Source organism: Ceratotherium simum, chromosome 3, assembly GCF_057802395.1.
Source record: "Ceratotherium simum simum isolate JZ-2026a chromosome 3, ASM5780239v1, whole genome shotgun sequence".
Classification (NCBI taxonomy): domain Eukaryota; kingdom Metazoa; phylum Chordata; class Mammalia; order Perissodactyla; family Rhinocerotidae; genus Ceratotherium; species Ceratotherium simum.
In genome coordinates this window covers 80,273,827-80,345,915 of record NC_141902.1, presented here as the reverse complement: position 1 = coordinate 80,345,915, position 72,089 = coordinate 80,273,827, and the positions used below count along the sequence as shown (strand labels likewise).

General features: G+C 44.3%; 1 long non-coding RNA gene across 1 annotated transcript; it reads left to right on the top strand.

Moving 5' to 3' along the window:
* Positions 1-22,288: 22,288 nt before the first annotated feature.
* Positions 22,289-71,395, top strand: LOC147917664 (uncharacterized). Its single transcript, XR_015551742.1, has 3 exons — positions 22,289-22,516; positions 68,169-68,262; positions 70,335-71,395. It is a non-coding gene; the product is annotated as an uncharacterized LOC147917664 (long non-coding RNA).
* The last annotated feature ends 694 nt before the right edge of the window (positions 71,396-72,089 follow it).

The following is a 72,089-nucleotide window of genomic DNA, read 5'->3' as shown; positions in this document are numbered from 1 at the left end:
TGCAGATAAATGTCCACGTAATGGAAAAGTATCAAACTGAGGGGTAATCATAAATGTTAGACATCAATAAAAAATATTATAAGTAAAATCTATGCTTAACATTTGTGAGAACCTACGCAGTATAATCTTGACACAGGTAAATAAATATCTGTGTGTTTATATAACCAATCTATAAGACTCCTTGAGAGCAAATAGGGCATTTGGGGGTGAAAACAGAGATGAAAAGTCATGAGGTGATACTCCCATCCCTCCCTGCTTACCTCATCCTCCCCTTTTCTGTGTACGCTGCCCTGTGAGTCAGGCGAGATGATAAACTTAAGTGATTTTAAGCAGATGCATGTCAGCGCTCCTTGATAAAAGCACGCCAGAACCCTACACCAGTCGGTACCAGCACCCATCCCTCAACAAAGCAACGGTTCCCTAACCAAGGTGGTAACAACTCCAGTTTACACTCACCAAGTGCCCCTTCCCTGGGGACCTCTGTGACACCAACAGCTCAGAGGGGGATATTCTTCACAGAGGGGACCTTTAGGCTGGGTCTTGAAGCATTGGTAGGAGGTTACCTTCTGCCCTTGGCTCTGTGAACCTTCTGGATAAATGTTGGGGCCATGGCTTTACCCTGACGTGGCTTCACATGGACAACAATGAGGCTGAGGCCAGAGTCCTGAGATGGGACCAGTCTTTTTCAGTGTTAATTGTTGGAGAAGAGATGGAGCCTCAGCCTGGAAAAATCAAGGTGTGGGTGGGGGGCTACTCTCTCTCTTCCTCATTAATTCCTCCAACTAATACATGTCAAGCAGACAGATACTGGCAGGGCTGCTACATATGGCCAAAATGGTTGCACACTGCACAAGGGTGCTCTATCCAAGGGGCACCATTCTTATGGTGGATGCCATGGATTTGCATGTTTCTTGTGCTAGTTTTCTGGAGGACATCAGTAAAGTATCTTGAATAAGGGACATCTTTTTCTGAGTTACACAAAAGTGCTATTAATGCTTGGGGTACTGGGTAGAAGATGGTTCTGGGTGGTGGGAATCCAAAGATGCGTGGACCCAGAAGCCTTCTCATGATTCTGGGTTTATTGTATGTATACTAGGGTGGAGGGGGCTAAGATGGTGAGGACCAAGGAAACAGGAGGGCCCTGGCCCCTAAAGCAAGCCATATCATATTGGGCAGACTGACTAGAGAGATGCTATCCAGTACAAATGCACTATGAGCCACAAATACAAGCCACATATCTCATTTCAAATCTTCTAGTAGCCAAATTTTAAAAAGTAAAAAGAAACAAGTAAAATTAATTTTAATAATAGAATTTAATCCAATGTCTAAAGTATTATCATTCAACATATCATCAATATAAAAAAATGATTAATGAGATATTTATACTCTTTTTTTTGTACTAGGTCTTTGAAATCCAGTGTGGATTTTACACTTTCAGCACATCTCAGTCAGGACTAGCCACATTTCAAGGGCTCAGGAGCCTCCTGTGGCTGCCGGCTCCTATGTCAGACAGGGCAGCTCTAGAATCTTGCTGGTTATCATCTGAATCCTCTCTCTGGGCCGAAGGTGAGGCCTCCCTTTGTGGAGCACTCAAGCCTGGCCTTGGGTCTCCAAAGGACCAGAGGTGCAGATGGGCATTGGAGGTCCCAGGGCAGCAGCACAAGAAGACAGGTGCCCCTGCCCACCCTGGGCCATTCTCCATCACTCTTCTCTCAGCCCAGAGGTCTGGCTGTATTGGATTGACAGAGTCAGCACTTTGGTGAGACGCAAGGCAAATAGACCTGGTGCTGTTCTTGTTTTAGGAAGAGACCACAGGCCATTCTTCAGGGAGCCACGTAAGTGAGAAAGTTCAGAGAGGCAGGCAGCCACAGAGCTGGGTGGCCTCTCTCCAAAACGCTAATGACGATCGTGGTCACAGCCACCATGACCACGTCCCAGGCATGGTGCTCGGCGCTAGATCCCATCTCCACAGCACTCACCCGCTCTCTGGGAGGTAGGGATTAGCACCCTGTTTAGTGAGGAGGAAGCAGAGACTCAGAAGGGCAAGTGTGTTGCCCAGGGCCTCTCGGATGGGGCAGCGAGGCCACAAAGCCTCCACAGACTTTGCTGCTTCTTCCATAGGTGTCTTCTTCTTGACATAGGTGGTGTTGTCATCTACAGGGTCCAAAATTTGGCCAAATCTGCTGGTCAGGGTAGCCTCAGTGACCCTGCTGTCCCACAGAGCCTGGCCTCATTACCACAGCCTGCCAAGATAAGCTAGGACCCAGGTTGAGATTGCTACGTGTGGAACTTACCCTGCTCACCCCTACCTTTGTCATGATAGCTTGGAAGAGAAGAGCAGTTGGAGTCTGTTTCCATTCATCTCAGGGTTTGCTTGGGACGCTTGGGGCTTTGTCCTTGGCCGGACATGGGTCAAACCTCAGTGGTCACCCATGAGCAGGTAGCTACAGATGAGAGACAGGCTCGGAGATGGAGAGAAAAAGACCAAGGGGTGATCAGATGAAGGAAGAAGAGAGGAAGAGGGATGTGTGTGTGTGTGTGTGTGTGTGAGTGAGTGAGAGAGAGAGAGAGGCAGACAGACAGACAGTGCCAGGGTCTGATGCGGCAGTTGAGGGCACAGGGCAGGACACTAGGCATCCAGGAGAGTCCTCTGATTTGAGGCTTACGGAAGAGAGGGCAGGTTTGCAAAGCAGAGAAATGATCGGGGATTAGAACTGTGGTGAGTAGCTCTATATGGGGGTAGAACCAGGGCCACCGAGTGCAGACATCTGGTGTGTGTGTAAGACCTTCTCAGTGGGCACAATCAGAGGACCAGCTGCCTCGGCAGGATGTGTTTCTTGCTCCTAGAGGTATTTAAGTCTGTACGTGGTGACAGCTTGGCCAGGATCATGTTGACTGGGGGCTCAATGAGATGTCCTTGGTGGGATGGGATGCTGACTTCAGCAAGAGAGCAAGAAAAAGGACAAAGAAGGAAAGCCACAGTCACTCTAGAAAGCTCTGTGTGCGTCTTTTTTGGATATAAAAAATAATAAAAGAAAGATCTGTACGATGAAAATTACAAAGTGCTGATCAAAGAAATTAAAGAAGATCTAAATAAATGGAGAAACATCCTGTGTTCATGGATTGAAAGACTCAGCATAGTCAAGATGCCAATTTCACTCAAATTTATAACAGTGTTAATGCAATTTCTATCAAAATCTCAGCGAGGTTTTTGCAGACACAGAAAAGCCAATTCTAAAATTCACATGGAAAGGGAAGGACTCTAGAAAACTATCTTGACAAAGGAGACTGGGGTGGGAGGCATCACCTGCCCGATGTTAAGGCTCACTACAGAGCAACAGTAATGGTTTTGGCAGAGGACTGACTCGTGGACCAGTGGGACAGAATGAAGGCCCCAGTGCTTGGGATTCCCTGACTTGTGACTGGTGACCTGTCCTAGGATTTCTGGAGTCTCTCCTTCTCCCTGGAGAGGTTTAATGCTGGTGGGCGCTTCCAGATCATCCCGACATGAGACAGGGGTCATCTGGGCGGCCTGCTAGCCTCCCTCCACACATCCTCTTTGAAATGTGACACCTTCCTCTACCTCTCTGGGCCTGGGCTTCCATCGACCCCTCAGAAGGGCCAGGCCTGTGTCCTTGCTGCCGAGCTCTTAGCTACCTCCACACCCCTCCTGAGAGCCCCAGGAAGGCTGTGGATGCCCCCAGGGCTGCTCTGGCTCTCAAGAGGGCAGGTGCTGCCACCTCATGTGTGTCCCAACCTCCTCCACCACTATGTCTCTGTATATGGCCACCAGAGGGGCCTCCTCACATCAGCCAGGCCAGTGAGGAAGGCTGTCAGCCCCAGAGTCCCAGATGGAAGGCAGGGCACAGTGCCCCTGACCTGGCACCCCTCAACCCCTGGGGGATGTCTCTTCCTGAGCTCTGGAGAATAGGTGAGTCATCCCACAGGGCAGGGATGTTCCTGAGGCCTCTCAGCCAGCGGGAACCCCCTGTGATGCCATCCCACGCTCCTCCTTCCTTTTCCGGGGTAAACCCTATACTCTGGGACATCCTCGGGTAGTGCCGCGCCTTTGCTTTCTTAAAGCTATTGCTCTGCACGTGCCTCCAAGAATGGAGTTTGCACTGCCCAGCCGGGGCTTGCCCTCCTAGGCCTCAGTAGATGCTTCCGGGTCCTCCTTCCTGCGGACAGTCAGCCTCAGCCTCGCGGTCAGGCTCGAAGGGAGGAAGAGCAGCGGGGCAAAGAGGAGTGACCGGAAAGGAGAATGGCCTGCCCCGCATCTCCTCATTCTCCACTGCTTCAGTGGGCAGACCCTTCCCTCCGCTTCCTGGAGGACAAGAGGACCGGCTCTGCTCCAGCAAGGGACAGAATGGGAACGAGTCATCTCACTTACCTTTGCAGTGACGAGGCTGCGTCCCAGGCCGCGAGCAGCGCAGGGCCCTCTGCGAGTGCGCGGCAGGCCTGCGGCCGGCCTGGAGCGCTACAGATGGCTGCTGGAGGAAGTGCTTTTGGGCTGAGGTCTAAAGGATGAGCAGGACTGGATGAGGTGCCCAGAGGTGGAATAGCCTCCAGGCAGAGGGACCAGCCCGGTTAAAGGCCCCTGGGCAAGAAGGAGGAGGCAAGTGAGGCCGAGGCAGCAAGATGGAGGTGTGGAGAGAGGCAAGGCCCTCTGCAGCCCGCGACAGGGCCTTGGTGTTTATTTCGAGGTGTTTTCTGTCTTGGTCACTGAACTTGAAGTGAAGGGTGGAGGGTCTGGAGCACTTGGCTCAAGTCCTTCTATCACCCCAACTCCCCATGACTCACATCTGGCCCAGGGAAGTGCTCCGCTGATGCCAGGACCTCCAGCCGGGGGTGCTTAGACGTGGAGCCCCTTTGGTCTTGCTGAGGAGGAAATGGAGGCATGGGCGGGGTGAAGTGCCCTGGTCAAAGTGGACTTAGCCCTCTTCTTACTCCCTTTCCTGATAACAGCTCCCTGCTTTTCCTGGGATGCCAACCCCCACCGCCCCCCCCCCCCCCACTCCATCAAGATTTGGTGGCCCAGCACAGCCTCCTCCACTCCGGAGGAAGCTTGTGACTGAGGACAAAGCGATCATCCCAGTGTACCCCTTGGTTGTCATGACTGGTTGGATGAACACATGGACCAATTCAGGCCAATAGGCAGCAGCCTCAAGACTTGTTTGCAGCCCATGATGTAGCCCCGGAGCTGCTGGAAGGCTGTTGCTTGGATGCGTCTGCCTGAGAGTGAAGCCAAGCCAAAGAAAGCTGAGCAAGAGAGTGACAGCTCCTTGAAGGCAGCATTAGAGTACCTGGATCCAGCTATGCCTGAAGCTACAGTTTGAACTTTTTAATTACATTCTTCGATGTGTTTCCTTTTTTGCTTAAGACAGTTTGCCTTGTGTTTCTCTTATTTGAACCTTACAAGCTCTGGCTAATTTAGCACCTTTTCCTCATCTCCATTCTTTACACACTCCTTTTGGCCAGTGTAAAGAATGGAGCTTTCCTGAGGTTGTTCCATAGCATGGAGCCCTTCCACTTGCCTACGGCCTCCAATCAGGGGGTTGTGGGTTGAGAGAATCTATTCTTTTTTGTGCAGCCTCTGGCTGCACTCTTCTGCACTTCTACTAACATTTGTCAATGCCACACTGTGTGTAGGATACATTGCCAATCCAGGGGTCCCTGTGCTCACCCAGCCTCAAACCCCAAGGTCCTCTGGACCCTGCAGTGCAAGGGGCTTGAACCGAGAGAGGATGGACTGCACACGTTCCACAGCCCAGTGGCTGCCCACTGCCCGCCCACTGCCCGGGGTCCCCCCATTGCCTCCCAGAGGCTCCCAGGCCTGCCAGGACTGACAAGCTCTGAACACACATTGCTGGGGGGTAGGGAGGGTTGTTTTTTCCAATGGCCTTTTCCAAGCCAGAAAGAGCTGAAATGTGAGCTCCCCCTACTTTAACCACCAGCAGAACTGCCAGGGCATCCAGCTCCCTCCGCCTGTGTGTGCTGGGAGCCGTGTGGGCACACATCCACGGTGGAAAATATCATGAGGGGCACAGGGGTGGAAGACATCAGGGGTTTCCTGTGTGTGGAAAAGGGAAAAAACAGCTTTGCTGGGGTTTAGGTTCCATTACACCAGGAAAACAATTTGAGGCCCTAGGAAAACAATTTGACTTCTCTAAACCTCAGTCTTTCTTGCCATAAAGTGGACGTACAAATACTTCCTCCCATGGTCATTGAGAGGAAAAAAGAGATCATCCACGGGGAGGGCTTCACACTGTGCCTGGCATGTGCTCAGTGCCCAGGGAGTTCTTCTAGCCACAGCACTGATCTCATGAGGCAGGCACCTTTGTCACCCCCATTGTACAAGAAGGCAGAGGCCCAGTGAGGGGGGGCAGCTGCCCAAGGTGACAGTGGCAGCTCGCGTCTGTGTGATGGCAACACCCAGGGCAGTTGGCTTAAATGGGAAAGCGCCACCGGGAGGCTGGGCAGAGGACAGCTGTTATCCATGTGCTCCATAGTCAGGATTGGGGCCTCGAGCATTTCAGGAGTGTCGTCTTTGACCCAGTCCCTCCCACCTGGCCCCTTCATCTGGGGGTCTAGGGCTGCATGGGGAGAGGGAACCCTGGGAGGACTCATTGTGGGGAGATGTGGGGTGAGGCCTGGGTGGTGGTTCCCAGGCGCTGCAGATGCTCTTGCTTTCTGGAAGGAGCAGGCGGGGCTGTGACTGACTCTGGGGCCCCGAGCTGTTCTAAAAATAAAACAAACTGTCCAACTCAGGTGAGAGTCAAGACTTTGAAAGGAGAGAAGGCCCCCCAAGAGCCCCAGGACATGTGCTATTGGGTGAAATAATTAAGAAAACCTGGTTGATCTCCCACGGAGACATAAATCATCCTGTGCCACTAGGGACTGGTGCTCACTGTTGAGCTCCTAATTCTTCACAGCTGTCCCCGAGAGACAAGGGGGAGGGGACCAGAGTGTGAGGCGGGGGGCGTGGGGGGGAGGGGTGGGCTGAGACACAGGTCCAGAGAGAGACAGAGAGAGAGAGAGAGGTGTGTGTGGGAGAGAGAGAGGTGTGGGGAGGTGAGAAAGAGAGAGAGAGGGAGGGAGGCAGGGAAGCAGAGAGACAGAGTCAGAGACAGAAGGAGGGAGGGAGGAGGAGAGAGAGAGAGAGGAGTGGTGGCACCAAGGGAAACAGGGAAAGGAAAAATGAGACAAAGACAGAGACACACAGGGGGAGACAGTGATGGAGAAGTCAAGAGAGAACCCGACTGATTTAGGGGGACATGTGATATCAGCGAATTAAGAGGATTATGGAAATTAAGAAGATCAAGTGAAGTCTGGGTGTTCCTGGTCCAGGAGGCGTTGGTCTGGCACCAGCCTGTAGCCCCCCGAGCCCAGGCAGTACAGGGCAGGCCAGGCCAGGAGGCCACAGGCACTGGCCCAGATGCCACTGCCACTTTCCCCACCTACAAGCAACCGTGGACTGTTCTCTGAGGTGAGTGCAGGGCTGGGCAGTGGGCAGGGCCTCACCCTCTAACCACCCCTGCAGAGAGGAGCCTGAGGTCTGACAGGGAGTGATCAGCCTCCGCACTACCCCCGGGGAAGGGAGCCAGGCTGGGAGGGTGCTGCAAGCAGGCAGCGGCCGCTGCTCTCCTAGGGCCACAGGACCGCCTGGTCTTGCCCTCCCCTAAGGACCAGGGAGGGAGAGAGCTGCCTGCCCCCTGTTCCCCAGAACATCCCTGAGGGAGACCTGTTACCTGGTTTTACAGCTGAGGAGACCGAGGCTCAGAGGGGCTAAGCGTCTTGGCCAAAGTCTCTCAACTAATGAGACGAGGGACCAGGAAACCAGGAACCAGATGGGCTTGCTCCCCCTCCCTCTTCCTCCTCCTCCCTCCTCCATCCGTCCCTCTCCCATCTTCCCTCTTTCACTCCTCTGTGTTTCCCTCATTTGTCTGTTGACTGAAGAGAGAAGGCAGCGATCACCGAGTAAGGAGGGGAAGCACCCATGGCCTGGGAGAGAATGGCCGGGCTCCTCCGGCTCCTACTCCAGCCCTGGGCATCGGGTAGGGAGGGCACCAAAGCCCCTTTTGTAAGGCAGCCTGAAGAAGTCTCTGCTCTTCGCCATCAGAGCCACCTGAGCTGGTTGGGGATGAGGGAGCTCGCAGGGCAGCCCGGAAGGAAATTAATCGTCCTTCAGAGCAGTGGGGGCTCTAAGCTCACCAAGGCCCGTAAGCCCTGGAGACCTGGAGGTAGGCGTGGGCTCCCGACGCCCTTGCCCACCACCCCTTCCAGCCAGGAGGGAAGGCCGCCCTGCATGCCCCAGGGCCCCACCAACTGACACAGGCTGAACCAGTCAGAGGCCCAGGCCCAGTCTCCCTCTCCCCCTCCCTCTCTCTCATCTGAAGATGAGGCACAGAAAGGGGTTGGTCCCATGGTGGTGGGGTCTCTGGAGTTCTGATGTAGGCCTTAGATGCCAGCTGACCTGCCTTTGAACCCTGGGTGCATGTGGACCAGCCCCTCAGGCTTCTCTGATCTTTAGTTTTCTATAAAACAAGGATAATTAGAGCCACCTTGAAGGTGGGTGACAGTGGAGGGGCAGCCCATGTGCATGAGGCCCTCCCTGAACCTCCCTCCCTGATGGCGGTGAGGTCAACGTGGTAAAGCTAAGGTTCCTTACAGGTACCGGGGGAAGGGCTGCAGGAACCTGGTGGCTAAGGGAGGAGGGGGACGTCCTCAAAGTCCTCAGGGACCTGCACAGAGATCTGTGTCCACAGGACAGGAGCTAGTGCACTCACCGCCCAGCCTGAGGGCTTAACAGGGCTGAGGTTTTGGAGCCCTTCTGTCTTTGCAAATGCCCAGGACGCTGCTTCCTGAGGGTCCTCTCTTCACCTTGGGGAAGGCCCAGCCCATAGGAAGCCCGCAGAGGAGGGCCTCTGTGCTCCCATCTTACTGAGCTCCCAGCCTCACCCACCACTGTGGCCAGTCATCCACCACCCATACGTAGGAATGTGGGTTGTAAGGGGATTCAGCCGCTTTCTGATGTCTTCTGCTTTGTTGTGGCTGTTGGTTGTTATGGCCCAGATGAGTCCAGCCTACAGGCATTAGATCAGCATTTCAGCCCGGGCTGCCCGGCCAAGTCCATTACAGCACTGCCCTCCCGGGATGGCCGGCAGCTGCCCAGACCCGTGGCCGCCCCCACAAGTCCTGCCCTCCCAGGGGCTGCCAGAACGACCCACCCAGTCCTGCTGCATGCAGGAGGCCTCCTTGGAGGAACCCGGCGTCCTCGAGGATCAAGTCCTTCCGTGGGTTACCCAGACCCCAAGATAGAGTGATGGGTGGCAATCCCATAAGTGAGGAGCCAGGTGAGCCTGAGTGCCAATCCCAGCTCCTGAGAGCTTATGTGTCACTCTCACTTGGTGCCAGGAACTTGCTCTAAGGGCTTACATTAATTCTCACAAGAGTCCTGTGAGGTGGATCTCAAGACACTTCCATTTTACAGAAGAGGAAACCGAGGCACAGAGCAGGTAAGAAATATGCCCTGGCAGGGTTTCCTGAGGATTGGTCATGCTCAAAAAGTCCCTGGCAGGGTGCTGGGAACTTGCAAAAGCCCAGAGGAGAGAAGCCCTCATTATCGTCCCTGACACAGTCCACCGAGAGCGGGGACAGGAGCCAGTAAGGGCCCCTGGCTTCCTGCGTGTGGGCCTGCTACACTCGGAATGATGAGAAAATCAGACCAAGTGACCAAACATCAGGAGAGCCTGCCTGTCCCACCAGGGCCACAGCTTTTGTCCTCGGGGAAGCGCAGGGCCACGCACAACTCTGACTGTGCCCAACCAGCCCTGCGGAACGGAGGGCTCAGGAACACCTGATTCCTGGTCAGCTTGCCTGGCTCATGGGGCCGGGGATCTTCTCTGATGCCACTGTGCCTCCTCAGTCCTCTAGGACGTCACCATGCTGAGCCACGCATGTCTATGAAGTTGTTGAGTTTTGGGGAAGTCCCTTTAATTGAATTGCAATAATTTGGAATTTGTGAAAAGCAACCGAGGCACTATTGAGCAGCTATTTTTCATCGGCCCACAACAGGAGCCCCATTCTAAACTCTTTGAGGCTTGAACAGGGTTTCCATCTATGTACTGATTCTGCCTCAGCCTCCATGACTGATGGGAAATCATTGCACCTCTTTCCATTGGCCACAGGTGACAGGTCAGGAATGGACTCGGAACACTGGCTGGACCAATCAGAGGCTTCCCCAGAATTTTTAACTTGGGACCTTCTCCTTCATGGGAAAATAATTATGAAATGAAATTACTGTGATAGAATTAACTCTAGAAAATATTTTCTTTTCTAAAAAATTAATATTGAAACACTTTTGGCTAATAGTTTTATATTCGTAAACACAGAGTCAAAAACCCGTTGAGACTGTGGATTCAAGATGGCCTGACTTCAGTAACTAACAATTATCTTCCTTTTGGCCCTTCCTCACCCCCACCCCCACCGCTCTCTGAGCACTTTGGCAGATTGGGTTTCTTACAAACACTTCATATGCAAATAGCACATCATTCCTAATTATTTTTTTTTAAAGCAATCCTTTAAGTGAGGCTACTTGACGATCCATAGTAAGCTTCCTTCAAGTTACTTTATGTTTTCTAAAGTAATCAAAATTAATCAAATTGCAATGACTTAATAGCCAAGATATGGAAACAAGCCAAATGACCATCAACAGATGAATGGATACAAAAGATATGGTACATATACACAATGGAATATTATTCAGCCACAAGAAAGGAAGATATCTTGCCGTTTGTGACAACGTAGATAGACCTTGAGCACATTATGCTAAGCAAGATAAGTTAGACAGACAAAGACAAGGACTGTATGATAGCACTTATATGTGGAATCTAAAAAAGTCAAACCTGTAAAAAAGAAAACACCAAAAACAGAGTAAAACGATGGTTACCAGGGGATGGAGGTAGGGGCCTAAGATTGATGGTGTTTAAGGGCACAAACTTGTAGCAAGTACTAAATCAGCCATAGAGATCAAATGTACAATGTGTTGAGTATAGACAGTAATATTGTACCATCAGTATGTAATGTGATAAATATCATTGCAACAGCAATCATATTACAATATGTAAATATGTCAAAGTAACATGCTGTACATCTTACATTTATACAATGTTGCATGTCAAATTTACCCAATAAAAAAATATTATAGGTTTCCAATTTTCCGCCTTCATTTTTCCTTCCACTATTTGACCAGTTTCCCAAGATTTTGTCCTATAAAATTAAGTAAAAGGCATTTTCATTATCATCATGACTTGTGTCTCTGAAGATGAATGTGTCTTCTGCAGGACTGTCTCTCCCACACTGAACACCGCCCCTCCCCCAGGTGTGCAATCAACGTAAGGAACTGGCTTTGGGTAAAGAGTGGGCACCTCATCCTTGCCTCCGTGGGCAGGCTGCATTGATACCTCTGCCCACTGGCCCAGAGGACTGGGATGGGTCAAGACCAAAGGTGGCCTGGGTCAAGGTTAGTTGTCTGAAGCAGTTACCAGGCAAGGAAGAGATGTGAGATAATAACTCAGCCAAAGGGTGGCCCTCCTCCAGGCAGCACAGGCCCCATTTGTCTCTGGTTGGCTGCTCCAGGAACAGAGTGGCTCTGTGGCCACCTCCCTCTTCCTGAGTGTAAGATGACCCTCCTGCAGAAGGACTAGACCAGGGAACCAAGGACTCCAGATTCCAGCTTAGAGGCTGGAGGTCCTGCTTTCTATCTTTGCCCTCTTTTTTTTTTGGTGAGAAAGTTTAGCTCTGAGCTAACATCCGTTGCCAATCTTCCTCTTTTTACTGAGGGAGATTAGCCCTGAGTTAACAGTTGCGCCCATCTTCCTCTATTTTGTATATGGGATGCCACCACAGTATGGCTTGATGAGTGGTGAGTAGGTCCGTGCATGGGATCCGAACCTGCGAACACTGGGTGCACGAACTTAACGACTACGCCATGGGGCCAGCCCCTCTTTGCCCTCTTTTTCAAGTGTTCATGAGATTTTCCAATCTCCCCACTTGACCCTTCACACAAATAACTTTTTTGATATAATTGACATATATTAATTTCAAGTGTATAACACAATGATTAGATATTTGTATATATTGCAAAATGATCACCATAATAAGTCTAGTTAACATCTGTCACCATACATAGTTACAAAATTTTTTTCCTATGATGAAAACTTTTAAGATTTACTCTTTCAGCAATTTTCAAATATACAATACAGTATTATTAACTTTAGTCTCCGTGCTGTACGTTACATCCCCCTGACCTATTTATTTTATAGCTGGGAGTTTGTACTTTTTAACCCCCTTCACCCAAGAAATGATTTTTAGTAAGGAAGCACACACAGTGGGGACTTGGCTTACTGTCCTGGACTTAGAGAGAGAGAGAGAGAGAGAGATGGAGGTTCAGGGAAAGGGAGGAGGGGAGAGGGAAGAGAGGGGAAGGGAGAGAGAGAAGCACGTACATACAGAGCAAAATAGAGTGAAGCTCTGTCCGTACTAGCCAGGCTTTTACACTGAGGATGCCCAGTGCCATCTGAAGACAGATCATCTCAGAATTGGGTAGAGCCAGGCAGGTCTGAGGCTCAGAGACTGGCTCCAAGTCCAGCAGACCTGGGAATTGGAAAGTGGCCCTGGGCCACTATCAGTGGATCAGTGGGACGGCCAGGCCAGAGCCAGCAGGGGCAGGGAGGCTGTGGTCTCTGGGCACCTTGGGGGTGAGGACAGCGGGTGGAGGCAGGCTGTCCTTGACAGTGGGGAGGCCTTCCTCGACCTGGTCAGCCACACCCTCACTGTTTACTCCCTATCTGCCCCATTAGACAGCAGCGGCCTGGAGCAAGCTCATTCCTGATCATGAGAGAATGCCGTGAAATTCTCGGAAATTTTGTGAGCTGGTTGTTAAACTCAGCTTTTATTAAAAATTAAATTATAAACAACAATTAAATAAATTGTACCCAAAACAAAGGTAGTACTCAAAACCTATGAAACTCATCACTTCTTAACTAATTTATTCTCTTTTACGGTTGAGTTTATGTATGTCTGTTTACAATCTTTATGGTGCTCCTATGGTGGAAATGCCGTGTATTGTGTGCTACTGCACCTCTCTTCCCAACTCCGAGTTCAATGACGTCCGGTTGGCGGGAATATTTACACCACAGACATTGGGCAAATGCCACAGATCAGGGACTCAGCCCCTCTCCCCCTGTGAGCATTGTATCAATCACATATCAGGTTCCAAGAGCACAGGATTCCGTCTGACTCATCACAATGCCTCACACACGGAAAGTGCTGGATATTCAGCTCAAATCTACCACTGTGTATTTAATAAAACCAGGTAAAGCACAGTTGATATTTACGGCTATCATGCTCCTCCAACTTTTTCAATTTAAATATCTTTCCCTGTGGTCAGACTAGGACTCAGTTAGCTTTCAGAGCCAACGGCAGACTCATCAAGGCCACTGTAAGATCAGTGGATGGTTTATAGACTTTTCCTTCTGTCTTTTCTCCATCCCCACGGCACCTATTGCTCTCTTTTTTGTGCATTAATTTCACTTTTAATCCCCCAAATTTAGGTCATAGATACCTCAAATTACCTCCTCACTTACAGACTTAAAGATCTAATGCTGAAAACTTGAGAGGAAAGAACCCAGTTTTCTGCCTCCACCCGCAGAGGGCCTAGAGACTGCAGCCTCCCTGCCCCTGCTGGCTCTGGCCTGGCTGTCCCACTGATCCGCTGATAGTGGTCCAGGGCCTCTTCTTGGTTCCCAGGTCTGCTGGACTTGAAGCCCATCTCTGAGCCTCAGGCCTGCCTGACTCCTCCCAATTCTGAGCCCCAATCGGTCTATTCCAGGGCCAGATTTGAAGATAAATAATAATAATAATCATGCAACTCTCAAACCTTAAAAATCCACTGCCTAAAATAGGCAATTTAGAGCTCAAAATTCAAGTGACTCACAAACCATGCAGCTGGTGACCCCCCTCCCTCCCAAGCTAATTGAATTAAAAAAAAAAAAAAGACTTGGAGATGCCTGGTCTCTCCCAGAAGCAAACCCTGCGCACTTCCTTTCCCCCAGGCCCGAGGCTCACTTGGCCACACAAGGCTCATAAAAACCCCATTTGGAGAATCACTTGTTTCCCACGTGGCTCTTCAGTCGGTGTAATTTAAGAATCACACAATTCACGCACCCAGAGTTGGAAGTCACAATTGGTACACACCTGACAGGGAAGCAGGAGGATGGAGAGGTGGTTTTCCTCTTCGTTTAAGCCCTGAGCTGGCATCTTGAGATTCAGACACTTTCTACAGAGAAAAGGTTGATCTACGCAAGGGGGAAGGCAAGTCATACATTCAAAGGGGGTCCCCAGTGCCCTCAGGAGTTGGAGGGAGAAAGGAAAAGGAAGTATGTCAACAGGTTGATTATGCTCATCTCTAAGTGGGGGGGTTGTGGGGATTTTAATTTTCTTCCTTATATTTCTCTGAATTTTTCCAAATGCTCTATGATGAACAGATACAGCATTTCGTCTGTAGTTGGAGCTGGGGACATTGTTCTCTTGCTTTGTGGAAGGAGAACAGAGCGGTGTCCCCCGTCTCCTCTGAGTGCCCCCGGGCTGGGGTCATTTGGTGTTTCCACAAGCAGGTCCACCAGGCCCCATGTGAGTCAGCCCAGCCCTCTGCTTGTTGCTTAACTAGCCGGTAAGGGACTTAAGTTTTAAAAAATGGCGATTTAGATGATGGGACGGTGCAGGAGAGTGATTTTTCATAAACACGGCACTTTTAATGGTGCTCAGGTATTTATATAACTAGCGAGTTCCCACATGTGAAAGGCACCTGGCCCTTTTACACCCTCCAGGACAGGTCCTGCTGGTTACCAATCCAATAGCTGGTTTTCTCCATTGCTAACCTAGTTTTCTTCATTCCACTCTACTTTTGATTGGTGTATCCACATGCCCAGCAAAAACATATTCACTTATGACTCTCCTGCAGCTCAGCGGCCACGTGGTCCAGATCAGGAGGAGAGACGAGGTGACCAGCGCAGCCAGAACGGCCCTTGGCCCGTGTCCTTCCTCCTTCCTGCCTGCACAGCCAGCGAGAGCTCGGAGGTGCTCAGCTCCGCTCTTGTCAGCTGCTCCTCCCAGCACAGGACCTGCCTTCACCCGACAGCCACTGACGGTTTTGTTTCCCAGAGCAGAAAGTCTTCCCTCAAGAGGAGTTCGGCTTCTACCTCTGGCCAAAAGTGCTTTTGTGGCTTCTAGTTTCCGGCCTCCATTTCCAGGACTTCTGGGACTGAGAGCCCCCTGCACACACACATTTGATAGAGGACCCTCTGGCTGCTCAGCGTGGGCCTCCCTAAGCCTTCTGATGTTGGGGGAACAGGTCTCGGGGGTCCATTCCACGCCCAGTGGAGATCCCTTCATTCCTTCACCAAATGCCTCCGATGCAGGCGAGGTTCAGTGTGCATTCTCGTGGAGAAGCTAGAGAGTAAACAAACAAATATAGACGGAGCAATTTCAGGTAATAAAAGTGCCATGAAGAAAAATAAAAGAGGGCAGTGGGCTGGGAGAGGCCACCCAGCTAGGGTGGTCAGGCAAGGGCCTGTGTCCTCGTGCCTTGTGATAGATAAGCAGGGACCTGATAAGAGTGAGGGTGTGAGCAATTTGAAAGTTTAGGGGAAAGACATTAGGCAGTGGAAACAAAGTCCTAGGGCCCTGAAGCAGAAATCAAATGATAGCAAATACATGGTGCAATATGCTGGGCACTGTTTACAGTGCTTTAAATATTTTACTTATTTAATCCTCACAGAAACTTTAGGAGATAGGTGCTATTCTTATCCCCATTTTATAAATGAAGAAACTGCAAACCAGAGAGGGTAGGTCATTTGCCTAAGGCCACACAGCAAATCAACAACCTATCGTTTTTTATTTCATGGATCTGAATACCGGATTCAGGAGTAATAAACATTCAATCCTTCCTCTATAAAGTCAGAAGACTACATCTAGGCCTTTAATGTCTAGGAATATCATATTATACTGTCGTCTCCTTTGGATATGGCTCAGTCCCGTCTTGCCACAATTCCAAATATCTGGATGCAACTGACAAAACGTAAGTCAATTATTTAACCTCGCTAAAACTTCTCCAATGTGTGGGCTGACTGGGTGGGCGGCCAGCTGGGAATTGTGAAAATCTGAATCCTGGAGTATATTGAAGGTACAGCTTTGTTGTCTTTTTTTTTTATTATTAACAGTTTTATTGAGAAAGAGTTCACATTACCATACAATTCACCCATTTAAAGTGTACAATTCAATAGTTTTTTTTTTTTTTCAGGTGTACATCATTGTACTTCTATTTCTGCATGGACTACATCATGTTCACCACCAAAATACTAATTACAACCCATCACCACACACATGTACCCAATTATCCCTTTCACCCTCCACCCTCCCCCCTTCCCCTCTGGTAACCACCAATCCAATCTCTGTCCCTATGTGTTTGTTTATTGTTGTTATTATCTACTACTTAATGAAGGAAATCATGCGGTATTTGGCCTTCTCCCTCTGACTTATTTCACTTTGCATTATACCCTCAATGTCCATCCATGTTGTCACAAATGGCTGGATTTCGTCGTTTCTTATGGCTGAGTAGTATTCCATTGTGTATATATACCACAGCTTCTTTATCCATTCGTCCCTTGATGGGCACTTAGGTTGCTTCAAGTCTTGGCTATTGTGAATAAGGCTGCAATGAACACAGGGGTGCATGTACCTTTGCAAATTGGTGTTTTCAAGTTCTTTGGATAAATACCCAACAGTGGAATAGCTGGATCATATGGTAGTTCTATCCTTGATTTTTGAGGAATCTCCATACTGTTTTCCATAGTGGCTGCACCAGTTTGCACTCCCACCAGCAGTGTATGAGAGTTCCCTTCTCTCCACATCCTCTCCAACACATGTTGTTTCCTGTCTTGTTAATTATAGCCATTCTGACAGGCGTGAGGTGATATCTCATTGTAGTTTTGATTTGCATTTCCCTGATAGTTAGTGATTTTGAACATCTTTTCATGTGTCTGTTGGCCATCTGTATATCTTCTTTGGAGAAATGTCTGTTCAGGTCTTTTGCCCATTTTTAATTGGGTTGGTAGTTTTTTTGTTGTTGAGATGCATGAGTTCTTTATATATTTTGGAGATTAAGCCCTTATCAGATGTATGGTTTGCAAATATCTTCTCCCAATTGTTAGGTTGTCTTTTCGTTTTGTTGATGGTTTCCTTTGCTGTGCAGAAGCTTTTAGTTTGATGTAGTCCCATTTGTTTATTTTTTCTATTGTTTCTCTTGCCCGGTCAGATGTGGTGTTAGAAAAGATGTTGCTAAGACCGATGTCGAAGAGCGTACTGCCTATGTTTTCTTCTAGAACTTTCACAGTTTCAGGTCTTACATTCAAGTCTTTAATCCATTTGGAGTTAATTTTTGTGTATGGTGTAAGGTAAGGATCTACTTTCATTTTTTTGAATATGGCTATCCAGTTTTCCCACCACCATTTGTTGAAGAGACTTTCTTTTCCCCATTGTATGTTCTTGGCTCCTTTGTCAAAGATTAGCTGTCCATAGATGTGTGGGTTTATTTCTGGGCTTTCGATTCTATTCCATTGATCTGTGTGTCTGTTTTTGTGCCAGTACCATGCTGTTTTGGTTACTATAGCTTTGTAGTATATTTTGATATCAGGGAGTGTGATACCTCCAGCTTTGTTCTTTTTCTCAGGATTCCTTTAGCTATTCGGGTCTTTTGTTGTTCCATATGAATTTTAGGATTCTTTGTTCTATTTCTGTGAAAAATGTTGTTGGAACTTTGATAGGGATTGCATTGAATCTATAGATGGCTTTAGGAAGTATGGACATCTTAACTATGTTAATTCTTCCAATCCAAGAGCACGGAATATCTTTCCATTTCTTTGTGTCTTCTTCAATTTCTTTCAGAAATGTTTTATAGTTTTCGATTGTACAGATCTTTCACTTCTTTGGTTAAATTTATTCCTAGGTATTTTATTCTTTTTGTTGCAATTGTAAATGGGATGGTATTCTTAATTTCTCTTTCTGCTACTTCGTTGTTAGTGGACAGAAATGCGACTGATTTTTGTATGTTGATTTTGTATCCTGCAACTTTACCATATTCGTTTATTACTTCTAAAAGTTTTCTGGTGGATTCTTTAGGGTTTTCTATATATAAAATCATGTCATCTGCAAATAGTGACAGTTTCACTTCTTCCTTTCCAATTTGGATCCCTTTTATTTCTTTCTCTTGCCTGATTGCTCTGGCTAGGACTTCCAATACTATGTTAAATAGGAGTGGTGACAGTGGGCATCCTTGTCTGGTTCCTGTTCTTAGAGGGATAGCTTTCAGTTTTTCACCATGGAGGATGATATTAGCTGTGGGTTTCTCATATATGGTCTTTATTATGTTGAGGTAGTTTCCTTCTATACCCATTTTATTCAGAGTTTTTATCATAAATGGATGCTGGATCTTGTCAAATGCTTTCTCTGCATCTATTGAGATGATCATGTGATTTTTGTTCTTCATTTTATTAATGTGGTGTATTACGTTGATTGATTTGCGAATGTTAAACCATCCCTGCATCCCTGGAATAAATCCCACTTGATCATGGTGTATAATCTTTTTAACGTATTGTTGTATGCGATTTGCTAGTATTTTGTTGAGGATTTTTGCATCGATGTTCATCAGTGATATTGGCCTGTAATTTTCTTTTTGTGTTGTCCTTGTCTGGTTTTGGTATCAGGGTAATGTCAGCTTCGTAGAATGAGTTAGGAGCTTCCCCCTCCTCAATTTTTGGAAGAGTTTGAGAAGGATAGGTATTAAGTCTTCTTTGAATGTTTGGTAGAATTCACCAGGGAAGCCGTCTGGTCCTGGACTTTTATTTTTGGGGAGGTTTTTGATTACTGTTTCGATCTCCTTACTGGTGATTGGTCTATTCAAATTCTCCACTTCTTCTTGATCCAGTTTTGGAAGGTTGTATGATTCTAAGAATTTATCCATTTCTTCCAGATTGTCGAATTGGTTGGCATATAGTTTTTCATAGTATTCTCTTATAATCTTTTGTATTTCTGAGGTGTCTGTTGTAACCTCTCCTCTTTCATTTCTGATTTTACTTATTTGTGCCTTCTCTCTTTTTCTTGGTGAGTCTAGCTAAAGGTTTATCTATTTTGTTGATCTTTTCAAAGAACCAGCTCTTGGTTTTATTAATTTTTCTATTGTTTTTTGGTCTCTATTTCATTTATTTCTGCTCTGATTTTTATTATTTCCCTTCTTCTACTGATTTTGGGCTTTGTTTGTTCTTCTTTTTCCAGTTCCTTTAGGTGCATTTTTAGATTGTTTATTTGAGATTTTTCTTGTTTGTTGAGATAGGCCTGTATCGCTATAAACTTCCCTCTTAGAACCGCTTTTGCTGTATCCCATAAATTCTGGCATGTCATATTTTCATTTTCATTTGTCTCCAGGTATTTTTGATTTCTTCTTTGATTTCTTCGTTAACCCAGTCGTTGTTCAGTAGCATTTTGTTTAATCTCCATGTATTTGTGGCTTTTCTGATTTTCTTCCTATAGTTGATTTCTAGTTTCATACCATTGTGGTCAGAAAAGATGCTTGGTATTATTTCAATCTTCTTAAATTTATGGAGACTTGTTTTGTGGCCTAATATGTGATCAATCTTGGAGAATGTTCCATGTGCATTTGAAAAGAACGTGTATTCTTCGGTTTTTGGATGGAATGCTCTGTATATATCTACTAGGTCCATCTGTTCTAAGGTGTCGTTTAAGGCCAATGTTTCCTTATTGATCTTCTGTTTGGATGATCTATCTGTTGGTGTAAGTGGAGTGTTAAAGTCCCCTACTATTATTGTGTTACTGTCTATTTCTGTTTTTATGTCTGTTAATAATTGCTTTATATATTTAGGTGCACCTACATTGGGTGCGTAGATATTTACAAGTATTATATCCTCTTGTTGGATTGTTCCCTTGATCATTATGTAATGCCCTTCTTTGTCTCTTTTTACAGTTTTTGTTTTAAAGTCTATTTTGTCTGATATGAGTACTGCTACCCCAGCTTTCTTTTCATTGCCATTTGCGTGGAGTATCTTTTTCCATCCCTTCACTTTCAGTTTGTGAGTGTCTTTAGGTCTGAAGTGTGTCTCTTGTATGCAGCATATATATGGGTCTTGTTTTTATCCAGTCAGCCACCCTATGCCTTTTAATTGGGGCATTTAGTCCATTGACGTTTAAAGTAGCTATTGATAAGTATGTACTTACTGCCATTTTTTAACTTTTTTATTTTTTTCCTCAGTGTTTAAGTAGTCCTTCTCTGTTCCTACTTCTTCTATACAGAATTGATGGTCACTTTAGTTTGACCTCTGTCTGAAAGCTGTACTCTTTAACTACCCTCCTCCCTCCTTTTATGTTTTTGATATCATATCTAACCTCTTTTTTGTGCATTTGTATCCTTTACGTTCTAATCGTGGAAATAGATAATTTTTCCTATTGGTGGTCTTCTCTTTTTCCCTTAAATCAGTCCCTTTAACATTTCTTGTAACACTGGTTTCTTGGTGACAAACTCCTTTAATTTTTGCTTATCTGGGAAAATTTTGATCTCTCCTTCCATTTTGAACGATAACCTTGCTGGGTAGAGTATTCTTGGCTGTAAGTTTTTTCCTTTTAGCACTTTAAATATATCGTGCCATTCTCTTCTAGCCTGTAAGGTTTCTGCTGAGAAGTCAGCTGATAGCCTTATGGGGTTTCCTTTGTATGTAACTTGACATTCTCTTGTGGCTTTTAGGATTCTCTCTTTATCTTTAATTCTGGACATTTTGATTATGATGTGTCTTGGTGTGGGCCTCTTTGGGTTTATCTTGTTTGGGGCTCTCTGTGCCTCCTGTACCTGGATGTCTGTTTCCTTCCTTAGGTTAGGGAAGTTTTCATCTATTATTTCTTGAAATAGATTCTCTGCCCCCTTGTCTCGCTCTTCTCCTTCCGGGACACCTATAACATGGATGTTAGTGCGCTTGATGTTGTCCCAGAGGTCCCTTAGACTGTCCTCACTCTTTTTAATTCTTTTCTCTTTTACCTGTTCACCTTGGGTAATTTCTTCTAGTCTTTCTTCCAGCTCACTGATCCGTTCTTCTGTATCCTCTACTCTGCTTTTGAGTCCCTCTAATGAGTTTTTCATTTCCAGTATTGTATTCTTCATTTCTGATTGGTTCTTTTTATATCTTCCATTTCTTTGTTGACATTCTCACTGAGTTCATCTATTCTTCTCCCCAGATCAGTGAGCATCCTTAACACTCTTAGTTTGAACTCTCTGTCAGGTAGGTTGCTCATTTCTGTTTCACTTAGTTCCTTTTCTGGGGTTTTGTCCTGTTCCCTTACTTGGAATGTATTCTTTTGCCTCCTCATTTTGCCTCTTTCCCTGTGCTTGTGTCTACGTATTAGGTAGGTCAGCTACGTCTCCTGCTCTTGGATAGGTGACCTTATGTAAGTGATGGCTTAGGAGGCTTCCAGTGTGCTTCCCTCAGTTCTCAATGTTCCAGGGTGGCCCCTATGTGGGCTACGTGTGTCCTTCTGTTGTGGCCTGTTAGCTCTCCCTATAGGCACCCAGGGAGGCTGAGTTATGCTCCTGGCCAGCTGTTGTAATGCTCAGCTGCTTGTAGTTGTTGTGGGCCCTTCAGTCTCTTTATCAGGTGTGGGGAGCCCCAGCACAGTTGGCTGCAAGTTCTAATACCACATTTGTGTTGCAGTATTTCTTTTAAGTGAGTAGGCCCCCAGTGTGGCAGGTTGTTAGGCTCAGGGCCTTAGAATTGCTGTAAACCTCTAGCCTATTAGGTCTCTTGTCAGCTCTCTGAGGATTGCAGCTGGGTGGGGCTGGCCTCAGGCACAGGAGCACCCAATTGTTTCAGGCTTTGGAAGGTGGGGCAAACCTCCTATGTGGGTCTTTGAGAAGCACAAGTCTTCTGCAGCTGACAAGCCCTGCCGCCCAGAGGTCCACACACACAGTCAACACAGTCCTGCCCCGTGTGCGCACCCCGACCTCCCCAAGCGGACCCAGTCTCTCCACGGCGGGAGCCCCACACACTCCGCCACCACCCCACACTCTCCACCCGCTCCTTGTGCACACCCTGCCCCGCTCAAGTCAGCTCAGTTGCCAGGCTGCAGAAAATCCAGTCACCAATCTATGCAGGCCCACACGTTGCCTGAGGGCTTGTTGTTAGGTGGGGCCAGTCTCTAGGGTGGGCTGCCTGCCTTGGCTGAGCTGGATTAAATTGGTGCTCTAGCGGGTGGAGCAGACCCTGGGCTAGCAGGCCTCAGGGAGAACTCCAATGGCGTCTGTGTCAGCACGCTCACACCAGGCCACAACAATGGCCGCCGCCAATGTCCCAGTCCCTGGAGAGGTCTCACCCCTCACCGAGATGCACTCAGGGCCTATTAGGTGAGTCTCTTGTCACCAAAGCAGTGTGCACCTTTCTTTCTGGTGATTTTAGGATGCTTTCTGGCACGGGTGAGTTTGTGCGCGGGCCCTTTAAGAGCCAGTTTTAGTTTCTTTGTGAACCGGGTTTTCTGGGGGTGCTCCCCAATGCTTTAGTAGCAGGCAAGGTCAGATATTATGCCACTGGTGTCGATTGTGCTGGGTCCACAAAATGCCCACAGCGGGGGCGCTCCCCGGCTCAGGGCCCCGCGCCTCCAGGGAGGGTGCGTACCTGTGAGCTGCTCCCGGCGGCCGTGACGCTGGCGGCTTGTGAAGGCGGCGTTTTTCCTCTCCAGAAGGGAGTCTCTGCCTCTTCCACCCCAGTTAGGATTGTCCGTTGTTGCAGGAGTTCCTCTTATCCAGTTTTCAGTTCTGTCTCAGGGGTAATTTTTCCACGAGTAGTTGTAAATTGGCTGTGTCCACGGGAGGAGGTGAGTTCAGAGTCTGCCTACGCCGCCATCTTGACTCACAATTCAATAGTTTTTAATATATTCACGGGGTTGTGCCTCCATCACCACAACCAAGTTTAGAGCATTTCATCACTACACAAAGAAACCCTGTGCCTTTTAGCAGTCCCCCCCGTTTCCTCCCCTCAAACCCAGCCCTAGGAAACCTCTAATCTACCTCTGTCTCTATGGATTTGCCTGTTCTAGATATTTCATCTAAATGGAATCATACAATATTTGTTCTTTGTGTCTGGCTTCTTTCACTTGCCATAAAGTTTTCAAGGTTCATCCATGTTGTAACATGTATCAGTACTTCATTCCTTTTTATTGCCAAATAATATTCTGTTATATGAATATACCACATTTTATGCATTCATTCATCAGTTGATGGATGTTTGGGTTGTTTCCACTTTCTGGCTATTGTGAATAGTGCTGCTATGAGCATTCACGTGTAGCTTTCTCAGTGGACGGATGTTCTCTGTTCTCCTGGGTATATCCCTCGGGGTGGAGTTACTGGGTCGTACGGTAACTCCATGGTTAACTGATTGAGGAACTAGGACACAGCTGTGTTATTCTCAACTCCAACAACTGCACTCGCACCTGAAGGGTGTGCCTGAAACCAGCCCAGGGGAGGGACGGGGCGTTGGTTCTCACAAAAGTTGGTTGGCCATTCCTGGTCATCGCCTTCAGACAGTCAGAAACATCTTTCTTAGCAAATTGTTGGGGGTGAGCAGTTCTAACTAATGACACTTTATTACTAAAAAATATTTTGGAGGTTAACATTGTTTTGCTGCTGCTTGAAGCAGTAACTTCACACAGGCACACACACACACACACACCCCTCCTCTGGGAATCAGACCGTCAGAATTAGCCATTTAGTTTATTCTCGGTGGGAGGAGAGAGTCAGAATGGGAATAAGTGGATTTCTTCCTTCATAAGCAAAGGGAAGTAGCTTTGATCCCCCTTCCCAGGATCGAGGCAAATCCACTGGTTGCCCTGTTACAGCTGATGATGCCTGAGAACGGCACGGCCACTCTGTTGAGCAGTGGCCACTGGGCTGTCAGTGCCCGGTTGTGGATGCACGGCTGCCCCAGAGCCTAGAAAGACCCAGAGTCGGCTTGACAGGCCCTGACGCCCCCACTACACCCCCCATGTGTGTCCTGTCAGCAGGGAGATGGGCTGAGGCCTCTCTGAGGAAGCGGGCTGGGCCTGGCCAGGTGCTCCCCCTTCCCAGTCAGCGCTTAGATGACGGCAGACTTCCAGGTGGGAAGTGCAACATCCTGGAGTCTTCAGGGCCTGTCCAAAGATCCAGATGTTTGGCGCTGACAGCCCCCAAACCTGGGTGATTGAATCTGACACTTTTTTATAGCGTGTAGGCACAGCTGTCCAAAGGAAGCTCGTCTGCGTTCACTCCTTCTCTCCCGGCTCGGGTGTGCTGTGGGTTCTGATTCCAGTAGTCTTTTGGCAGCTCTTTCTCCCATTCTTACCCTGGGAACAACTCAAGAGTCCCTCAACCCCATAAGAAGGGGGTAGACTGGGGGCCTGGCCTATTTGATGGAGGGGCGGGCAGGGGGTATGGATGTAATAGTGCTTTGGAGGGGGGAGTCCTGCACTGGATGGGGGTTCAACCAGACAATCTTTGAGGTCACTTTTCATTCTAGGCTTCTAGGACTCTAAAGCCAGTTCAGCAGACTCCCCTCCTAGAACCCAGAAAGAGGCACTTCCTTAGGAGGCCTTACAGGGGTCAAGAGACAGAGGATGATGGTTAGAAGAGGTCCCAGAGGAGACCCCCGCTTAGTCTCTTTTCTCCTCCCAATTGCCCAGCATCCCTGAGTCCCCATGTGACCCGCTGGACAGACCACCTGCCTTTCCCAGAACACACTGTGCTCTTTGCTGCCCTCCTTCCTTCCTTGGCTGCCTGTGAGCTACAATATCCTTCTTGGCTCAGCTCCAATGTCCTCCCTCTCTGTGGCCTTCTGTGAGTACCCCAGTAGAGCAATTGCTTTCTCTTCCATAAGCCTGGGAACGAGGGCTGCACTTCCATGACAGCATTCATCATCTAGCTTGCCCCCAAGGACAGGGGTGGGGACCATCATCTCCATGGCTTCCTCCCCAGCCCAGAACCCGGAACAAGATAGCAATGTGATAGCTCCATGCAAGTCTGTTGACATGAAATGAAATGAGAATCTGTTGGAGGGCAAAGAAGTGGTGTCGGAGTCAGGAGGAAGGAGCACATAGGAAGAAGGGGAGAGGGGTCATCGGGCGGTGCTGAGGCCGTAAGCTGCGCACCTGCAATTTGGGGACCCTTAGACCTGCATCCTCCGAGGTGTTTTTAAAAAACCACTACAGTGCCAACCTTAAGAATTAGGAGATTACACTTAAAAATCCAGATATCCAGCATCTAGTAAAAAAATCAGACAATCCCAGTAAGAGACACCATTGCTGGGTGGGGGCTGCCCCCTCAGCCAGGCCCCGTCCCACAGCCTTTCCCTCCGAGGTTTCTGACCTGGCCCTGTGGGCACCGTGTGCGTCCCCCCCCGCCACGCTGGGAGGTGCTAAGAAGGTCTTTGCCTTGAGATAGGCCAGATGGAGAAGAACCTTCCCCAAATTTTACTTGGGCCTGACCAGGATTTTAAATCACACCCAGAGCTGCCCTTCAGCTTCCCCAAAGGAAAAGAGCCCTCAGAGTGCAATTCGGAGCAATCCTGGCAGCCCCGGGGGCCTGTATCTTAGGTTCTCTCTGGGCAGACCCGGCTGCAGCTCTGCACAGCGTTGCTTCAATGTTTGCCCTGCTTTCTAGAAAACCAGGGTGGGCGGCCTCCCGGGTCCTCACAGGTATGTGTGAAAGTTGTGACCGTCCCTCAGCCTTCTCCACAGACTAAAAAATCTCGTCCCTTCAGTTTCACTTCCTGCTGATGTCTGTTCATACAAGTCCATTTAATGAAATTTAATTTATTTTAGTTAAAAAAACATCAGTAAGGGTGAGGATGGGGGGGGAGGGAGGATTCCGGAGGGGCTCCAGGACACTCGTGGGGGGTGACGATGGGCTCACTCTCTTCCCTGTGGCCATGGGTTCACGGAGGCCCACTTGGGTCTAAGTTGTCAAATTGTGCGCTTGAGAGAGGCACAGCTTGTTATATGTCCATTATATCCCAATGAAGCTTGTGAAAAAAAACAAAAAACAAGAAGCACCACTTGAATTTAGTTAAAAGGTGGATGGCTTCAGCGTGGAACCATAAACCTCATTAGCCTGGTGGCTCCACTTTGGACGGTGTGCTGGGCATTTGGGAGAGCGAGTCAGTAGTGAGGGGCCCAGGGCAGGGATCAGAGGCCCAGGGGCCTGGGCGGGTCCTGGTGCCCCCTGGAAACCCTGCCTTTCTCTCGCCTCTTCCCCCTTGTCCCCTCCTGTCCCCTCAGAAGGAGTGTTCCTCCAATCCCTGGTGGGTGTTAACAGCCCCCAGCTGAGGAGGAAACCCCAGCAGATCCTGAGTCCAGAGGCTCCTCTCTGGAAGCAAAAGGCCTGGGGGGACACCCCCCAGCCCCACCCCCAACCCGTGTCCTCTGGGAGCGGCCCGCTAGCGGGGGCCTGCTCCCCACTGCAGCCATTCCCAGGGGCTCTCAGGGCTCTGTTTTTCTTTGCTGAAGCCCACAACGTACAAATCGATAACAAGCGTCTACCAAATAGCTTATCTAAAGAAATAAAAATGAGCGGCCTTATACCAGCAACAAGAGGTTAACTCCACTGGGCACTCCTCCTCCCTCCTCCTGCCCACTCGGTCCCCCAAAGGCTGGCGGGGCAGGCAGTGGACCGGCTTGGGTGGTCGGCCTGCCAGGCAGGCCCTCCCCATTCCAGGTACTGTGGGCAGCCTGGGGATCGCTGCTCTCCATCTCCCTAATGAACTCTGACTCTCCTGGAAAGCATTTGTTTGCACAAAGTGTAACTCAGGGAAGAGTGGGCGAGTGGAGAAAGAGGGTTGCCAGGCCCACTGCTGCTGTCCCGAGGAGCCCCTGGGAAGGCAGGGACAGTGCGCTCCAGGCAGGCTTGCCCCTTCTGCAGCGGGGGCTGCAAGAGGCGCCTGGGCTGGGCTCAGGCTGCAAGGCATGCTGGGACCTCCACTGTGGGTGGCCACAGGCCAGAGGGAGCTGATCTCAATGCAGGACATGCCTTTAGCGGAGGGGGCATCAGTCCTCTACCCTGTATCCAAAGGGGCTGGATGCCCTTGGCCTTGTTCTGGCCATCCCAATGGTCCTCAAGGGGTCTGGGCTCCTGGGGGCAGGGGCGAGGGTAAGGAGTCAGTATCCTAATCAAAGGGCAAGAGTGCAGGACATGGGTGCAGCCCTTGGGGTCTTGGGGAGAAGAGGATGACCAGGGCTTGGCAGGACCTGGCCAAGCCGGCAACATTCAGCACAGGAGATCTGGGTCCAGATGCAGATCCTTTGGTCCTGTCCTTGCTCTCAGCTTGTCTGTCCCATCCCTGTACCCCAGCCACTCATCATACAAGCAGGCACATCACCCCATCTGCCCTGTGCCCCCTTCCCAGCCCAGCTCCTGTTTCCCCACTTTTGGACTCGTTTTCTCCTCCTGGACTTGACTCTGAGAACCACTTCTCAGCTTTGAACATTCACTGTCCCATAGACCACAATGCAGCCTGTCCCAGTGGCTACTCAGGTTCCGCCACCAGCCCAGCTCAGCTCTGGACCCAGCCCTGTAGCAAAGGCCGTGCAGATGATGCTCACAACTTCCCTCAGGCCCACAAGGGAGCCCAGTGAGAGGAGAGCCTGGTGGCATAAACTGGACCAGCACCCAGCACACAGCTGGCAGCTCAGTGGCAGCTCAGGCCCCAGCTCACCCCAGGCACCTCCCTACCAAGCAGTGCTGGGGGTCCCCAGTGGGCCCCGCCCTGCTCTGGATTAAGCCTAGACTTGGCAGTGGTGGTTGAAGAGGGCATTGGACAGAGCCTGTGGGAACTGGCCTCAGTGACCATTTGGTTATCTATTGCTTTGTAGCAAATCACCCCAAAACTTAGTGGCTTAAACCACCCATCGTTTACCACTATTATCTGTCTCAGTTCTGGGGGTCTACTGGCAGTTCTGGCCTGGCTCTTCTCACTCAGGGTGTTTCGTGGGGTTGCAGTGAGATGGTAGCTGGGGCTGGAGTCATCTTGAACAGCTTCTTCACTCACACGTCAGGCAGTAGATGCTGGCTGTCAGATGGAACACCTCCAGGTGGCCCCTCAATGTACATGGGCTCCTCACAGCATGGCAGCTTGTTTCCAAGGACAAGTGTCCCAAGAGAGAGCCTGGCTGAAGCCATCTTGCCTTTTACGACCTTGCCTCCCAAGTCATGCTGCATTATTTCTGCCTCCTCCTACTCGTCAGACGAGAGTCATTCAGCCTGGCCCAGATACAGAGAGAGGAGAATTAGACTGTGCCTCTTGATAGGAGGTGTGTCAAAGAATATATGGACAGGTTTCAAAACCTCCTGAGTGACTCCCGCTGAGCTTCACCTGGAAAAATAGGGCGTGGAAACTGAGGGCAATTTCCAGGAGTTTATCCTGCCTCATTGCCTGTGGGAAGCCCTCCAGAATGTTCTGCTCCAAGCTGGCTCTCCTACTGATGATACTGTTATCATAACAGGCTTGCAGGAGCTCAAAAACGTCTGCTCATAGTGGGGCCAGCCTGGTGGCATAGTGGTTAAGTTCATGCGCTTGGCTTTGGCAGCCTGGGGTTCCCAGGTTTGGATCCTGGGTGTGGACCTACGTACTGCTCATCAAGCCATGCTGTGGCGGCATCCCACATACAAAATAGAGCAATATGGGTAGAGATGTTAGCTCAGAACCAATCTTCCTCAGCAAAACGAGGAAGACTGGCAGCACATGTGAGCTCGGGGCCAATCTTCCTCACCAAAAGAAAAGAAAAAAAAACCCAAAAAACAAACGTCTGCTCATGGGGCTCAGACACTGGAGATTCTTTAATGGGTTTGACTGGCCTTCTCGGTGGGTGCTTGCTCACCTGGGCCGGGGGTCACACACTCAGTTCACAGCACAGTGCTCACCTGTCATGGGGAGGGCAGCCCTGCTGCTCCCAGGCGCCAGTGCCCTCCTCTGGGTTCTTGACTTTCTAGGGGAGGAAAAAACTTTTCCTCCACCTTGTTAGGTCTATACCTGGAGACCTACAAATTAAACTTACAAAAGACATGTTAACAAGAGAAAAGAACAAGTTTAATTACATGTGCGTGCACAGGACTTCACAAAGAAATGTGACTCAAGGAAGTGCTTAGAATTTGGAGTTTGTACACCATCTTACAAAGCTGGAAAAAGAAAAGACAAAGGAAAAGTGTTTGGGGCCTCTTGGGAGGGTGAATTGTGGTAAGATAAATATGTGGGGGAAACTCATAGAAGATAACAGATATTTCAGTAAGGTTTGTTTATGCAGATTCAAGTTGGTACAGTTGCCAGTAATAAGTGTGGTCTCCTCTTCCTGGTGTGGGGGAAGGGAGGAGAGCACCTCACAAAGAGAAATTCACGTCCTGCCTTTAGGCAGTCAGGGGAGGGTAGAGAGATTTTTCTGTCTGCTTTTTCTCGATTGCCTTCAGCTCAAAATAATCCTTCTGCCAAAGGGGCACATTTTGGGGTGGCATATTCTGATCCCCTTCCCCTTCCTGCCACGGTGCCTGCAAACCTCCCCACCATACTGCCTTCGCTCCAGGGGAGTGTACACAATGGTGTCTGGGGTCAGACAATGTAGGTGAGATTCCTAGCTCTCCCCTTACCAGGCGTGCACTCTCAGGCAAGGCCAGCCAGCTGCCTGAGCCTGGACTTCCTCTTTGGTAAAGCAGAGGGAATCACAGGGCCTACCTCCTAGGATGAGAGAATATCCAGCACGTAGCAGGTCCTCCATACGCATCAGCTAGATGTGTTAAGGATAACATGCACTAGAAAGGGGGCAGTGATGATAACGGTGATTTCTGAGCATGCAGCACGTCACCCCAAACTCTGGTGGATGTGGTCTCATTGAATCCTTACAGCCCTCGCATTGTGTGGAGGAGGACGTGAAAGCTCAGGCCAGGGCCTGGCCCAGGTCACAGAGCCTGTGGCCGTGGCTCAGGCTCCCAGTCCCACATGGCTGCTGCCCTGGGCAGTGCTGCCCTGCCATGGCTCACTAAGGCAATGAACCCTGGTGTCCCTTGATGGTGCCCCCAGGCCCCAGGAAGGTGTGGATGGATAGGGGGAGGTTTGCAAAGGGCTGGGGTGGCCAAGGTGGGAGCTCTATGTGGCCAGAGGGTGGTCCTGAGAATTGGGGGTTACTCTGAAGGCAAGGCAAGAAGGGGAGACAAGAGCAAGGCTGGGAGGGAGGCCCAGGGGCCAAGAGAAGAAAGAACCAGAAAAAGGCAGGTAGCTAGAAGGGATGAGATGCAGGGGAAGAGCAGGTTCAGAGAGGTGAACCCCCAAGAGGACAGAGAGAGAGGGCTTGGTCATCCCTGGACCAGTCGGCACATAAAGCTTGTGTGCGCTGCAGCACATGGGAAGCTACAGCTGCTGTGTCTCCACAGCTGGCAGCTCTGTCCAGGTGCCTACTGAGTGGACATCAAGAGAGCAGGAGAAGGAGGCCCGGCCGGGTGCCACACTGGGTAAGGTGGGCCTGCTGGGAGTCGTGAGGAGCCCGAGGGGGAGAAAGAAAAGGAAGTGGGCCCAAATGTGGGCAGAGTGGGCTCCAGGTTGGTCACTGCACAGAAGAGGCAGTGCTCCAGGCCCTCTGCCATAGAATAAATGTTTCTATCCCCCCAAAATGTTAGATCCTAAACCCCACTGTGATGGTACTTGAAAGTGGGGCCTTTGGGAGGTGATTAGGTCAGGAGGGTGGGGCCCTCAGAAATGGGATTAGTGCCCTTATAAAAGTGATCCCAGAGAGCTGCCTCACCCCTTCCCTCACGTGAGGACACAGTGAGACTTCCCAGCCTCCAGAACTGTAAGAAATAAATGTTTGTTGTTTAAGCCACTTGTCGATGGAATTTGAGTTAGAGAAACTTGAACAGACCAAGGCACCCTCTGACCCAATTTGCTCATTTGGGGAGGAGTGTGGGGCCATGGGCACATTGTTCTCAGGTCTGACCATCCCGAGTGTTGGTGAGGGGTGGAGCAAAGGGGGCTCTCCCACTGCCCATGAGAAGAGAAGCATTGTGGCCACTCTGGAAACGAGTCTGCAGTACCTACTAAAGTGGAGAAATGCACCCCTGTAGCCACAATTCCACTCCCGGGCATATTTCCACTAGGCACTGTGCACAGGCGTGCCCAGCAACAGGATGAGGATGTTCGTGGGGACCGTGTTCCTAAGAGCCAGACCAGAAACAACCTCAAGTCCACCAATAACAGAAAAGACAAAGAAATGGTTCACAGAGAGAGGTAACTATGTTAAAATGAGGTCATTAGGGTGGGTCCTAATCCAATTTGATGGGTGTCCTTATAAGAGGAGGAAATTAGGACACATACATGAACAGAGGGAAGATCACGTGAGGACACAGGGAGAAGGTGGTCACGTGCAAGCCAAGGAGAGAGGCCTCAGGAGAAACCAGTCCTGCCAACACCTTGATCTTGGACTTCCAGCCTCCAGAACTGTGAGAAATAGATTTGCGTTGCTTAAGCCCCCCAGCCTGTGGTGCCTCATTATGTCCGCCCAAGCAGACTAAGACAATAACCTTCAGTCCTCCAGGCCTGGGGAGTAGGCGACTCCATCTCATCCATCTCATCCTCACCATCCCACCCTCCATGAGGGTGTCACCTCGTTGGCTTTTACCCTGGGGTGGAACCTCACAGCTCATCTGGGCCAGATCTCTGCTCTCTAGACCGGGAGGTGAGTGGCTTGCCTGAGGTCATGCAGCTCCTTGCTGATCTACTGCTACTACCGAGGCAGATGGTCCTACAGGTAAAGGGGTGGGAGCAGAACTGGGGCAGGTGGCATGATCCTGTGGGCATGACTCTCAATCCTCGCTGAGTATCAGAATCACGAAATTCAAAAACATATCCTGCTGGATCCACCCAGACCAATTAAAGCAAGAGATCAGAAAATGGGGCCCAGACTTGTGTGCGTGTGTGTTTTCTTTTTAAATTTCCCCAGAGGGTCCTAATGGGCAGCTAGAGCTGAGCAACCCTCCGAAGGGATGTTGTGGGTACTCAGTGGCTGCCCCTCTGCTCTCCTGGTGCCACTTTTTGTGTTAGTTGAATGTGCTGCTTGATGCCGGCCCTGTGGACTTCCCTACATCCTGTTGCTAAATCCTCGTTTGGCAATCGATACTGTCAACATGACTTTTCCATAGAAATATCTCTGTGGTTTGGTTCTTCATGTAGAAGTCATGTGCCCTTTCCATTGTTGTAACCGATTTCTCCAGGCAGATTGAACATGGGCTCAGGTCCCTCCCTGAGCCACACCTGCTTCCTTCCCCACACACCCAGGTGGCATGAAGTCAACTGCTCACTCTGCGTGTGCAAGAGTAGAGACTGAAAGGAGAACCCACCCAGGTCCAGTTTCCCCACACAGCCAAGAGGAAAGCCAGGCTGGGCCAGACCCACACAAAGGGTGGTGTGGAGGAGACAGGCAGACCAGGGTCTAAAGCTTGGCCCTGCCACTTACTAGAGGTGGGCTTTGGGCCAAGTGGCCTTACATCGGTGAGCTTCAGTTTACTCCTAAGTAGAGTGAGACCAGCAGCACCAGCTCCAAGGACATGTATATGCCTGGGGCAGCATCAGGAAGCCCTCACGGCATCTTAGTTGGTCCTAATTTTTTCTCTCCTGTCTTGCACCCTTTTGGCATCTGATGATCTCCATCTTTGTACTCATCGGAGGAGGTTCCCATATTTCTAACGAGGATGTCCTCCCAGGGCTCTCCCCCGGCAGTTCCCCACCAACCTCTGGACACTCCCTCTCCTGCTTTTCCTACTGAGATCCTCCGGAGTCAGTCTCTGCCAATCCCACAGCATGCTCCAAGGCTGGGATGAGAGGGACGGAAGGGGGCCCTGGGGCAAGTGGGCAGGATGGAGGGCTGTAGCAGCCATCTCTTGGCCACCTGGAGCATCCCCTGCAGCAGCTCTGGGATCCCAAGCTGGGGCTGCACACTGCACACCTTGCATTTTCACTCCCCAGCTGTCAGGACATACTGGGGGAAAGTAAGCTCATCAGTGCTGGTGAGCTGGGCAGTGCCTTTGTGTGGGTTACAGAAGGTGCCCCCACTAGGCAGCAGCAGCCCATGGACACGGCTTGGCAAGTTCGGTATGGGCTGGATTTCAGCTCCAATTTGCCTCCTTTGGCACAACACAACTATACAGGTGAATAGAATGGTCCTGAAGGTAACTGGCATTTAATCATCAGATGAGGAAACTATTTCTAGCAAGAGAAACTCCAGTTCACTCCAAAGCCTAACTTGGGGTCTGTCTCTTCCCCCCTCCCTCACTCCACATCTAGAGTAGGAAGTCCTTGAGGGAGGTGATGGCCCTGTGATTCATCTCCAGGTCCCCTCGCTGCCTCACAGAGAATGGAACTTTGTGGTATCTGTGCCTGCTTCTGCTGTGATATTGTGCTTGGTCTTGAGTCAGGATCTCTCAGCACATGCACAGTACCTGTCTCTCCTGCAGATAATAACTATAAGCAATGAGGAAAAGAAAGCAATGACCTGGAGGCATTGGAGAATGAACAAAATCAAGAAGATTCTGGAAGGGTGATAAACTCGACAGGAGGAGGTTCTCACTTAGTCTAATAGAAATCTTCAGTTTCTGGAGCAACCACAGCTGCTGGAACTCCAGAAAGGAGAGATAGAGAGATAGGGAGCCCAAATTTGGAGTATAAGCTCTACCCAAATCCCCATGTGACCCCCGAAAGATGCATGCATGCAGCAGGTTCAAAACAGTGCAGCTAAAGATTTTTTAAAAACTGTAATCAACCACCTAACTTTATGCCTTCAGGAACTAGACAATAAAACCAAACCAAACCCAAAGCTAGCAGAAGAAGGAAATGATAAAGATTAGAGCAGAGATAAACTAGAAAGAGAATAGAAACACAATGGGGAAAATCAAAAAAACCAAAAGTTGTTTCCTTGAAAATATCAACAAAATTGACAACCTTTAGCCAGATTAACTAAGGAAAAAAGAGAGAAAATACAAATAACTAAAATGAGAAAAGACGGGACATGAGAATTAATTTTAGAGAAATTAAAAGGATTATAAGAGAGTACTATGAACAATTGTACACCAAAGGGATAACCTAGATGCAATGTATAATTCCTAGAAATATACAGCCTACCAAGACAGAATCATGAAGAAATGGAAAATCTGAACAGACTTAGTAAGGCAATTGAATCAGTAATCAGAAGTCTCCCAACAAAGAAAAGCCCAGGACCAAATGGCTTCACTGGTGAAGTCTACAAACATTAAAACAAAAATTAATGCCAATTCTCCTCAAACTCTTACAAAAAATTGAAGAGGAGAGAATACTTCCAAACTCATTCTATGAGGCCAGCGTTACCTTGATACCAAAGGCAAAGAGACTACAAGAAAAGAAAACTACAGACCAATATCCCTTATGAACATTGATACAAAAATCCTCAATAAAATACTAGCAACAGAGTCCAACAGCATATTAAAAATATTATCACCATGACCAAGTGGGATTTATTCCTAAAATGCAAGAATGGTTTAACATATGAAAATCAATCAATGTAATATACCACAGTAATAGAATAAAGGAAAAAAAATCCATATCATTATCTCAATTGACGCAAAAAACACATTTCACAAAATTCAACACTCTTTCATGATTAAAAAAAACCCAACATTCAAAAAACTAGGAATTGAATGAAATTAACTCAAATAATAAAGGCCATATATGAAAAGCCCACAGCCGTCATCATACTCAGTGGTAAAAGACTGAAGGCTTTTCTTCCAAGATCAGGAACAAGACAAGAATGACCACTTTTACCACTTCTATTAAATACAGTACTGGAAGTCTTATCCAGAGCAATTAGACAAGAAAAAGAAATAAAATGCATCCAAATTAGGACAGTAGAAGTAAAATTATTTCTGTTCATAGATGGCATGAAAACGCTAAAGATTCCACCAAAAAACTGTTAGAACTGCTAAACAAATTCGGCAAAGTTTAAGAATATAAAATCAACACATAAAAGTCAGTTGTGTCTCTATACATTAACAATGAACAATCTGAAAAGGGAATTAAGAAAACACTTCCAGTTACATACATCAAAAAGCATCAAATTACAATAGCATCAAAAAGAGTAAAATACTTAAGAATAAACTTAACCAAGGAGGTGAAAGAATGTACACTGAAAACTACAGAACATTGAAAAAAGACAAAAATCAATAAAAAGACATCTTATGTTAATGGATTTGAAGATAATATTTTTAAGATGTCAATACTATCCAAAGCAATCTACATATTTAATGCAATCTCTATAAAAATCCTAGTGGCATTTTTGCAGAAACAGAAAAATTCATCCTAAAATTCATATGGAGTCTCAAGGGGCCCAGAATAGCCAAAACAATCTTGAAAAAGAAGAAGAAATTTGGAGGTCTCACACTTCCTGATTTCAAAACTTATTACAAAGCTCCATGAATTAAAACAGTGTCCTACTGGCATAAAGACAGGCATATAGACCAATGGAATAGCATAGAGATCCCAGAAATAACCCCCCACATATATGGTTAAATGCTTTTCCACAAGGGTACCAAGGCCATTCAATGGGGAAAGGACAGTCTTTTCAACAAACGGTGTTGGGAAAACCGGATGGCCACACATGAAAGAATAAAGATGGTCCCTTACCCTATGCTATATACAAAAATAACTCAAAATGGATCAAAGACTTAAACATAAGACCTAAAACTATAGAACTCTTAGAAGAAAACATAGGGTAAAATCTTCATGACATTGTATTTGGCAATGCTTTCTTGGACATGATACCAAAAGTACATGCAACAAAGGAAAAATAAATAAATTGGACTACATCAAAATTTAAAACTTCTGTGCATCAAAGGACATAATCATTAGAATGAAAAGGCAACCTACAGAATGAGAGAAAATATTTCTAAATCATGTATCTGATAAGGGGTTAATATCCAGAATATATAAATAACTCCTACAACTCAACAACAAAAACCAAACAACCCAATTAAAAAATGGGCAAAGGACTTGAATAGACATTTCTCCAAAGATATACGAATGGCCAATGAGCACATGAAAAGATGCTCAACATCACTAACCATTAGGGAAATGTGAATTAAAACCACAATGAGATACTACCTCACATCGATTAGGATGGCTACTATTAAAAAAAAACAAAACAGAAAGTAACAAGTGTTGGTGAGGATGTGAAAAATTGGAAAATTTTCACACTGTTGATGGGAATGTAAAACGGTGTAGCTGCTGTGGAAAACGTTATGGTGGTTCCTCAAAAAATTAAAAATAGAATTATCATAGGATTCAGCAATTCCATTTCTGGGTACATACAGGCCTATCTCAGTAAATAAAGCCAATATCACAATAAAGTGAGTCTCACAAAGTTTTTGGTTTCCCAGTGCATATAAAAGTTATGTTTACACTATACTGTAGTCTATTAAGTGTGTAATAGCATTATGTCAAAAAAACCAATGTACGTACTTTAATTAAAAAATACTTTATTGCAGGGGCCAGCCCAGTGGTGTAGTGGTTAAGTTCGCACGCTCCACTTTGGCGGCCTGGGGTTCGCAGTTTCGGATCCCAGGCATGGACCTGTGCATCACTTGTCGATCCATGCTGTGGCAGGCGTCCCACATATAAAGTAAAGGAAGATGGGCACAGCTGTTAGCCCAGGGCCAATCTTCCTTAGCAAAAAGAGGAGGACTGGCAACAGATGTTACCTCAGGGCTAATCTTCCTCACAAAAAAAAGAAAAAAATACTTTATGGCTAAAAAATGCTAACCATCATCTGAGCCTTCAGGAAGTCATAATCTTTTTGCTGGTGGAGGGTCTTGCCTCAATGTTGATGGCTGCTGACTGATCGGGATGGTGGTTACTGAAGGCTGGGGTGGGTGTGGTAATTTCTTTTTATTATTATTATTATTTTATTGAAGTCACATTGGTTTATAACATTGTGTAAGTTTCAGATGTACATCATTATATTTCGGCTTCTAGATAGACTGCATCGTGTTCACCACCAAGTCTAGTTTCCATCTGTCACCATATATATGTGCACCTTTACCCCTTTCACCCTCCCCCCACCCCTTTCCCCTCTGGTAATCACCAATCTGTTCTCCATATCTACGTGTTTGTTTATCTTCCACATGTGAGTGAAATCATATGGTATTTGTCTTTCTCTGTCTGGCTTATTTTGCTTAGTATAATACCCTCAAGGTCCATGTTGCTGCAAATGGCATGATTTAATCTTTTTTACAGCTGAGTAGTACTCCATTGTATATAAGTATCATGTCTTCTTTATCCGTTCATCCACTGATGGGCACTTAGGTTACTTCCAAGTCTTGGTTATTGTGAATAATGCTGCAATGAACATAAGGGTGCATATATCTTTTTGAATTAGTGTTTTCATGTTCTTTAGATAAATACCCAGAAGTGGAATAGCTAGACCATATGGTATTTCTATTTGTAATTTTTTTGGAAATCTCCATACTGTTTTGCATAGTGGCTGCACCAGTTTGCTCATGAAAGGAAGAATCAATTGATGTGGCAAACTCCATTTTTGTGTTATTTTAAGACATTGTCAATGCAAACTTCATTGTTGTCTTAAAAGAAGACAGCAATGAAGTTTGCCGCATCGATTGACTCTTCCTTTCATGAGCAATTTCTCTGTAGCATGTGATGCTATTTGATATCATTTTACTCGCAGTAAAACTTCTTTCAAAATTGGAGTCAATCCTCTCAAACCCTGCCACTGCTTTATCAACTAAGTTTATGTAATAATCTAAATCCTTTGTTGTCATTTCAACAATCTTCACAGCATCTTCACCAGCAGTAGATTCCATTTCAAGAAACCACTTTCTTTGCTCACCCATAAGAAACAACTCCTCATCTGTTAATTTTATCATGAGATTGCAGCAATTCAGTCACATCTCTAAGCTCCACTTCTAATTCTAGTTCTCTTGCTATTTCCACCATATCTGCAGTTACTTCCTCCACTGAAGTCTTGAACCCCTCAAAGTCATCCATGAGTGTTGGAATCAACTTCTTCCAAACTCCTGTTAATGTTGATATTTTGACCTCTTCCTATGAGTCACCAATGTTCTTAACAGCACCTAGAATGGTGAATCCTTTCCAGAAGGTTTTAAATTTACTTGCCCAGACCAGTCAGAGGAATCACTATCTATGGCAGCTATAGTCTTACAGAATGTATTTCTTAAATAACAAGACTTGAAAGTTGAAATTACTCTTTGATCCATGGGCTGCAGGCATGAAAACAACATTAATCTCCTTGTGCATCTCCATCAGAGCTCTTGGGTGACTAGGTGCATTGTCCATGAGCAGTAATGTTTTCTGAGCAGTGGGTCTCAACAGTGGGCTTAAAATATTCAGCAAACCATGTTGTAAACAGATGTGTTGTCATCCAGGCTTTGTTGTTCCATTTATAGAGAACAAGAGTAGATTTAGCATAATTTTTAAGGGCCCTAGGATTTTTGGAATGGTAAATGAGCATTGGCTTCAACTTAAAGTCACCAGCTGCATTAGCCCCTAACAAGAGAGTCAGTCTGCCCTTTGAAGCTTTGAAGCCAGGCATTGACTTCTCTTCTCTAGCTGTGAAAGGTCCTAGATGGCATCTTCTTCCAACCGAAGGCTGTTTCATCTACCTTGAAAATCTGTTGTTTAGTGTAGCCACCTTCATTAATTGTCTTAGCTAGATCTTCTGGATAACTTGCTGCAGCCTCTACATCAGCACTTGCTGCTTCACCTTGCACTTGTATGTTATGGAGATGGCTTCTTTCCTTAAACCTCATGAACCAACCTCTGCTATCTTGAAACTTTTCTCTGCAGGTTCATCACCTCTTTCGGCCTTCATAGAATTGAAGAGACTAAGGGCCTTGCTCTGGATTAGGCTTTGGCTTAAGAGATTATTGTGGCTGGTTTGATCTTCTATCCAGACCACTAAAACTTTCTCCATATCAGCAATAAGGCTGTTTGACTTTCTTATCATTTGTGTGTTCAGTGGAGCAGCACTTTTAATTTCCTTCAAGAACTTTTCCTTTGCATTCACAAGGTGGCTAACTGGCACAAGAGGCTAGCTTGCAGCCCATCTCAGCTTTCAACATGCCTTCCTCACTAAGCTTAATCATTTCTAGCTTTTGATTTAAGGTGAGAGATGTGTGACTCTTCCTTTCTCTTGAACACTTAGAGGCCATTGTAGGGTTATTAATTGGCCTAATTTTAATACTGTGTGTCTCTGAGAATAGAGATGCCTGAGGAGAGAGAGACAGATGAGGGAATGGCTAGTCAGAGGAGCAGTCAGAACAAACATAATAATTATCTATTAAGTTCACTGTCTTATATGGGCATGGTTTGTGGCACCCCAAAACAATTAAAATAGTAATATCAAAGATCACTGATGACAGATCACCACAACAAATATAATAATGATGAAAAAGTTTGAAATATTGTGAGAATTACCATAATGTGACATGGTCACACGCTTGCAAATGCTTTTGGAAAAATGGTGCCAATAGACTTGCTTGAGGCAGAGTTGTCACAACCTTCAATTTGTTAAAAAAAGCAACATCTGCAAAGCACAATAAAGAAAAGTGCAATAAAATTAAGTACGCCTGTACCCAAAAGACTTGAAAGCAGAGTCTCCAATAGATATTTGTATACCTATGTTTATTGCAGCAATATTCACAATAGCCACAAGTTGGAAACAACCCAAATGTCCATCAATGAATGAATGTATAAACAAAATGTGGTATGTACATACAATGGAATAATATTCAGCCTTTAAAAGGAAGGAAATTCTGACACATGCTACAACATGGATGAACCGTGAGGACTTTAGGCTGAGTGAAATAAGCAAGTAACATAAAGACAAATCCTGTAGGATTCCACTTATATGGGTACCTAGAGTAGTCAAATTCATAGAAACAAAGTAGAATGGTAGTTTCCAGGGGCTGAGGGGAGGAGGAAATGGGAAGTTATTGTTTAATGGATATAGAGGAGTTTCAGTTTTGCAAGATGAAAGAGTTCCGTGGATGGATGGTGGTGATGGTTACACAACATGAACTTAACACTACTAAACTGTACATTTAAAAATGATTAAAATAAGGGGCCGGCCCAGTGGCACAGTGGTTAAGTTTGTGTGCTCCACTTTGGCTGCCTGGGGTTCGCAGGTTCAGATCCCAGGCGTAGACCTTCACACTGCTTATCAAGCCATGCTGTGGCAGGCATCCCACATAAAGTAGAGGAAGATGGGCACGGATGTTAGCCCAGGGCCAATCTTCCTCAGCAAAAAGAGGGAGATTGGCAGCAAATGTTAGCTTAGGGCTAATCTTCCTCACCAAAAAAAAAAAAAAAGATTAAAATGGTAAATTTTATGTTTTGTATATTTAACCACAGTTAAAAATTTTTAAATGATTTCTACAAAAAAAGAAATAATAGCCCCAAATTTGTAAATTTGGTAAATACCATAAATTTAGAGATTCAAGAAGCTCAGTGAACTCCTAGAAAAACAAGTACAAAGAAAACCAAGACAAGGTTCAACTAAGTGAAATTTCTGAAAACCAGTTTGTTTAAATAGAGAATCTTCAAATACACCAGGATAAAAAAGACACAATTCATACAGGGAAACATATTTGAATTATCACTGACTTCCCATCAGAAAGTATGGAGACCAGAGGGTATTTGAAAGTTTTAAAAGAAAAAATGGTTAACTCGGAAGTTTATATCCAGTTAAAATATCTTTTAAGAATAAAGGCAAAAAAAAAAAAAGATATCTTAAGATAAAAGAAAATTAGGAGACTGTATTGCCAGCAGAATTGTAGTACAGGAAATGCTTAAGGAAGTTCTATAGGTTGAAGGGAAGTGATACCAGATGGAAAATTGAATCTTTAGGAGGCAACGAAGAACATCAGAAATGGTATATTTCTGGCTAAATATAAACACTCTTTTTCTCTTAATTTTTTTAAAAATACATAGGACTCTCTAAAGCAAAAATTATAACAATATCTTGTAGGGCAATGTACATAGAGGTAACACATCTGACAAAAATAATATAAGAGAGAGAGAAATAGTGAGTGGACCTACATGGCTGCAAGGTGTCTATGTTTTATGTGAATAGTACAATATTAATAGGAAATAAATTGTGAAGAGTTAAGAATGTATAATGTAATCCCTTAAAAAGCACATAAAAATGCAGAGATGTAGCTAAAAGCCAATAGATAAATTGAAAAAAATACTTATACAACTTTTAAAAACAAGGGAGGATAAACAGATGAACAAAAACAGGCAGAACAAACCCAAAACAATTAAATGGTAGACCCAAATCCAACCATAACAATAAATGTGAACAGAATAAACAGTACAATTAAAAGACAGGTATTGTCATAATGGATTAAAAAGCAAAAAACCAACTATATGCTGTCTATAAGAGATACAACTTATATAGAAAGATGTGGATAGGTTGAAAGTAAGTGGATGAAAACAGATATACCATGCAAGCAGCAAGCATAATAAGACTGGAATGGCTATATTAATATAAGATAAAATAGACCAATCAGAGATAAAGAAGGGCAAATCACAACAATTCATTAGGAGAAATAATAATCATAGATATGCATAGGCCTAATGATAGAGCTTCAAAATACAGGAAGCAAAAATTGATAGAATTAAAGAGAAAATTAGACAATTCCACAAAGTTGAAAATTTTATCTCTCAGGAGTAGTTAGATAAACTAGCAAACAAAAACAAAACCTAAATAATTTTAGAACAATGTACCTAAAACTGCAGAATCTGTATTTTATTAAGTTCATATAGTTCACTCATTAAGATAGACCATAGGCTGGGTGGTAAAACAAATCTAAATAAATTTACAAGAATTTAAATCATACAGAATATGTTCTCTGATCACTATGGAACTAAATTAAAAATCAATACAAATAAGACGGCTAGGAAAACCCTAAATATTTGGCAACAAATAACACACTTCTAAGTAATCTATGAGTTAAAGAGCAAATCACAATGAAAATTTCAAAATATTTCAAACTGAATGATAAAAAAAAAACTACACATCAAAATTTGGGACTCAGCTAAGAAAGAATTTAGAGAAAAATTACAACTTTAGAAGCTTATATTAAAAAAGAAAAAAGATCTTAAATCAATGACCTAAGAATTCACTTTAAGAAGCTAGAAAAATAAGAACAAAGTAGAAGAAAAAAATAATAAAGAGCAAAAATGAATGAAATAGAAAATAATACAGAAAAATTTTAAAGCCAAAAGTTGGTCCTTTGAGAATATTAACAAAATGATAAATGCTAGCTAGACTTGGAAGAGAGACAGAGAGAGAGAGAACACAAACTAACAATACAACAACATCAAGAGTGAAAGAGGAGATATCACTACAAATCCTACAAACATTCAAAGAATAATAAGAGAATATAATGAACAGCCAGCATTATACCAAAAAATTCAACAGCTTAGAGGAAATAGACAAATTCTTTGAAAAATACAGCCAACCAAACCTAACACAAGAAACAAAAATTCCAAATAATTCTATGTTAAAGAAATTGAATTCTACTCATAAAGAAAACTCCAGGCCCAGACGGTTTCACTGATGAAGTCTATCAAACATTTAAGGAAGAAATAACACCAATTTTATGCAAACTTATTCAGAAAATAGAGGAGGAAGAAGCACTTTCCATTTTATGATACCAGCATAACCCTAATATAAATAATAACCTGACAAAGATATTAAAAAAAAAGGTAGAATGAAGAAGAAGAAAATTACAATCCAATGTTCTTCATTAACACAGAGGCAAAAATACTTAACAAAATATTATCCAAGAATATATAAGAAGGATATTACATAATGACCAAGTAAAGTTTATCCCAGTTATGCCGGGTTAGTTTAACATTAGAAAATCAATCAATTTAATTCATCATATTAACAGACCCATCCTCCCAAAAAGGGAAAAAATTCAATTATCTTAATAGATACAGAATGAACATTTAACAAAATTTAAAACATATTCACATTAAAACTCTCAGTACTGAGCAATATAAGGGATCTTCCTTAATCTGATAAAAAGCATCTATGGAAAACCTTCAGCTAACATTATACTCAATGGTAAAAGACTGAATGCTTTTTCCCTAACACCAGGAAAAGTCAAGGGGGCCCACCCTCTTATTTAGTTCAACATTGTATTAGAGAGCCTAGACATTCCAGGAGGCAAGAACAAGAAATAAAAGACATAAATATCATGCAGGTGATCCATTGTTTACATAGAAAAGCCTAAAATAACCTAGACATCAACTACTAAAAATAATAAGTATATTAGCCAATTTACAGAATACAAAGTTGTTACACAAAAATCAGTTGCAGCAAACAACTGAAAACTAAAATTTTAAATACAATTTCATTTAAATATCATCAGAAAACATAAAATACTCAGGAATAAATTTAACAAAAGACATGCAAGACCTCCATACGGAAAACTGTAAAACATGGCTGAGAGGAATTAAAGACCTAACTAAATGGAGATGTATGCCAGTTTCATGGATTGGAAGACTCAATACTGCTAACACATTGATTTTCTCCAAATTGATCTACAGATTCAACGCAATCCCTCTCAAAATTCCCAAAGTTTTTTTAACCAAATTGACAAACTGATTCTAAAATATATATGGAAATGTCATATAATTAGAGTAGCCAAAGAAATCTTGAGGAAAGAACAAAATTGTAGGATTTGTAATAGCTGATTCCATCACTTCTTTTAAAGCCATAGTAACCAAGACTATGTGGTACTTGCTGAGTATCCACAGATAGATTCATGGAACAGAATAAAGTTCAAAATAGACACACATTTATCCAGTCATTTGATTTCTGACAAAGGCGAAGTAATCCAATAGGAAAAAAATCTTTTCAAAAATGGTGCTGGAATAACTGGGTATCAATATATAAAAAAGAAAAAAATCTTGATCCTTGTTTTATACTACACATAGAAATTAATTTGAAATGGACCATACATTTTTTAGAGGAAAATATAATGGAATATCTTCATGGCTTGAGGGTATGCAGAGGTTTCTTAGACAAAACAGAAAGCAATAACAACAAAAGAAGAAACTGATAAATTAGACTACATCAGAATTAAAGTCTTCTGCTCATCAAAAGACACTGTGAGGAAAATGAACAAGCAAGCCACAGAGTGGGAGAAAATATTTACAAAGTATATATCTGACAAAACACTAGTGCCCAGGACACTTAAAATACTCCCACAACTTAATAACAGAAAGACAAACAAGTTAATTTAAAAATCGGCACATACGAACAAAAGGAAAGCTAGAATAGTAATATCGTCACACAAAATAAAATTTAAAAAGCAAAAGTGAAAGTATTAAAAGACACAGAGTTACATTTAGTATTAATAAAATGAACAACACACCTACAGAGAAAAATTAAGTCCATAATTATAGTAGATGTTAGAAAACCTCTAAAAAATTGAAATACCAACTAGACCAAAAAATACCAAAGGATAGAGAATGAATAATATAATTAAAAACTTGATAAAACTTTGCATCCAACAACCAAAAAGCACATAGAACAGTTATGAAAATTGATCACACATTTGACCACAAAGAAAGTCTCAACAAATTCCAAATAACCGACATCATGCAGACTACATTCCCTCTTCATGATATAATAAAATTAGAAATCAACAGAAAAAAGTTACCTGAAACATTCCATGTTTGAAAACTAAAAATCATACTTTTAAATAATTCACAGATTAAAAAGGAATCATAATGGAATTATAATTTTTTAACAACATGAAAATAAAACTATTACCTATCAAAAAATATGGAATATAGCCAAAATAATACTTAGAGGAAAACTTACAGTTTGAATATATTTAGTGGAAAATAAGAAAGACTGAAAAAAAATGAGCTTAGAATAAATAAAGGAGTAGAAATTAATGAAATAAATGAAAATCGGGGCAGGGGAGCATAGATAATAGAGCTGGTTCATAAAACCAAAAGTTCTTAGAAAAGACTAATAAGATTTTTAAAAAATCCTTTAACTGGACTAACCAACTGAAGATGGTTTAAAAAAATCTGGCAATTAAAAAAGGAAATAACTACAGATACAGAAGAATTTTTTTAATCAAGAAAGATATGAACAACTGTGTGTTAAAACTTTTGAAAAAATGAAAATATAGAACATATATTGACAAAACTGATGGAAGTAATGGAAAATTTGAATATATCAATAACTTAAGAAAATCAAGTGGCAATCCACAACCTTTCACTGATTTTTTTAGGTATATTTTTATCAAATTGTCAAAGAAGAGATAATCTCTATTTTTACAAGTTATTCTACATAATAGGAAATAAATAAAGCTGTTAATTTATTTTTGAGGCAAAAATAATCTGGATTAAAATAAAAACTGGATAGTCTCCCTAAGAAAAGTCTCCACAATCTCACTTAGGAATATAATTGTAAAAATGCCACAGGAAACATTAGCAATTCTAATCCAGTAGTGTACTAAAATAATAATTTTTCATGACCAAGTCAGGCTTTTATACCAGGAATGCATAGATGGTTCTGACATTGGAATAAATGTAGATATAATTCATCTTATTAATTAAAGGAGAAAAGTCATAAAGGCCTCTGAAAAGATACAAAGCATTTAATAAAATTTAAAACCCATTCACAAGAAAATTTATGGCACTTACACATAGAAGGAAAAATTTCGAAAATAACAATTGGTAGTTATCAAAAACCTACTGCAGACAGCATATCGAATAGTCAAACAACATATTTAATAGTGAAAAAATGCCTATTATCCACTACTATTTAGTATAGGACTGGAGTTCTTAAATGACATATTAATCTGAGAATAGGAATTAGAAAAGTAGACAAACTAGCTGATATGATCATTTACATAAAAAAAGAAAAAAAAATGATAAAATAGAATTAGTAAGACAGAGAAGAAAGGTATATAGATACAAAATAAAGTTATAAAAATCAATAATGCTGCTTTAAATGTGCAATAAGTAACTAGAGATGTAATATTTAAAATTTCACAATTGCAAAACCTAGGCATATAACATCCAGAAATAAATCTAACAAAAATGTACACACTTTATGGAGATTGTTACAAAACACTGAAAGACATAAAAGAGAAAAACGAAGAATTAGATATCCTCTGTTCATACATAGGAAGACACAATATTGTAGAGATCTAGTCAGTTTCCCTCCAAATAAACATGTACATTAAGTGCAATTTCAATTAAAATTCTTTAGTTCTTTGATTCATCTTGGAAAACTGATTCTAAAATTCATATGAAATAAAGGAATTTGAATAGCTAAATCAATTTTGAACACGATCATCAAAGACAACATCACCCTACCAGACATTAAACCATTTTACAAAGACAAAGTAATTAAAATAGTGGTATTTGTGCAGACACTGAGAAGCAGAGCAATGGGATACAATGGAGCACTCAGAAACAGACGTGTGCATTTATTAGAACGCTGTGTTTGATAGAGGCAGCATCCTGATGCCTGGGGAATGGGCACTCGGTCACAAAAAGACAAATTCCAGGTGGATGCTGTGAAGGAAAGGAAAGAGAGGCAGTAACTAGAAGGAGATGAGGACAAGGCAGTTTTCTTTTGTTGTGTTTTTTTAAAGGAGAGAGATCCGAGTGCGAAAAAGCCAATGGGAAGCACTCAGGTGAGAGGCCGAGTGTAAGCTTACTGGAGGGGAAGGGTGGTTTCTGGGGTAAGTTTTTGGAGAACTTGGGAGGTGATGGGAGATGTAGGGAAGTTTGCATATCTGGCCCACAAAGAGGAGGGAGTCTGTCTTTTTATTCACCACTGGTTCATGTAAATTTCCCTGGTGCACTGTCTGCCTACAATTTAGGACACGGATGGGTAGAAACCAGAGACTCCATGGGATCCCTCATGCATGTGAAGGTCAAACTCAGGGTACCAGCTCCTCCCACTCAAGGACTGGGACCTGGGGGAATCATCAGCTCCAAAATAAGGGAGGAAAGCTGCAAACAGAAATCATTATGGGGTCCATCAGCTGTCTACCTAGTTAATAGTATGCCTGCTGGCATGTGCGATGCAACTCCACTCTCATGCAGTAAACTGTAAATGTGTTCAGTGAGGGGCGAGGTGCACTTAGCAGGTTTGATTTAATATAGGGTGGGACCTGTAAAAGTGTGATTCTGCTGTAAGGTCTTAAACTAGCCCCACTAGTCTCTTCACTGATCATTCATTTCATGCACTAAAACCAAACAAATAGAGCAAAAGGGACCGAGAAGATACTTGGTTTTCATGCCTAAAGGGAGAACCAACCACATTGGGTGGGGGTCCTGGGGTTGGACTAAACAGATAGTGGATAGGAGAGGGGATTAGGGAAACAGGGGAGATATGTGACCCAGCGCAGCCAAGGAGAACGGAGCCAGGGAGCAAGGCAAAGCAAAACCAAGTCCTGGAATAAGCCCTGGGGGTCAAAAGTCAGCCTGACCATTGCAGTCATCACATGGAAGGGTGAGCAGAGAGTGGGGAGTCAGCAAGCAGGACAGGAACATGGAGGGAAGCAAGGAGGAGCTTCTGGACTTTGGTGTGAGCACGGCGTGTGGGCCTGGGGCTCCCTTCCATCCATCTGGCCAGTGGGCAGGACTGGGTGGGCCACAGAGAGAGGCACAGCCTAGAGGGGCATGCAGGGCCAAGTGAACTGAGAATTAGAGACACGAATCGTTCTGCGGACAAAAATCTGAGCCTTCTGGAGCAAAATAAAAAGGAGCCAATGGCTGTCCGGGGTCCAGGAACAACAGCTATAAAATCCAAGCATCTGTTAGGACTCAGAGTTAATTTGGCAATGTCAACTGTGGCCCCATGGAGGCGGGAGTGGGGGTGGGGTTTGAGTGTTGCTGGAATCCTCAGATGACGCCCCCAAACCAGGAATCCTGGGCCTACGGAGGACATAATTGCCATCCACAAGGTTGAGTGTTTTCTGCTTTGTTGGTGCATTTCAGCCATTATATCTGGGCTCTAATGACAGCTGAAAAGTTCCAGAGTAGTCTCACCATACAAAAGATCCCTGGTCTTTGGAGCTGGATTGCTCAATCCTATAGGAGAGGTGTTGGTGCCCTGGAATAAGCTTCATTTTCTTTCACAAGAAACCCAGCCACCCATAGATTGTTTTCATCATTATCTTTGTAATGATCACTATAGGCAGATGTGAAAAGTTTCCCCTAGGCAAGTGGCTTTGTACCTGTGAAGAACAGGTACAGCTCCTAGACCAGCCTGAGTGTGTGTGTGTGTGTGTGTGTGTGTGTGTGTGTGTGTATGTGCACGCGTGTGTGTCCCATCACCCCCTTGTGTAGTGTTGGGTGTCTGTTGGTGCATACCTGGCCACAGCCTGCCTGGGACAAGCAGGGCCCCGCAGCCTGGGGTCTAATAACATGCCATGAGCCCTCTCTGCTTTCAGGTGTCTGGGCCTCTCGAGCACCCATCCCCTGGGGCACCGGGGATGTAAGCGTTGTTGGGCCATTCAGCTAGAAACCTGGGAGCAGCAATTCTGACAGGGCTCCAGGTGCCCCGGTCACGGTGGATGGAGATTAGATGCCAATCTCCTTCCCCAGGACACACAATCCGGCAGGCTCGTTTTCAGGCAGACAATCGACTACTGTCTCCGCCTGGTGGGCTGCTCGGCCGCCTGCCCAGGCTGAGCATGGAGACACAGAGCAGGAATCCCAGGAGCTCTTCCTAGCATCGCCATCTCCTGGGCCCAATTAGAGATGGTGGCCTGGGCCTCCAGAGACGTCCTTGCGTGACTGGCCTGGCTGCCCAGGGCTCCTTTCCAACACACATCAAAGGCAGCCAGGTTAGAACCCACTTCCCCTTAGTCACAGGCACAAGTTAAACAGTCTCAGGTGTCCTCGGCTGTCCCCTTGTGCCTGTGTTTGTTTTTGTGTTTATCCCCACAAAGAGGTCACAGCATTTCCCATGACGCTGAGAAAGGCAGAGCAAGCAATGGCATGTATTTAACAACTGAGTAGAAAAGAAAACAAAGTAAAGAAAAAAAGAATCTTGTCTTTGAAACCAATGCCATGTATCTAGATAGCTACCAGGGCCGCAGGGCCGCTCCACAGTCAGTCTGCTCTGAGCTGAAAGGAAAGGTTACAGCCAGCGCAGCGGGCCAGTGCAGTGAGCCATGCCTACCTCTCCTCTGTGGCACTGCCCTTTAATCACGGTGAGGACTAGTGCCATTGTGTCTGAGGTTGGCACCAGTACATCAAATGCATTTCAGCGGCCCTGGAGGTTCTCTGATCCTCCTTCGTCTCTGGAAACAGATGACAGGAGCACAGGACAGGATAGTGGGATGGAATTTTGGCTTTGAGGTTAGAGCATGCCATTCCTAGCACGGCCAGGCTGTGCCAGGGCTGACAGGCCTGCAAGATGCCATGTAGGCAGGTATGACTGGGGCACCAACACGATGTCCCTCACAGCAAATCCTGGGGACAGTCTGCTGGGAGGTGCCTGTCAAGTGGGGGCTCTCCCTCCGCAGCCGGGTGAGAAGCTCCCTGCCACGCATTAAAGCAGGACAGCACCAAACCTCTGGGGCCCTGCCTGCTCTCTTTTCTCACCACACAGAAGACCTACTGATTTCCTTAGGCAGTTCCATCCTTGGGTCTAATTAAGCTCTTAGGGCCATTTCTCCAGAGCTATTCCTTAAGCAGAGTTTAAGAATACGTGCTGTGGCCTTTGCCCGGCTAATTACATGTGCACAAAGATCTGTAAGCTTGAAGCTTCCTGTGGCCCTAGTGGCTGGGCCAGGGGACTTGTTTGTCTACCCTGGGTCACCAGTGGCTGAAAGCACCCAGAGGACATGAAGAGCCTCCAGGGCCAAGTGGGCTGCTTCCACCACATTGGGTGTTTATTAAGGACATCAATTCAAGCTCCAGCTATTCAGAGGCAGTGGGTGCTTTATGAATAAAGACATTATACTTATTTATAGGGATGGTAAACCAACCTGGAAGGTAGAGCCTGAGTTTCCACCCTCAGCCTCCGGATGAACTTGGGATATCAGCCCGGAAGGCATTATTTCCTGTCAATGATTTAAACTCAAATCCAACCAACCAGGAACACTGTGAATAAACACATGGGGACCTGTTAAACATGTAGTTGTGGGTGAAAGTGAGTTTATCCCTCCCCCAGCCAGGTATCAGATGTTCACTTCCCAGTCCTTGAGAGACCAGGTAAACAGCCACAGGGGAGTTTCCCGCCCTTTTAATTGCGTGGTTCTTGAAGCAGATATCTAGTGTGAGGGAGATGTGGATGACAGCTCTGGGGCCTCTGGCCATTGAGGCTGAACAAGTGGAGAAGGCTCAGTAGGTTGGAGCAGAAGAGAATCATGCCAGGGCCAACCTGTGGAGCCTCAAATCTCCTACCCAAAGCAGCACCTTCCTTAGTTTACAACCTTTTGGCATAATATAAAGAAATTTAAAATGTTATTAAGTGTGTTGTTTTCAAGCCAGATTCCAACAATGCTTAGAAAGGCTCATCTGAAGAAAGTTTTTCTCCATCAGTTTTCTAAACTTCACTTTTCAGAGTCTAACACCAGGGCAAAAAGCTCTTCTTTCCCCCCGCCGCCTCCAATCCCACCTGTCCCTGCCATGGCTGACACACATTACACTTGCTCACATTGGAAAACACACATCCCCAAACTTGTTTCAAAATAATTGGCAGTGAGGCTGCAAGTTAAAGCAGAGCTTTTGCAGTTTAGTTTGAGATTTGATAGTGTTTAATCTTTCCATGGGAGCTGGAGAAGGGCAGAAATAATAAATATAAGAGTAGGAATCAATGCAATAAAAATCAGAAAACCAGACAAAGACAAGTACAAGAAAAGAAAACCACAAACCAATATCTCCATGAATATAGATCCAAAAATCCTCAAGAAAATATTAGCAAATTGAACATAGGAATATTAAAAAGAATAATACATCAAGGTCAAGTGGAGTTTATCCTGAGTTAAAGATGGCTCAATGCTTGAAAAGTAATGAATGTAATTCACCACATTAACAGGCCACATTAGTCAGGATTCTCCAGGGAAACAGAACCAATAGGATACTCACACCTATATACACAAACATATTCATAACAAAATAGGGAGGAAACATTTATGGCAATTACAGTCCTCATTTCTGTAAGTGGTCACGTGGCCATAGCTGGTATTCATAACTACTTCTTCCACTAGCCATTCCATATTCCCTTTGCCTGTAGCCTGTCATGACCTCAGCTGGTCATGGTTCTTTACCTGGTGAGGTAACCCAAATCTTAATTTCTGAAGGATCTAGGCCAATAGTTGTTGTGCCTGGATTGGGTTGTAATTTTCCATTGACCTTAATCACAAGGCATTGTAACGCTAAGAGGCACTGTAGAAGATCTCCTGTATTCCAGACATATTCTTCCTTACCTCCAGTGTAGAGTATCAGTCCTATTTCCCCTCGGTAATCAGGATCAATCACCCCAGCCAGCAGTGTAACTCCTTTCTTTGCCCTTTGATTCAGAGAGATGAGGAGTCCAAAATAGCCAGATGGCGGTCTAAACTTCCAGTTCAGTGGAATAATTATTGTGTCTTCCGGTGAAAGCATTCCTCCCTCTGGGACTTAGACCTCTAGGCCAGCAGAGTATATAAGGTCATGGGGACAGAAAGTAAGAATTTTGCTACTGTCTGCTTCAGAGCATATGAAGCCTTCCGAAAAACCTTGCCCCAGACCTGCAAGGTATTGCCACTTAGCTGGCACTACAACTGAGTCTTCAAAAGGCCATTCCACCATTCTATAAAGCCAACTGATTCAGAATGGGGGAACACGGTAAGACCAGTCAATTCCATAAGCATGGGCCCATTGTCACACTTTATTTGCTGTAAAGTGAGTTCTTCAATCAGAGCAATGTGTATGGAATACCATGACAATGAATAAGTCATTCTGTAAGTCCACAGATGGCACTTTTGGCAGAAGCATTGTGTGCAGACAAGGCGAATCCGTATCTAAAGTGTCTGTTCCAGTAAGAACAAAACGCTACCCCTTCCATGATGGAAGCAGTGCAGTGTAATCTACCTGCCACCAGGTAGCTGGCTGATCACTCCAAGGAATGGTGCCATACTGGTGACTCTGTTGGTTTCTGCTGCTGGCAGATTGGGCACTTTCATTGGTGACTGGAAGTCCATGTTGTTGAGCCCATGTATAACCTCCATCCCTACCATCATGGCCACTTTGTTCATGAGCCCATTGGGCAATGACAGGGGTGGCTGGGGAAAGAGGCCGACTGGTTTCCACAGAACAGGTCATCCAATCCACTTGATTATTAAAACCCTCCTCTGCTGAGGTCACCTTTTGGTGGGCGTTGACATGAGACACAAATATCTTCACACTTTTTGTCTGTTCAGAGATGTCTATCCGTATACTTCTGACCCAGATTTCCTTATCACCAATTTTACAACTGTGTTCCTTCCAAACCGCAGACCATCCAGCCAAACTATTGGCCACAGCCCATGAATCAGTTTATAATCGCATGTCTGGCCATCTCTATTTCCAAGCAAAATGAACAACCAGGTGCACTGTTTGAAGTTCTGCCCACTGGGAGGATTTCCCTTCACTGCTGTCCTTCAGGATATTCCAGAAGGGGGCTCTAGTGCTGTAGCTGTCCACTTTTGAGTGATGCCTGCATATCATTCAGAACCATCTGTAATCTAGGCCCGAGTTTTCTTTCCTCTGTCAACTGACTGTAGGGAACTCCCCATGAAGCCATAGGTACAGACTGGGAGAGATAAGGTAGTGTAGCAGGAGGGGGGAACATGGACATCTGGGCCACTTCTTCATGTACTTTAGTTGTGCTTTTAAGGCCTGCTCTGGCTCAATCACATCTATACCATTTCCATTTCATGTTGGAGTGCCATTGTGTACACCCAACTTTATGGCTTGGTGTGTCATATAACACCCAGTTCATGATGGGCAGCTCAGGTCATATGGTAACTTGGTGGCCCATGGTTAAGCGTTCAGTCTCTACTAAGGCCCAGTAGCAGACCAAGAGCTGTTTCTCAAAAGGAGAGTAGTTATCTGCAGAGGGTGGCACGGCTTTGTTCCAAACTTGAGTCTAGTTATAGGTCTAGAAGCAAGAGTGGTATGTGTGTGTGTTTTGGGGTAGAGGAGGGAGAGGGAGGGTCCAGAGGAAAATCAGCATTATCTTGCATGGCAACTGCCTCAGGGGAGGCCATTACAGTTTCCTCTGGCAATGCAGGGTTAATTCTCTCAGATTGTGGAGAGGCTATTTCTACTGGGAGTGGAAAGGCTATTTCTACTCACAAGACTCCTAAGAATTTAGGGGCTCAATGTCCCCAGTTTCATCAGGGTCTTCCTACATGTCCCCATTCCAACTTTCACAATCCCATTCCTTCCCAATGGAAGGAAGAGTAGATACCCTGCAAGATTGGGAATTCAATTTGCTTTGTAAGTCAGCCATTTACAGGACAAGATTCTGAGTTTGGTTTTCAGCAACCTCAGCCCTGGGGGAGATAAGGGTCTCTTTTAGGGAAGACATAGAAATTTTGGGGTCATTTATTCAGCACTTGAGCTGGGAATTTGAATCCCTGAGCTCATCCTTTTCTTTCCCCATTTTGCTCAGTGATGTTAGCAGCAAAGAGCCAATCTCATTATACTCATTAGTTTGACAAAAATGCTTGAAAGTATCATATACGTGGTCACTCAGATTCTTGCTTCTTATAAGTGTTTTCATTGGGACTATCCACTGGTGACATTTTGCATATCTCTATTGCCAGATCATGCTATAGACTATTAGTACTCTCTTTACTACCAGAAATAAAGTCATATAAATATAAGTTCATAGATAGATAGATAGATAGATAGATAGATAGATAGATAGAAAGAAAGAATATATACATATATACAAAGATATTTATTTTAAGGAACTGGCTCACAGTATTATGGAATCTAGGAATTATAGAATCTATGGAAGCTATGGAATCTAACAGAATTAACAAGAAAAATCACACGATTATATCAATAGATGCATAAAAAGCATCCTAGCATGATTTTTAAAAACATATAGGCAAACTAAGAATAGAAGTGAACTTCTTCAATCTGATAAAGGACATATACAAAACTGTTATAGCTAACATAATTCTTAATAGTACAACACTGAACGCTTTACCTCTAAGACTGAGAACTAGGCAAGCATATCTGCTTTTAATACTCTTATTCAAGATCATATTGGAACACTAGCAAATGTAATAAGGCAAGAAAAAGAAAAGACATTAAGATTTGAAAGAAGAAATAAAACTCCCTCTAATCAGAGATGACATGATTATCTATGTAGAAAATTCCAAACAACCTATTAAAAAAGAAGTTCCTAGAACTACTAATTGAGTTTATCAAGGTCATAACACCCAACAGAAATATTCAAAATCAATTGCATTTCTATATAATAATGGACAATTGGAAACTGATATTTTAAAAAATAGTAACATTTAAAATAGCCTCAAAAAATGAAATACTTAGATATAAATGTAACAAAATATGTGCAGGATTCATATGCTGAAAAATACAAAACACCAATGAAAAAGATCAAAGAAGATCTAAATAAACAGAGTGACATACTATGATCACAGACTGGAAGACTTACTTAAAATGTCAATCTCCCTAAATTGATTTATAGATTTAATCTTAGCAAGATTCTTTGTACATATAGACAAGTTGATTCTAAAGTATATATGCAAAGGTTAAGGAACTAGCAAGCCAAAACAATTTTGAAAAAGAAGAACAAAATTCAATTTTAAAACGTATGATACACAGCCAACACCATACTCAATGGCAAAAAACTGAAAGCCATCCCTCTGAGAACAGGAACAAGACAAGGGTGCCCACTCTCGCCACTCTTATTCAACATTGTACTGGAGGTTTTGGCCAGAGAAATTAGGCAAGAAAAAAGAATAAAAGGAATCCAAATAGGCAATGAAGAAGTGAAACTCTCGCTACTTGCAGATGACATGATTTTACATATAGAAAACCCTAAATAATCCATTGTAAAACTCTTAGAAATAATCAACAACTACAGCAAAGTTGCAGGGTACAAAATCAACTTACAAAAATCAGTTGCATTTCTATACTCTAATAACGAACTAACAAAAAGACAATTCAAGAATACAATCCCATTTACAATCACAACAAAAAGAATAAAATATCTAGGAATAAATCTTACTAAGGAGGTGAAAGACCTATACAATGAAAACTATAAGACATTATTGAAAGAAATTGATGATGACATAAAGAAATGGAAAGATATCCCAGGCACATGGATTGGAAGAATAAACATAGTTAAAATGTCTATATTACCTAATGCAATCTACAGATTCAATGCAATCCCAATCAGAATCCCAATAACATTCTTCACAGAAATAGAAGAATCCTAAAATTCGTATGGGGCAACAAAAGACCCTGAATAGGTAAAGCAATCCCGAGAAAAAAGAACAAAGCTGGAGGCTTCAAAACATACTGAAAAGCAATAGTAATCAAAACAGCATGGTACTGGTACAAAAACAGACACACAGATCAATGGAACAGAATTGAAAGCCCAGAAATAAAACCGCACATATATGGACAGCTAATCTTCAACAGAGGAGCTAAGAACATACAGTGGAGAAAAGAAAGTCTCTTCAATAAATGGTGCTGGGAAAAGTGGACAGCCACATGCAAAAGAATGAAAGTGGACATCTGCTGTCACCATTCACAAAAATTAACTCAAAATGGATCAAAGACTTGATGGTGAGACCTGAAACTATAAAGCTCCTAGAAGAAAATATAGGCAATACACTATTTGACATTGGTCATAAAGGAATCTTCTTGGAGGCTGTGTCTACTCAGACAAGGGAAACTAAAGAAAAAATAAGCAAGCGGGACTTCAACAGATTAAACAGCTTCTATAAGGCAAATGAAACCAGGATCAAAATGAATAGACAACACACCAGCTGGGAGAAAATATTTGCAAAACATATATCTGACAAGGGGTTAACCTCCATAACATATAAAGAACTCACACAACTGAACAAGGAAAAAACAAGCCAATCAAAAAATGGGCAGAGGAAATGAATAGACAATTCTCCAAAGAAGATATACAGATGGCCAATAGGCACATGAAAAGATCTTGAACATCACAAATCATTAGGGAAATGAAAATCAAAATAGCACTAAGATATCACCTTACACCCGTTAGAATGGCTATAATCACCAAGACAAAAAACAATGAAGGTTGGAGAGGTTGTGGAGAAAACAGAACCCTCATTCCCTGCTGGTGAGAATGCAAACTGGTGCAACCTCTATGGAAAACAGTATGGAGATTCCTCAAAAAATTAAAAATAGAAATACCTTATGATCCAGCTATCCCACTACTGAGTACTTATCCAAAGAATGTGAAATCAACAATCCAAAGAGGCTTATGCATCCCTATGTTCATTGCAACATTGTTCACTATAGCCAAGAAGTAGAAGCAAGCCACGTGTCCCTCAACTGATGACCGGATAAAGAAGACAATGGAATACTACTCAGCTATAAAGAAAGACAAAATCGTCCCATTTGCAACAGCACAGATGGACCTGGAGGGTATTATGTTAAGTGAAATAAGCCAGACAGAGACAAACACTGTATGATTTCACTCATATGTGGAAGATAAACTAACACACGGACAGAGAGAGCAGTTTGGTGGTTATCAGGGGGAAGGGGGTTGAGGGGTGGGCACAAGGGGTGAAGGGGCACATTTATTTGGTGACTAACAAGCAGTAATGTACAAGTGAAATTTCACAATGTTATAAACTATTATGACATCAATAAAATAAATTTTTTAAAAACATATGATAAAACCCCAGTGATCAATACACTGTAGTATTGGCAAAAGAATAGACATACACATCAGTGGAACAGAACGGAAAATCCAAAAATAGACCCACACAAATATGGTCAACTGAATTTTCACAAAGTTGCAAAGGCAGTTCACTGGAGAAAGAACAGATTTTTCAGTAAACGGTTCTGGAACAACTGAACATATGCAAAAATAATGAACCTTGATCTACACTTCACACCATAATAAAAAGTTAACTCAAATAAGATCATAGACCTAAATGTAAAACATAAAACTATAAAAACTCTTAGGAGAAAAATCTTCATGACCTTAGGTTAGTCAAAGCATTCTTAGATATGACACCAAAAGGAAATTTTTTTTCCATAAAAGAAAAAAAATGACAAATTGGACCAAATCAAAATTAAAAACTTTTGCTCTGCAAAGGATACTGTTAAAATAATAAAAAGACAAGCCATAGACTGGAGAAAATATTTGCAAATAACGTATCAAAGGACTGTATCCAAAATATAGAAAGAGCTCTCAACAGTAAGAAAAATAGTAATAATAAAATGAGTTAAACATTTGAACAGACACTTCACAAAAGAAGATACATGTATAGCAAATAAACACACAAACAGATGCTCAATATCCTTAACTGTTAGGGAAATGCTAATTTAAACCACAATGACATACCACTACGCACCTATTAGAATGGCAAAAAAAAAAAAAAATAGAAAACAAAAAACCGAAAATGTGAGCACACCAAGAGTTGGAAAGCAACTGGAACTCTCATACACACATTGCTGGTGAGAATGCAGAATGGTACAGCCACTCTGGAAAATCATTCAACAGTTTGTTATAACAAACTATTGATACACATGACAACTTGGATGATTCTTGAGGACAGTATGGTTAGTGGAAGAAGTCACTCTCAAAAAAAAAATCACACCGACTGTGTGATTCCATTTATGTGACACTCTGGAGAAAGCAAAACTGTAGTGATGGAGAACAGACAAGCAGTTGCCACGAGTTAAGGGCAGAAGGAGGATTTGACTACAAAAGGGCAAAACAAGGAATTTCTTTGGGGTATTGAAATTGTTCTGTATCCTGTCTACGATGGTGGTTATAAGAATCTGTGCATACGTAAAAACTCACAGAACTGTTCACGAAAAAAGTTAATTTTATTGTATATAAATTAAAGCATTAAATATGTATATGTTTCAAGTTATATATACGTTATAACATATATCTAACATATATATATGTTTCAAATCTCTCAAGTCATTATGTAACATGAAACTTTTAACAATGAGCTAAAAATTTTTTAAATGAGGAAAAAAGAAAAAAAATCATTTTAGAGTGCTTAATTATACCTAATTTATTGATGAATAGAGTTAGTAAGTTTTATAAAATTTTTGTGGGCATTGGATTCCTAAAATTACAGTTGTCACATTTCTCGGGTATAATTAAATGTGGAGTCGCATTTTACATTGTTTAGAAAGAGGAAGTGGGGTAGAATTGTCAAAGGTTTTCTGTCTGGCTTAAATGATAGTTCAAACTACACAGAAATCTCTCTGGTTTTGGAAATTGGCATTTCAGCCCAGATTGTCCAATTATCTGGGCCATCAGCCTCAAGTCTGAGCTGTCCACAATGATGCTTTCTAGGCCCAAGGCCAAGGCCTTTAGGCCAGGAAAATCTTCACTGACGTCAGGAGGCCGAAACTGGAGAGGAAGAGAGGGAGGGATCCTCCTGGGATTCCTGGCTGCCTTGAAGGAGATATTTGACCCATATTGTTCAGGATAAGAATTTTTACCTTTCAAATTAGTTCACTACGATACAGCATATGAGAGCTCAGTCAAAAATCCCAGTGCATACTTTGGAAGGAACACGGGATTATGGAGCTGGAAAGCTTCTGTCTTGTCCTCTTTCCAACAGTATATCTCCTCCCCAACAGAGCCCACAGTGAAATCCCTCCCAAACTGTGCAACCCTGAGGTGAAAGGCCCCCATCCATGCCAGCAACTCAGAGGCAAATCCAGTCATATCCAGCGACAGTGTTCACCTTGGAACTCCAGTTTGTCAAAGAGGTTCAAATATTCCTTATGAGTGGATGTGAATCTTATCTTCATAAAGCCTTCACCAACTAGCTGGAGATGACTTGCCAATGTTTTGCTTTGTAACAACTTATTGGGTAAATTATAACTTGAACACTGTGCCAGCTTCTTGCAGCAGCCCACGTGGACTGCTATGAAGGGATCGGGAAACCACCTACTCTGAAATATCTCTTCCATTGGCTTCCAAAGATGTTGCAAATACCTACAATATTTACCCTTTGGACCAAGTTATTACAATGCAAATGTTAACCAGGATGGAGCAATCCATTAAGTCATCACCACTCAAGTGTTGGCTATTCCATGAAGTAGGAGAGCCCCAGAGAGATGGGACTGAGAGATTTTGACATCAAGGAAGAAAGCATTTGGAATCTAGGACTTTGGGGTAGTCCTAGTGAGGAGGCTACACCAGTGTACTGGGGGCCTGGGAGAAGGGGAGCTGCAAGGGGCAGGTATGGCACACCCCATACTTCACCACGTTCATCATTCTTTTTGCAAATATGACCCTCCTCTCCCAAAGCACCTGTCAGGTGCCTAACTGCATGCCTTTCCTTGAGTTGCTTGCAGAGAGTGAGCTAAGAAAACTGGTACAGTTCCTGCCTCCTGGCAGCCAACACATCAGCACAGACTACATTGTGCCAGATCAAAATATTAGAAACAGACATCAATTAATAAACTGGGTGTTTATGTTTTTACATTAATGAAAAGCAAATGAGTCAATGTGTTTGGGGGAGGAACGGGTGAGGAAGGAATTGTGGTGGGAAATCAACACCCTTATCTAAATATTGGGGGAATTTCTTAGTGGGTACATATCTCAGAAATGTTTTAAGAACTGGGAAACAGAGTGCTTCAGTTAGCTGGCAGGGAGGCAGCCTACCAGCACAGACATGGCTTTAGAAAAAGGGTGGAACAGAAACAAAATGTGAAAATATAAAGGGCTTGAATATATAAGTGCCAGGTGGATGCAGGCAAGATGGGGCAGGAAGGGGGATGGAAGAGAAAACTTGAAAAGGAGGCAGCTCAGTGTGGAACAGGCTTCTGCCTTGTCCCCTGGATTTGGGGTGCCCATCTCAGATCTCCAGCTCCTCAAAGGGGATGGCCTCTTGGAGGGACCCCCTGGCAGACACAGCTCTTCTTGGGCCTGGAGTTCCAGGCATCCTGGACTGAGAAGTGGACAAGCCTAGCCACAGACGATGGGAAAACTCTGCTGGTTCATGCCCAGAAACACTCAAAACTCATTTATACCTAGTTAGTCCTTCGACAGCATCCCTCTCACCTGCCCCACACCCAAACCTGTGGTAAATTGGCCTGGCCTCCTTTGCTCCCTTGTGCACATGACTTCTCTTTCCTCTCCAGCTCATCTCTGGGGACCATTTATAAAAACATTTTATTATGGAAATTTTCAAATATACTCAAAAGTAGAGAGACTGGATGAATGCGGCTATATGTACCAATTATCAGCTTCAACAATTATTAAGTCATGGATAAGCTTGTTATATCTACAGGCTGACTTTCCTCCCTTCCCCGTCACCTGCCCCCTCCACACACACACTGGATTATTTCAAAGCAAATCCCAGATATCATACCATTTTGTCTATAAATAACAAATTATGCATATCTAACAAGTTAAAGACTCATTCTGAAAAAAATAATAATAAGTACAATATCATTACCATATCTAAATTTTTTAACAGAAAGCCCTTAATGACATCAGATATATGAGATTTCTCCTGAATGTGAGCCCTGGAGCAGGGGAGGCAAGAGCTGTAGGTCAGGGCTCAGGCTCTGAGTTCCAGGATGGGGGTCATCATGGAAATCTGACAACTTTGCCAGAACCCACTGTTCTAACCTTCAAGTCCCCTTACTTGGTCCACTCTCCTTGCCTTCCAGCTCTGCTTTAAGTCTAGAATAGAAAAAATCTACCTGTGCTTGGTTAATGCCCCTGGTCTCTTACTTATTAGTTGCCTGGTCTTGAGTCAAGACTTAGAGTGACAGTTTCTTCATCAATGATTGGGATAATAGCACGACATTGTAGGGCAGTGGTGATTGTTGAGGACAATGTTTATTAAACACTTGTTTTACCATGGGAGCTCAGAACTGTCCCTCTGACTGATTCTGAACTTGATGACTTCTCTGATTTGTTGACTCAGCATCAGACATTGTTTACCCCCTCTCCACTCAAGCAATGCCATCTTGCTGCCTATTATTTTACTTTCATCCTATCTATATCATTATATGCAAATTAAGTTTCTTGTAGACAGCATATAGTTGGGTCATGATCATTAATCCATTCTGCCAATCTCTGCTGTATTTAGATCATTTACACTTAATGTAATTATTGATGTATTAGGGCCTAAGTCTGCCACTTTATTGTTTTCTGTTTGTTCTCTCTGTTTCACATCCCTCTGTTTCCTTTTTCTTGCTTTTTTGTGAGTTAAACATTTTCTAGAATTCTATTTTTATTTATCTGAAGTATTTTAAGTATATCTCTTTGTGTAATTTTCTTAATGGTTGCTCTAGGTATTAAAATATGTATACATAACTTATCACAGTCTACTGGTAACAATATTATATGACTTCAAGTGAAATGTAGAAATTTTACCATTTGAGTCCCTTTAGCATCCCCACCCCACTTTATAACGTAATTGCCTTAAATATATCCTCTATATACATTGAGCCCCACATTGAATGATGTTATAATTTTTGCTTCAACCATCAAACTTAAATTTAAAAATTCAAGAGAAGGATAGCCTATTTTATTTAACTCCATTTTTTACCCATTACATTATTTCTTCCTTTCTGATGTTCTAAGTTTCCTTCTGTTACCATTCCCTTTCTCTTTGAAGAACTTCCTGTGGTCATTCTTCTAGGGTAGGTCCACTAGTGACAAATTCTCCTGGTTGTCCTTTATCTTAGAACACCTTTATTTTTGCTTCATTACTGAAGGATACCTTTGTTAGATATAGAATTCCGGGTTGACAGTTCTTTTATTTCAGCACTTGAAAAATGTGCCACTTCCTTCTGGATTTGGTGATTTCTGATAAGAAATCCACTGTCATTCAAATTGCTGTTTCCCTATAGGTAATGCCTCATTTCTCTGTAGGTGCTTTTCCTATGTCCTTAGTTTTCAAAAATTTGATTATGATGTGTCTGGGCATGGATTTCTTGTATTTATCCTGTTTGGGATTCACTAATCTTCTTGAATCTAAGTTTATGCCTCTTTCCAAATTTGGGAAAATTTCAGGCATTATTTCTTTGACTATTTTTCCAGCCACATTCTCTCTCCTTTCCTTTTGGGACTCTAATGACATGAATGTTAGATTTTTCCTATTGTCTCACAGATTCTTGAGGCTCTGTTCATTTATTTCTATATATTTTTTGTCTTTTGTTCAAATTGAGTAATTTCTATTCATCTGTCATCAAGTTTACAGATTCTTTCCTCCATATCTCTTTTTTGCTATCATACACATCCAGAATTTTTAAATTTTAGTTATTATATTTTTCAGTTCTACAGTTTCCACTTAGTTCTTTTTATATTTTCTATTTCTTTGCTGAGGTTTTTCCATTTTTAAATTTGTTTCAAGATTGTTCCTAATTGCTTATTAGAGCATTTTGGTGATGGTTGCTTTAAAATCTTTTTCAAAAAAATTCCAACGTCTGAATCATTTCAGTGTTAGCATCTGTTGACTGTTTTAAGTTATGATTTTCCTGGTTCTTGGTGTAACGATGATTTTTTTAACTATATCCTTTGAGAACATTTGAGAATTTTGTTATGAGACTCTGGGTCCTATTAAAATCTTCTATTTTAGCAGGCAGTCATCTGTTTAGACTTAGCATGCAGGTCCAGTCTGCTTCATTTGTGTGCTACCTCGAGGCTAATCTGAACACCTGGGTGGTATTCCCTGCTGTAGTTCTCAAACCTTTCGTCATGTTAATTCTGGTCAGTTTCACGTGTGGGTCACTGGGGGTCACTTCATATACAGGTTTAAAAGAGTCCCTTTCTCCAGCTCCCTTTATTCTGAAATCCTCCCTGACTCTCTAGTTGGGAAAGGAGGAGTACAATCTACCACTTCTGGGTGGTGGATGGAAGTCCAGCCTCCCCATTCTGCCTCTTGGATACCACCCTGGTGTGGGAATTGGAGTGCTCTGCTGCTGCTGGGCAGGGGATGGAAGTCCAGGCTCACTTCTCAGGCTCCACTGGCACTTGGGGGCTAGGGGGAGCTAGAATTGGGTGGGCATTGTCAAAATGGTTCTGCTAGGCAGCCCTTTTCCTGGGCCTTTGGCTAGAGAGAGCAGGCTTTTCTTGGGGCTTTTAAAAATCTGGGCTTATTGGTGTTTCTGGGTTGTGAGCTTCTCCAGTGCCCAATCCAGGATACATGGGAGACAAAAAAAAAAAAAAAAAAATCCAGGAGCTCACTACTGTGTTGTTCCTCAAGTCCTGAGATCCCTAGCCAGACTGCCTTCTTCTTTCCACTATTCAGAGGCTTCTTGTGTTGGTTTGTTGTATTACAGCCAGGGTTTTTAGTTGTCCTTATGGGAGGAATACGGGAGAAAGCCCTGCCTTGCCTCTGCCTTGGACTTAGGTAATTTCTCTGCCCTTTCCAGGGTCAGGGAGCTGCTTCCCAACTTGGGACGGCTCTTGGAGGTTCAAGACCCCTAGGAGTCTTGGCACCAGCATGCAATACTTTCTGGATTCCACAGTCATGGCTGAAAATGACTCTGCTGGCCAGAGGCATCCTGGCTTGCCTGTGTGCACGCTGCCTGCCTCTCACTGTGCCCAGGAGGTGGGCGTCGAGGATCAATTGCAGTGTCCTCACTGCAGGACTTCTGTCCCCTGAACTCTACAGCTATGCTGCAGAACTGTCCCACCATCCTGCCTTCAACACCTCGAGACCTCAAAAGCCAACAATTAAGAAAATAAATCAGGGCCGGCCCCGTGGCTTAGCGGTTAAGTGTGCGCCCTCCGCTACTGGCGGCCTGGGTTCGGATCCCGGGCGCGCACCGATGCACCGCTTCTCCGGCCATGCTGAGGCCACGTCCCACGTACAGCAACTAGAAGGATGTGCAACTATGACATACAACTATCTACTGGGGCTTTGGGGAAAAAAAAGGAGGAGGATTGGCAATAGATGTTAGCTCAGAGCCGGTCTTCCTCAGCAAAAAGAGGAGGATTAGCATAGATGTTAGCTCAGGGCTGATCTTCCTCACAAAAAAAAAAAAAATCAGTCCCAGAACTGCCATTTCAACCCTGTGAGCAGTTGCTAACTTACAACAAACTCCCAAGATCATTAGAGATGCAGGTGTCCGCAGTGTTTCTCTATCTCAACCTTTGTCCCAGAGCAGAAAAATCACACCTAGGTAGTGAAGTGTAGGTTTTAAAAAGAAAAGATTATCTGAGACTCCAATAATTCTATTTCCTCACAGAGGAAACTATTGCTATAGGTAATCTTTTATCACCTCGTATTTTTTTTTAGTTGTTGGATTTGGAAGTTATTTCCCCAAATGTTCCATATCAGACATCCAAAAATCTGCAGAATTTAAATCCTGTAATTGATAGACCTCAGATGTACTTACCTCCAGGCTGATCTAACAGGAAACTCAAGTTTCCACTGAGGAAATGCCTGCAGTGTCCCAGCGACACCCTCCTCTGATGATGTGACTCCAGGGGTGGGCTCTCTGGGCTCACTTCCTCAGCAGCCCACCTCTTTGGTCTCTGGCCCTTAGGAAAATTCATTTTCTTTTACTCTGTCTGGTCCCCAGGAATTCCCAAAAGTAACTATTACCTGAGTGTTAGTGATTACTCAGGGGGTCACTGGTTGTGGCTTAGATTATATGGGACTGCATAAGATCTCGTATCCTCTATACCGTTTTTTGGTGGAAATCTTCCCATTGCTTCTTGATTCTACTCATTAATTTGGTCCACTTACTTGCTTTTCTCCTCTTTAGATAAAGATCAAATTCAAAAGAGGCAAAAAAAAGGGAGGGGGGGATTAATCACAAATCACTGATGGTTGCGAACCCATCCACCTCATCCCTCATTTTGGGGCCATAAGTATTTCCCAAACTTTTCTTTCTGGGCAAAACCTTTCATAAGCAACCTTGAATTCTCTTTATAATTAATGTAAAACTGCATAGTTTCCATCAAGAGAAAAGTGAATTCCAGCACCAGGTTGGTAATATGGATAATTTGCCTTTGTAATGACATAAAGCATGTAATCAGATGGCCATGGATAAACCTGGGCAGCCAGACCCTGGGAAATGTCCTGATTTCTGACTGTGGTCTTTTCGGGATTGTCTCCTGGGGCGGTGGAGGCAAGACAAGGAGCCTCCTGACCGCCTATGACCCGGGATGGGGAGGAACCCACTCGTCGGTCCTGGCCAGGACCAGGGCAGAGGGAGCGAGTGCAGGAGGTGGCTGACAGGGCAATCCCTCCACCAGGCTGGCGGCACATGCTGGGGGGACGCGTGGACACTCGTGTGTGGACACTAGAGCTGTGGGACCTCAGGCTGAACCGCCAGCCAGCACCCGATGGCGCCGTGGGCGAGCCGCAGAACTGAGCCAGGACAAGCTTTTCAGCTAGCGAGGGGCCGATGCGCGTGCTGGCTGCAAGGGCGACCACTTGGTGAGAGGCCTCTCGCAGAGCGGTGGGAGCTTGCAAGATGGGAGAACTGCATGATGAGCTTCGACAGCCACATGTGAAAAATTATGTAAAAATCAGAGGTCCACGCACGTCATGGCTCTAGACCTGTCAGAACCATCAAAATTGCCACATGAACTGTGCAGAGCAGTACCTGTGCCTGGAGCCCAGGAGAGGAAGAGCAGGCTTTTTCCGGCGGGTGGGCGGGGGGGTGGAGAGGAGGCATGCGCATGTGCTGGGAGCACAGCGGAAACAGGTCCCTGCATTTCCCGGGACCCCTCCTTGGAGTACACGCGGCGACTCCTCCCTGTGCAGCCCCTGTGGAGGAAGGTCAGCTCAGCTTTTGGGAACAAATGCAAGCAATGTCATGCTCCTGATTGGGGGGAGGGGCATGAGCCCTGACAAGCCCCTCCCCTGGTGCCCTGACTACACGCACTCTTGAGGACAGATGCGCGTCTGTCCACCCCAATGCTGGACTGTTTAGCCAGGTTGCTTCCCCAGGCACTTGGAAGAGGCCATGGCATCCACCTCAGCGCACGCAAGGCACCTGTGCCGCCTTCCCTCTCACCTGTCCTGTTCCTGTGCTAGCCCTGCCCATGCCCATCGATCCTCACCTTCTGGCCCTTTCCACTCCTGGCCACTCTGAGGATCCCCCATCTCCCTCTGGCATGAGTCCACCTGGGCAGCCCACACGGTCTGGGTCCCATGATTGACTTCAGGAGCTTCAGTAGGAATGGGGCACAGCCCACTGCTGAGTCCTAACCATCTGGGAGTGCCTCCAGAGGAGCAGGGGAAGGGGAGGGGAAATGTGGGACCTTCTCCTCCTTGGGCAGCACAACCACCCCGGACAAGAGCCCACAGGCCTCAAGCTCCAGACTGATTCAGATACAGCTCCACCCACGGGGATCTGGTCTGAGGCCCAGGGGGCTTTAGAATAGGACATGGAGCAAGGCTGATGGATGCAGAGCCGGGAGGGCCCCAGAGGCCTGGAAAAATACAATCCAGGTGCTGCCACCCTGGGGTGGATGGAGAAACCCTGAGCACCCACGGGAATGGTGTCAGGAGGGAGTCAAGATGGCAGTCGGGCTGTCCCACGGCACACACAGAGGATGCCAGACGGTTGGTTTGATGGGAAGGGAATAGTAGCGAGTAAGGGATGAGGGGATAGGGAACTGCCAATTTTGGGGTCTCTACAGGCCAGCTCCACCAGGCTTACAGGGCACAGAGGCAAATGCCCTCAAGAAATTTGTCCATCCCTACCTGGCTTCCTAGTCAGGGGTGGCACCAACCCTTAGAAGCACAGGAAACCGGTACGAAGATCCCAGGTGATTTTAACACTTCTAGGATATTCCCTAAGGATGATCTTCAACGATGCTGACATTTTAAATACTTCTCACTGATCCCAGATCCTCAGGATGTAACTCAGTAAATGAACGGATGATAGACCCAAACTGGATTGTCTGAAATGTAGAGGATTTTTTTCTAATATTTTTGGAAATCCATAAGAATTTCTTTAGCTTGTTTCAGAACATATTGATTTGAGTGGATCTTTTCACTGCAGGCATCCATATCAAGCCAGGGCTTCTGCTGATCTGTCCGCCACCTTCGGCTCTCTCCTTCTTTCTCCTCTCTCTTGATTCCCCCATCTCTCCCTCTCTCTTATTTTCACAGATTTCCCTGGATAAAGTCAATCAAAGATTATTCATAAAAAAGAATTCTAGAACTTTACAGTGAGAAGTCCCTAAACTGTTATTAAGTCACATGCCTTCATTTTAAAGGAAGAAATTAGAGCGTAGATTATAAATACAGGGCAAATAAATAATGCCTTGTCTCAGCTAAACACATTTTAGAACCGGGCACACAAGCCACATGCAAAGTCAGATGTTAGCATTGTCTTTAAAGATGTTAGCACGCTGACAACAAATCATGGTGAGTGAAGAGTGGTGTGCAGCATTTGAGACAGGGGCAGGAAAGAACACGAAGTCAAACAAGCCTCGAATGACTGTTGTTTAATGATGGAATTTGCAGGGTAAAAATATCAAAGCCAAAGACTTGAAAAGCATAATATTCCAGACGAAAGACTTTAAGTAGTGAAAGAATGCTCATTACTAGAATAAAGAGAGTAGAAATAATACAACATAATAGATTCTCAATGTTTGTTGAACAAATGATCAAAAATGCAATAGAGTGTGCTGGTTTCTAACTAATCATGATAATGAAGGCTGTCTCAGTGAAATGGTTAACACCTGAGACAAGCGACACTGCATTCAACATGTGCCCAGATGGTCTGACAAGAGAAATTCCATTTCCTTTTTCTCAGGGAGGTACTAGATGATGTGTTCCACAAAAATGAGAGAGCAAGCCAAAAACGGAGAAGACGTGGGTTCCAGGAAATGAGATCCAATAAGAAGAAGGTAAAGGGAATGTTTGGGATAATGACGAAGGGAAATCTGAAGCCAAAGGCTGTACAACAGGCCTTGAAAACTATCTGTGACAATTGGTGCAGGATGGGGGACTCTAAGTGGGAGGGCTCTGTCATTCAGGGGTACGAGGGAGCTGGCTGGCATCAGCACGTGGGAGCCAACTGTTAAATATTCAGGAATTTTGCAAGCAAGTTATTAAACACAGCCATTATTAAAAATTGTTATATAAACTCATAATTAAATAAATTATATTAAAAACAAAGATAAATATTTAAAATTCATCTCTTTCTAATTATTTTAGTACATTTTACTAATATTTATGTTCTTGAGGTTATTTACATTCTTTGTATTTGGATGGTAGAAGTATATAATACGTGCTATTGCACATCTCTTCCCAACTCTGTTTAGTGAAGTCACACTGGTAGCTTGAAATTGGCCAAGGTGGGAGTATTTACACTATGGAAATTGGCAAAAACTACAAATCAGGCCTTGATTTATTATTTTGATTGTCTGTACTTAAGAAAATAATGAAGAAATGGTTAATAATGCAGATTAAACTTTAAAGCGTGTCATGTTTGAAGTCATTATATTGTGAATAGCGGGAAACAAACAAGAAAATATTCATTCTTCCTGCATTTGAAAACAAATATTTGATGCAGTGAAGAAGTCGCTCAAATCATTTATGAACAAAACAAGTGAAGTTCCAAAAAAAATTCTTTGTTGTTTCACTTTTGTCTTACTCATTAACATCAATGAAAATATCAACTAACCATCATGTAAGAACTAGCTTCATTTATTATGGATACAAGAATTGGGCAAAAGCAGAGAAAGCATTCTATGAGACTAGAATGGCTATGTGGAAGATACAATAAAGAGTATCACATATTTCATTGTTAATTGTAAATTGCATACTACATGTTTTCTATGTCACCTCAGATGCATTTTGACCCAAGACAAGCAAGCTACCTTGCAGAGCCACCAGGAGAAGGAACTTGGGACAGTAACAAGTCAGACTGCCAGCCCACCTTCTTTGCATTAGTGTTATGTGGGTTAGCACACACATAGACTGTCAGCATGCACATAGACCATTAGCATGCACATAGACTGTCAGCATGCACATAGACTGTCGGCATGCATATAGACTGTCAGCATGAACATAGACTGTCAGCACACACATAGACTGTGAGCATGGCCATAGATCATTAGCATCCACGTAGACTGTCAGCATGCACATAGACTGTTGGCATGCACATAGACTGTTGGCATGCACATAGACAGCATGCACAGACTGTCAGCATGCACATAGACCATTAGCATGCACGTAGACTGTCAGCATGGACATAGACTGTCAGCATGCACATAGACCATCACCATGCACATAGACTGTCAGCATGCACATAGACTGTTAGCATGTGCATAGACAGCATACACAGACTGTTGGCATAGACATAGACCATTAGCATGTACATAGACCATTAGCATGCGCATAGATTGTCAGCATTCACATAGACCGTTAACATGCACATAGACTGTGCCCATGTTTATAGAATTTTCACAATGAGGCAGGCACTATTCTTATTATCACCCATTTACAGACGTGGGAACTGAGACCCCCAGTGGTTCATGTGCTCCACAAAGTCATACAGCACAAGTTTGCCTCACCATGCAGCCCCACTCTTGTGCCCTGCAGAGCTATTGGCCTCCTGGGTGGGGGGAGGGGAGCTGGAAGCTCTAGAGGTGGCTGGGAGCGTGGTGAGCCCCCTGGCCCACCCAAAAAGGCTCTCTGTTCACCTAATGACATCACCTTCTGCTCTGAGTGATTGTGGTAATCCTATCCACCCTGTGCTTTCTCTGAGAAAATAAATTAAAGCAGGGCCCTCTCAGTCCCCAGCCCATGTAATTGTCCTGCCTTCACAGTCTTTGTTTGAGAAACAGTCCCCACGTTTTAAGACCCTTCAAGAATGTATCTCTTTTTTGGTGGTTATTTCTGGAATTCAGGCTTTTGAAATTCCACTCAATTTACAAAACGTATTTTATATGTTTCATATGTCTCACTCATTCAGTCTACACACCGTGGTCTTTCCACTCGGAGAAGAAGCTTCCAACCAGTCTCACAAGATGCACCTTTCCCATACACCTTGTCAGGGCCCCACGACCTTCATGGAAGACTGAGAAGACTTGGGGTTACAACCAGCAAGGTCAGCAAACACACAGCAGGGGATGTGCAGACTGACGGACTCAGAAACATCTGCCCACCCGCAGGATGGGATGGTGCACACAGCTCCCAGCATGCCTCATCTGGCCGAGTTCCAGAGAGTCAGAGCAGAGTCACCTGCAGCCACAAATCAACCCCAGGGCCTTCCCTGAATCACATTAAGGCTCTGAAATTGACGTCTGACTCTGGCCAGATAAAGCCTCCCTCCTGCACTGTTTGCAGGAAGAATTACAGACTTTGTGCAGAATGCTTTTAATTTTCATCTATGTCATGGCAATGCTCGTCTTACTGAGCCCTAACTGTGTATGGCTAGTCCAGGGCACCCTGGCAGTCCTGATCAGAAGCACCCTCCATGAACCAGGGTGGTCCTTTCCCATACTACATGGGTATGAAGAATCATAGTTTAATGCTTTCTGTGTGCCCAGAGAATTGACTACTGGGGATGGCCACCATCTTCTCAGCCTCTTGGTACACACCTGAGTCCACCTCAGTGCTATTTGCAGACCTCAGCTAGCCCATAGCTCCCATCCAAACAGGGAAGCCAGGTCTTATAGTAGGAGACCAAATCCCATGCACCAATTTGTGAAACTGAAGAAGAAACTAAAAAAGCAAGTAGAGAGGTCATTTTAAGAGCAATCACCAGTGATAACATTGAGTTGTTCTGGGATTTGGAATTTATGCCAGTTTAGCTGTAAAGGCAGGTAGCTGAGGTGCAGCGGAAAGCTGGAATCAGAGAGACAAAGATTGAAATGAGCGAGTTACGTGCCCTGGGATGAACCACACATAGAATAGGGCTCGGCACATAGTTAGGGCTTGATAAATGTTAGCCAATATTTTTGTTTATTTGCTTTTATTATTAATATTTAAATTTACCTGCAGTAAAATTGACTTGTATTTGGTGTACAGTTCTATGAGTTTTCACATGTGTGTAGATTTGTGTAACCACCACCACAATTAGGTTACAAACAACTCTCTCCTGCTGCCCCTTTACGGTCCAACACCCCAAGCCCTGGAAACCACTGATCTGCTTTCAGTCTCTATAGTTTTGCCTTTTCCAGAATGTCCTATAAATGGACTCATACAGTAGATAACCTTTTGAGACTGGCTTCTTTCACTCAGCATAATGCCTTTGAAACTCATCCATGCCATCATGTGTATCAAGAGTTCATTCCTTCTCCTTGCTGAGTAATATTCCATGGTATACATTTCCATAGTTTGCTTATCGATTCTTCCATCCAAAGACACTGGGATTGTTTCAGTTTGGGGAAATTACAAATATTGTTTCTAGAAGTGTTCATGAATAGGTTTTTGTGTGACAGTGTTTTCACTTCTCTAAAAGTGAGATTATTGGGTCATGTGGTAAGTATGTGATTACATTCATAAGATACTGACAAATTGTTTTCCAGCTGCACCATTTTGCATTTTCATCAACCATGTAGGAGAATGCCTATTGCCATATTCTTGCCGGCACTTGGTATTATCAGTATTTTTTATTTAAACCATTCTAATAGGTGTGGAGTAGTATCTTACGGTGCTTCTAATTTGCATTTCTCTAGTGGCTAATGATGTTGAGCATCTTTTTATGTGCCTAGTTGCTATCCTT